We start from the raw sequence: 72,089 nt of genomic DNA on the forward strand, positions 1-72,089 counted from the left end.
GCATTGATTTATGGCCCGAGTTCGGTCTCTGTCACATTATGTAATTACACAGACAGGCAGGTGTGATACTTGAACACATGACATGTTATGATGTCTGTTGATTGCAAAATGTTATACACAAAAAATGAGCATGTATTTACAAAACCCAACATCTCTATATATACACACACAATGAGCTGTGAGGGCGGCATCTGCAAATGAACCAGCCGTTACACTTGAGTGCACACCCACCCGCTCTGACTGGGTTCGGTATCCCGGCTGCTTCGTTTCGAGGGAGGTAAACCCAAGTACAAAATATTGCACTTTTGATTTGCGATTATACGCTTATAATTTTGTTTATTTGTTTTTTCATAATCAGCAATGCATATTATATGTAATGAAGAAGTGATAATTGTGTTTTAATTATGTTTGATTTTTTGGTTGCATGTGACCTTTAAGTATGTCTTGAACAACGGGCTGGAGATGATTCCCACTTTTTCAGTATTTGTAAGAAAAGGCTACAAGCAACTTGTGCAAGCAAGTTATGTAGTGTATGTGAAAGTAATGACTGACAGTAGAATTTCAGAATCCTTAGCTTTGTATATCTGTGTACAGATGCTAGGCGCTTTCATATTTAACAGTTAAGGGGATACAACCACCTGTCTCTTGTACTTTTAGGAGGGTAAATCAGGCTTCTTCTGAATTACTTTAACTTGTAATATCTAAATAAGGAGATTTTTCTGAGTGCTATGTACTGTTTTTTTTGTATTGTTATTATTGTGTATTGTTTTTTAATTTCCCACGTGAAAATTGCGTATGACGTTTATAGGCTAATGCTCTGGTGAAATGTGGATTGTGATTATGTGTGTGTCATGCATCTATGTTGTGTTACGATATGGAATTTAATTGACCAAATTTATCTACACATGTTTTCTGGGACAGAGGCCTTGTATTCTGAGCAAAGAATCTTGATATATAACGGCTAGTTCGATGCCATGTACAGCCGCATGGCCCAGTAGGAGGGAGCACTGGTGGCAAGAGAGCTCCGCGAATGTGCTTTCGCTGTAAGGAGCTTGTTTGTTGCGCTTCCGATACAGGTACACGTACGACATATTTTCATTTGGAAACGAAAATATAACAATATCATATGTTACTATATAAATATATTTTATGTTTATATAAGATGCCTATCGCAAGTTAAAACACATTAATAGATATTCAATACAGAAGAACTCACGAATAGGTATAAATGTAATCTACATTTCTTGTAGCATGTTAACAAATTATTAGGAAAGTAGTTTTTCGTTCCCGGCGTGCGGAAAGGAAGACTAAGTGAAAAGAAAGTATGTAATCTTTATGTTTTAAATAATAATAACCGATTTGATTCTAGGATATAATGGCAATACCGTGGATGGGGCCCCGTGGATTACTGAAGATTTTAGACACTACTGTAATATTACTTACATTAAGCTCCGTTTCAGTCTTTCACATTCACTGTTTGGACATAACCTGTGGACTTATGAATGATGTCAGTTTGAGTTTTGATGAACGGAAAAACCCATTTTACGTCTTATAGATAATACAATAGAAACATACCCTGACGAGGATATCTATGAACGCAGTGGACGTTTGTCAAGGGAAACATGCTAAACGATCTCTGGTGTTGGTGATAAAATCGACGGCTAATAAAAATGAAAGTTGAAGAAACTAAAATCTGCCATAGGTAAATACCGATCAGTTTTTGTGGCGAGTGAAATACCACATCAGTTTATGATTATTGGCAATAACTTCACCAGGACGATAAAAAATAGGGTTTGAATTTACAGCTGTTCTTCGCTTTTAGAAACACCAATTGTTATCAGTCTAAGCTCTTATAAGAGTATACTTTTTTTATCCATTTACTTATTGGGACATGCCCAGGGGTTGAAAAATACCATTGCCCGACGCCTTGGTCGAGTGGAATTCTCTGGTCGGTCAGGTCAATATCCACATTAACCCTTACTGTGGTACAGTAGTGCAAAACTACTGAAATGTTTTGATAATATGTATTTTGATGATGAAATAAAATGCAATTGTCTGTTGTTTATAATTGATAAAGATTATTTACCAAAGAAATCCAAATTGTTAGCTGAGCTCAAGTGAAATCAATATTTGGTCATGTGGATTTTTGAAAGTTTACTGGACCTGTGTCCAGTGGAGTTTTAAAAAAAAAAAAATTCAACTCCTGATGCCATTATCTGAGAGTTTTATCTGAGAATTATGTTCCTTGATCGATGAGAATTGATTGAAAGATGAAGCATGAACCAACTTCTGAAATGCTGATCACACAATTAACAATTAAGAGATGATTTAAAGCAAATGAGAAACTATATGATTGTAATTTTAGATATGAGTCATTCTGATATTGATTATACCTGTGATGCAATATTGAAATGAGCTGGCTCTCACTTGTGGAATGTCTTGCAAGTGGATTGCTAGGCTCATGTTAAGTCTGTGCATAGATATATGAAAAGGAACCCCAGTGAGCTCAGTGATTCTGAACCTGAGCAATTCTAAATTTGATCTCATCTACTTGCTCTCACTTGCTACATCCTTAGCCTTCAGAGTGAGTGAGTATGGTTTTACGCCACTTTTAGCAATATTCCAGCAATATCATGGCAGGGGACAACAGAAATGGGCTTCACACATTGTACCAATACTGGCCATAGCCTTCAGAGCCCTTTTCTAATGAAACACCCTTTACAATCATATTGTAAGGTACCTCTATCTTATTAACCTACCATTCACAATCCCTTGTCAGTCAAACAACTCGTATAATACCTAGGGTTAGGTACCCTTAAAAAATCCTTTGGAATAGTATTGAAATGGTCATGATTTCCACACAAAAAATGTGGATGTGTTTGAGCTTTGATTTGACATGTTTCTCAAACCGTCTATGGAGAATACTAGAATTGGATTGGTTAACATTAGATGACTATAGTTCTGCTCACATGATTTGGAAAAAGATCGTTGCTGATGTGATGTTTCATCAATTTAGGAATTGGGAGACCAGGGAAGGATATATTGCATCGATTGTTCTCCAAAAATGACTGAGTTCAGTGAGTTGTGAGTCAAACGTGGAGATATGCTCATGTCATAATTTACATGCACAAATAATCTGACAAACAATTGCCAATAATAATATATATACAGGTACACCTGGCCATTAAGAAGATACCTGTGAAGATCCGGGTTAGAATTGGTCTTCACATGAGATTGGGTGGTAACACTGGCTGACTTGGTTGACTCGTGTCATCGTATCCCAATTGTGTAAATCGATGCTCATGCTGTTGATCACTGATTTGTCTGGTTAAGATCACCACCATATAGCTCGACTATTGCTGAGTGCAATGTTAAAACAAACAAACAGAACAGCTCTAGATCAGAAATTTTAAGATGAACTTTGTGAACTGATAGTAGTGCTACCTACATATTACATGTATTGTAAGTAAATCTGGCATTGGCTCTCATTCAAACAAAGCCTGAAAATCAAAGTTATGTGTCCTGTATCCATGATGTTAACATTGATACTTTTTGAATCCAGGGTCCTCCTTAAATATATTTCACAAAACCCACACTCATGATCCTCCATATCTCTTCACATGTTCAGCAGTTCTTCAGAGTGGATCATGATACACTGCTAACATTGTATTTGGTGAAGTATTTGTCCAAGCCTGTCTGTCTGAGCTGAGCAGGACCGCCTCCGTGGTGTAGTGGTTAGAGCGTCCGCTCGGAGAGCGGAAGGTCGCGGGTTTGATCCCCGACCGCGTCATACCAAAAGACTTTAAAATATGGTACTTGTTGGTCCCTGCCTGGCGCTCGGCATTAATGGGTACAACAAGGACTGGTCAGCTCGGAGTCAGTATAATGTGTCTGTGTGGGGTATTCATGCTTCACTGCGGTATGGTATCTCAGTGGGCTAGCACTATAAAACTAGCTTCAGTCTGGGCTAGTACAAGCACCCGCACATACACATGCACACGCATGCACATCATCATATGAGCGAAATATTCTCAAGCACAACGTAAAACCCAATTTCACTTCACCTCACCTGAGCTGAGCATTGTCCTGTAACTGTTGCAGGTAGAGGAGCAGCAATGGCTGACTGGGGAGATGAAGTTGATGCCCAAGAGAAGGGCCTGGCTGGTCAGGTAGAGTCACTACTAAATCTTCTCCACTTTCATCCATATTAAGATAACTCTTAAAGGATACTCCATGGCAGAGTTTATAGAGTAGTATCAGGGCTCGAGTTAGTGCTTTGATACTTGCACTGGTGCAACCTAATATTACAAAGTGCAACCTTGTTATTAGTCTAACTTGCACCAGGTGCAAGTCAATTATGAGTGGGTAAACCTCTGAATAAAACATCTAAATAATTCATAGCATATTTCTTTCATTACATATTCCAATAAAAGCAGTGCAGCTGGAATTGGGCTGGTGCAAGTAGGTTTTTATCTTAGGTTGCACCCAGTGCAAGTAAGTCAATATCTCTTAAATCGAGCCCTGAGTATTAAAGGCACTATATCACACAACACCTCTCTAAAAATATATCATGTATTTCTCTCAATAATACCATCATTCCTCAGGGAAGCTACCATATGATTTATTCCCCAAACAACTACATATTTAGATTACTATCTTACATTCAAAAGTACGGATTACTGCAATTCAATTCATGCAACATTGCATTAAATCGACTCTACCAGGCGAGCATAATTTCAAGCGAACCCCATAGAGTTATGTCCCTTGCAGCACTCTTTACGAATATCCTACGCACAACTTGTTATTGAAAACACTTTGGCAAACAACGATAACACCGTGTGTGACAGTTTACTATGTAAGGAGAGGTTGTTTACATTCCATATATGGCAAGCATTCTCTGTTTGGAAGCTATTCGCCTCGAAGTTTCAATTATTGATTTCAGCAAGTCGTAAGGGATAATAAGTCTTTTTATTGCATCAATAGGAAGGTAGAGTAAGTGCATATGCCCCAATATATGATATAGGCCAAGATATTGTTGAAAATGTGTGACATTGTGCTTTTAAGTGAAGAGTTTGATGTTTGTGATGAGCCATGAGTATGCCATGCCAGGCTTGTCCAAGTCAAGTGATTTGTGTTTTGTGTTTTCACAGGTAGAAAAACTAGCCATCAACAAGAATGAATCTGCCAATACTCAAGCATCTAATAGTACAAGTAAACCTGGAACTACCAACATAGACCCTATATTAAAAGCAGCAGACACGTCAGGGAACTCAGCAGACACTTCCGCACAACCGGCAGACACGCCAGCACAACCAGCTCAAGCTGCAGCAAAAGCAGCCGAGGAAGCTACGGAAGAGAAAGGTACACTTTGACTGTGAGCATTACAGGTGGGCTGGTGCAGTGATCCCCCCTCCACCAGTCACAGACAAAGTTCAGTGCATGTTCCCACCCTGTTGGCATCCAGGTACACTAATCACCCCATGTGTTGGGAATCTTTTGCAAAGTCAGGATAGGATCACAACTTGAACAATACCATACGGTAATCATAGTGAGTGAGTGAGTTTAGTTTTACCGCTTTTAGCAATATTCCAGCAATATCACGGTGGGGAACACCAGAAGACAGTACAAATAAATGGTGAAAGAGATTTTGAAAGGAACATAGAAGTTGGTATTCAAGTATAAGACAAAATATTATGGATGTCAACTTCTTCTTTATTGTATACAAAATGTTTCTGGGCTTTTCCTTGCCCCTTCATCAGGTGAATGAGACCACATTGTAAGGGGAAGTGTCATTTTTACCTCCCTGGTTTCCTGACAAACACTTGGCAGAAGTGATTGTTGGGATGACTTGACCAAAATTGAAGAGAACATGATAATGCCCAGTACATGTATATTCCAGAAGCTAAACATTCCAATTGATAAGTAAGAAAGGGTATTACCAGTCTCAGTAGAATGGGAGCGCTTCCATGGTGTAGTGGTTAGAGTGTCCACCCAGAGAGCGGAACGTCGCAGGTTCGATCCCTGTCCGCCTCATACCAAAAGACTTTATAATATGGTACTTGTAGGTCCCTGCCTGGCGCTCGGCATTAATGCGTACAAGGACTGGTCAGCTCGGAGTCAGCATAATGTGTCTGAGTGGGGTATTCATGCTTAACTGCGGCGTGGTATCTCAGGGGACTAGCACTATAAAAACAGCTGAACTCAGTCACACATACACACGCATGAACGTCCTCATATGAGCGATATTTTCTTAAGTGCAACGTTAAACCCCATTTGTCCTCACCTCACCTCACCACCTCACCTCACCTCACCTCACCTCACCTCACCTCACCTCACCTCACCACACCCACCACCACACCACACCACACCTCACCTCACCTCACCTCACCTCACCTCACCTCACCTCACCTCACCTCACCACACCTCAGTAGAGTGGAAAGTTGCAGTTACAGCAGGATATAATCTAGGTCATGTTGGAATTTACATTGACTCAGGTGGATAATTGAATAATGATGTGTTATGTAAATTATAATGGCTGTGTGTCTGTTTCAGTGACGACCAAGGAGGATGAATCCTATCTGCGGAAGTTGCTGCGGAACCAGTTAGTCAAGACAAAAAATGACATTGAGATCCTGAGGAAAGATCCAAGCAACCCTCTCTACTCTGTCAAGTCTTTCGAAGCATTGAATCTGTAAGTCAGTGGTACAAAAGTCATGCAAGTGATATATACAGTTGTTGTGTTAAGGGATATCCTGTTTAGAGTACATGGATGATTGAACCTGTCTTGTGGTCAGATTGACACTACACTTTGTCTTTTCGATGCAGGATCCAAATTCTCTTCAGCCTGTCAAATTGTTATCATGTCAACCGTGATATGTACTTTTATGGTAGAGCCCGTCTGTTACAGTGTTTATAAAGCATCAGCCTGGTGAGGTTTATTCCTTGTCCAGATCTGAACAAAAGGTGTAGAACAAGAATGAGTAGCCACCAGGCTGTAGAGGTCTTCATGAAATGTTGCTTTGATACAATATACAAGAAGTTGGCATCCATTGAATGACTTGGGACTTCCAGTAGCTGCAGACATGCAACAGGTGGAGATGAAGTTGATACATATGTCTTTGAGCTTAGATTAGAAGGTTATCTCAGCTTTGTTTTGAAAAACTCAGTGTACTGAACTGGTTAAGGCGATGAGTATTGGAATCTTGCACTTCCAAATGTTCTGCCATAGCAGATGTTTGCCTCCGTGTGTAATTACTATTCCAAGATAAGGCAAGTTTACGAGGCCTTCTTGCCCTCATGGAGAATAGAGATAAACCTAATGGATTATAAGTTCAGTGGGTGCCACTGAAGTTAGTCTGTCTCACAGTCCATGAACCACATTATTTTCCCTATTGCCAAGCCTCTCTACAGTGCCAAAGCTCTCAATAAAGCAAGTCTAGATTTCCTCAGGTTCTGAATCTCTGGTCTCCCTGGGGCTCCTTTTCAATTTAAATGGGCTTGTTTGTTACTATCAAAATTATATATATTCAGAGACTAAGCATTAGTCTACACTGAAGTGTACATACCTCTGAATTGCACATTTGAAACATCTGGCTAAAGTACTTGTTTCCCAACTGAAATAAGTATTAAGTTGACAGTGGTACTACATCACATTTGACTGTTGTATGGTTGGTTTATCTCTAAGTTGTACTCTTCCTAATGAACACAAGTTGTTTCTATTTTTGCAGCAGTACCAATATTTGTTTTCTTCTTCCAGGAAACCTGAATTACTGAAGGGTGTTTATGACATGGGTTTCAATGCTCCCTCCAAGATCCAAGAAACAGCTCTTCCAACATTACTAGCAGATCCGTAAGGCTTGCTTTAGAATAAGTGAATTCTTTACTTACCTCTTATCACCTTATATGCATACTTGCCTTACTCTCCGAAAACAGACTGCAGAAGTCGAGATCGAAAGCTTGCTAACCTATAACTCGCGAAGGTGGCTCGATTGAAGACATCCGGGTGACCGGCAAGGTCACAGCAGTCTATCACGTGGCCACGTGAACCAGTCATTCCTTTCTTATTCGTGTACCAAATCAGACGTGGATCGAGATCCTAAGACTTGTAGTTTTGACTGCGGGGGTATTTTGTCCCCTGTAGTTCTTATTTTCTATACTTCTGGTATCTTTTAAGTTTGCTAACTTTGTTTAGGACGTACTCACCGGAGTTGAGTTCCTCGTTCTTGTGTTGTTTTTCTCGCTCGCTTGTTTTTCTCTCCTCTCTCGCTACGAGTGGAGTTCATGGTTCGTGTTGGGGTATCCGGGACTTGTGTCCTTGGATATCTCTTTTCGGGCTCCCATTCATCCCTCCTAGGGTGGGTAGGAGTTTTCGCGGTGTTTATTTTGCTTTTCCACTTCACCTGCGTGCATTTTGTTACTGCCAAGATGGCGGTCCCACGTGATTTGCCGGTTTAGTCTCACTGTCTGGTTTGAGCGGGGTAGTGTTTGCGACGTGTTTGTTTCTGCCGCCCCAGGCTTTTCGTACATGTTTTCGCTTGTCGCTTGTCAATAAATTGTTGTTTTGCTTATGTTTTAGAGCACTGTATGCCACGGCCTCATTGCACAAAGTGTAACGGTCTCAAGTCGTGCAGGGACCCGCACTCTCGCTGTTTGAATTGCACTTCTCAGTGCACATGGGACTCCAGGTGTTGGGAGTGCGATCAGCTGTCCCTTGATTTCTTCAAGGCTTATCTGCGTGTAGCTAAGAAGAGACTTACGCAACAGAGACTACGCAAGAGAACGTCGTCTACTCCTGTGAAAGACTTTGGGGAGCAGCCTGTTCCCGCATCTACCCCGGTTTCGTCTGACGCACCTACCGGTACGCCTTTGAGTTCATCACCTGTGAATACGGCGCTTCATGTGTCAACCGAGGTTTAGTCAGTGTTCCCTTTGGGGTTGGACCCTTCTCTCAACGGCGCACCTGTTGGACAGGGCGCACTGATGGGACAAGCTATACCTGTTGGACCGAGTGTACCTATCACCGGTGGCATATCAACTGGCATTGGCGCACCTCTTCAGACTGGCGCACCACAACAACGCAGCCTATGCTTGGCGTACCGCAACAGTTCTCTACTCCACAGGGCAGTGGTTTACCGAACCAGAGAGGTTTTTTATCAGGCAGGTGTGACTCAACAGGTGGGGAATTATCCACCTATGTTCCAGAATTTTGGTATACCGCAGAATTTTGGTGCCCCTCCTATTCAGGGTTTTGACCCGAGTGTCATCTATAATTTTATGAACTCGATGTTTCAACAGTCGCAGCAACACTCCCAAATGGGACCACCAGCCCCCCCCCCCCCTGCTGTTTTGCCTTCATCATCCCCTCAAGAGTCTCGCCCTGCAACACCGGTTGTAGTAGGTCTACTCCACTTCCTCCACCTCCTTCAACTACTTTGGATCGGTCTTCACGGTCGTCCAAGAGGGACAATAAGGGCTCTACCCGTTCTGACAGAAGTAGGTCTCCTCTTTGTTCACCTTGCTCCGAGCAAGATTTCCGACCAGATTATGACGAATCTTTGGAGGGTCCGGAGATGTTGGACCAACTTCATTCCGACACTCATTTAGGCATTGAGGCAGTGTTTGATTGGATGGTGGATATACTTCAGACTTCTTGCCCTTTTCCAGCTGCAGGGGTGGATAAGAAGCTCACTATATGGGACTCACCCGATCTTCGTCTTCCGCCTCACCCTATTGTCCGGGACTTGGTTGATTCTCTAGATGAGGAATTTGCTAAGTTGTCTCTGAATCATAACTTCAGGGCGGCTAAAGCGCATAGGGGTGATTATCCTATTCACTCCTTGGATTTCTCTGACCAGGCCGCAGTTCACGATCAGGAGTTGGATCGCCTTTCGTCTACTCCTATCTCCTCGTATAGGGTTCCTGACTCCAAGTTGGCTGCTATTGATACGGAATTGAAAAGAATGCTACGTCCCTTGTCTGCCCTGGCTTCGGCTACGGAGGCCATTTCTCAGGATTTGGAGGAAGATAATGGTTCAAGGATTGACCATCTCACGACAATGATGCGTTGGCAATCTCGCACTTTGGGGGACATTGTTGGTCATGTTCGAGTTGCGTTGGCTAATACCACGGCAGTGCGACGATCTGGTTTTCTCTCGGCATGTGCTTGGGAACCGAAGTTCACAAGAAAGTTGCTTCGTCAGCCTTTTTCTGCTCGGTGCCTGTTCAATAATGCCATAAGGGGGATCTATAAGGAACATTCGTCCTTTACAACCATGGAGATAGCCCTCAAGTCTTTTCGAGCCGTTTGTAAGACAAATCCAGTGCCCAAGGCCAACTCCTATGTTGGCAAGCGCACCTGTGTCCGCCGGGCTGGCAAGTTCAGGCAAACCAAGGGACGACCCACCGGTGGTGCCCCAGGCAAGAGAGGTAAGCCCCTTGCCGTCACCAAACCACAATATCAACGCCGCTGAGGCATCGGACTTCCACGACTGGGACCTTCCGCCCCTCAGTCGTCCAGATCCATGCCACACCTGTAGGCGGAAGGTTGGGGATCTTTTGGCCCAACTGGACATTCCTGGAGGATCCCTTCGTGGTCAACATTCTGAAAAGGGGGTACCAACTTCCCTTATGCAGTCATCCGCCTCTGACCAACCTACCTCGGTCAAGCGTTTATTCTGAGGCCCAACATCAGCAAATAGCAGAAAACATTCAGATTTTGCTTGACAAAAGGGCCATCGAACTGGTACAGGAACCAAACAACAACCTCGGGTTTTACTCGTCGATCTTCCTGATCCCAAAGAAAAACACCAACAAAATGCAAATGATTCACAATATGGCGGTGTTCAACGACCGTTACCTATTGGATCCTCCTCATTTTCGACTGGTTTCGTTGGACCAACTTCAGACCAAGATCTCTCCAGGGGACTCGCTTATCAGCCTGGATATACAGGATGCGTACCTGCACATTCCTATTTTCAAGCCCAACAGGAAGTACCTCTGGTTTCACTTCAACGGCCAGCATTTCCAATGGCGAGTACTCCCGTTTGGAATTTCTTCGGCCCCGTGGCTGTTCACACGCATCACGGTGCTGATTACACGGTTCCTTCATCTACGAGGGATAGAGTTCAGCCCTTACATAGATGATTGTCTAATGAACAACTGGGATCGTCAAAGGCTTGTCAGACAGAAGGAATACGCTCTCCGATTATTCCTTCAACTTGGTTGGTTGATAAATTGGGAGAAGTCGTATCTGGAGCCGTCTCAGAGACTCACCTTCATAGGAGGACTTTTCCTCACCGATCAAGACAAACTCAGAATCCCATCCGACAGGTGGGTGAAGATCTTGGCCTGCGTCCACAAGGGGTTGACCCAGGCTCTCAGGTTGAGGGATTGGCAGGCCGTTCTAGGTCTATTGACATCGGCACAGGACCTCACGAGCAGGGGGAGGCTCATGCTTCGGCCTATTCAGAGGTTTTTGAAACCGTTCATAGAAGCCGACGATCTCAGGTCCAGCATTCCACTGCCGTGGCATCTGCACCAGTACCTTCGTTGGTGGACTCACCCATCGAACGTCTGCGACGGAGTCTTGTTTGAGCGAATTCTCCCCAAACCAGGAACTCTTTGTGGACGCCTCACTACAGGGGTGGGGAGCACACCTGGACGGCCACACGGTGTCGGGACTGTGGTCAACAGAACATCAGTCCTGGCACATCAACAGCTTGGAATTTCAAGCTGTGATCCTGGCAGTATCTTATTGGTCGAGATCGCCTCACTGGAGCCAACTTACTCATTGTATCGGACAACACAACAGCGGTTTGGATGATACGCAATCAGGGGACGACGGGTTCCCGACGTCTTCTCAATCAGTCGTTCCAGCTATTCGAGATTCTGGATCGGGCTCTCATCACAGTTTGAGCAAGACACATTCCCGGTTGCAAAAATGTCCTGGCAGACGCACTATCCAGGCCCGGCAAAACATCACCCACCGAATGGATGCTTCATCCCGAGGCGTTCGATCTCGTTTGCCAGTCCCAGTACAGGCCCATGTTAGACTTGTTTGCCACAAACCTGAACAATCAGCTTCCTGTTTATGTGTCCCAATCCCGGATCCAGCCACATGGGCAGTAGACGCTCTGTCTCTGTCTTGGGAAAGTCTCGACGCCTACGCCTTCCCGCCTCCAGTGCTTCTGCCGGAAGTCGTCGCGAAAATAAGACAAACTACTCGTCTGAAACTGCTTTTGGTCGCGCCTTGGTGGCCGGCGAGAGGTTGGTTCCCCGAGCTAAGGCGTCTCGCCAACGCGAAACCAGTTTGTCTGCCCGGCCGGAGAAATCTTTTGCTTCACCCTCACAGCAGACAACTTCACCCAGACCCAGAGAGGTTCAATCTCTGCGTTTGGGTCATTTACAGAGGACCTTGAGGGCAAAAGGTTATTCGGACGGTGCGTCCAGAATCATCTCGAGGGCTCATCGAGTTTCAACGAGGGGTCTTTATGATGACAAATGGGTTACCTTTGAACGGTTCTGTTCCTCTCGTTCTGTGCGACCGTTGACGGCCTCCCCTCAATTTTTGGTGGACTTCCTCCTTCATCTCCGGATTTCTCGTCATCTCAAAGGAGGCACCATCGCGACTTACCTCTCGGCCATCAACTCTGTTCTGGCAGTAAAAACGGAGGTGCGAGTATCCAAGATCCCCGAGTTGCAGGCTATGTTGAAAGCTTTCAAACTTGAGGACCAGAAAGTGAAGTTTCGTCCACCAGCTTGGGACCTCAACATTGTCCTCCAACACTTGCGAGATCCCCTGTATGACCCTTTATGCCAGGCGTCTTTTGCTCTGTTGTCCAGGAAGACGGTCTTTCTTCTGGCTTTGTCCCGTGCGAGCTTTAAGAGAATACATCTCTAGATCAGCTCCTAGACGAAGGACGAGAAAACGGTTGTTCCTCCCTTTATCGACAGGCTCCAAAGGGGAGGTCAACAAGAACACAGTGGCCCTCTGGTTGCGGACGACAATCATCAGTGCCTACCAGGCAGCCGGGTTACCTCCTCCTAAGGCGATAACCCCGCATGGAATTCGGGCTTTGGCTTCCACAATGGCTCTTCATAGGAATTGTTCAATTCCTACGATTATGGAGGGGTGTTTTTGGAAGTCTAACACTGTTTTTGCCAGCCATTATCTTCGAGATGTGGCAGTTGAAGATGTGGAAGGACTTGAGAGTTTGGGTCCTCTTGTGGTTGCTCAACAGCTGACATGTCCTTCTACTCACTAAGGTACGAGGCGTTGTTCTCTTCCCTTGGAGGCTTTGTGACTTTTGTATAGGGACAATCGTGAGAGTGCCTCACCTATTGTTCCCTTTATGTGCGTCACTTTCATGGTCTTTGTTTTGCTTGCAGACCCCCAAGCATTCACTGTTCCATACGTCTGATTCGTTGGTCTATTTTGGTGAACGTCCCACCTTCCAGGACTGTTGGATAAGAGGCATATAAGATGATAAGAGGTAAGTAAAGAATTTGGTAAAATCTAAGTATTTTAGATATTTACATACTTACCTCTTATCATCAAGTCTGAAGCCCACCAGAGTCTTCGCTGCCTCCCCACGTCATCATTCTACCTTGTTGTTCGATGCGAAAGGAATGACTTGTTCATGTGGCCACGTGATAGACTGCTGTGACCTTACCGGTCACCCGGATGTCTTCAATCGAACCACCTTCGCGAGTTATAGGTTAGCAAGCTTTCGATCTCGCCTTCTGCAGTCTGTTTTCGGAGAGTAAGGCAAGTATGCATATAAGATGATAAGAGGTAAGTATGTAAATATCTAAAATACTTAGATTTTACCAAAATGTACTAAGTGTACGTTATACACCTAAGTTGTTCATTATGTTCTGTATTGTGTTTTCATTGTGTTCTATTTTCAAGATGTAGGTAAAGATGTGGGGTATGTTTATATAAGGTTGAATTAATGTAAAGGATGGCATGTTGTGAATACCTCTTTTCAATCCATATTGGGATAAATCACATGTGTATCCTTTAGTTAGGCAAACACAAGATGCCACTCTTTTTTTTGGTTACTTGGTTTGTGGCTTTTTTACAGCAATATTCCTGTCAGTAGGAGGTAAAATATAAAAGCTATTTCAGATTATTTTCCCTAAGTGGCTTTCACCACAAGTAGAATATGCCGTCAGCCATTCAGGTTCTCATTTCCTACTATGGTAGGGTTTAAAAACCCAGCATTTTCCCTCGGTTACGTTAATGCAGAGATTCTTCTTCATAGAGATCGTCCTTGGGGTACATATTATGCATTTTCCAAGCTGAAAATGTCCTGTGACAGTGGTATCAATGTTTTTTGAATAAAAAGATTGTACAATAAATAAACTTTTTTATTTATTATACGGCCCCCACCTACGGAGTTACCTCCCGTTGCGCATGCGCACCAACTGGGTAAGCTCCTATGCCCGTATCATCATTCCTTCTGCTGTCACTGCCGTGAACAGACGTCCATGTGCCGTACAGCGCTGACTTTATCTGCGATAAAGAAAACTATGTCTGAGACTACACCACCTGTATGTATGGTCTTTATTGCCTTATGAAAGGAACAGTAAAGCTTTGCAGTTGGTTGTTTCATAATTGTGACTTTGTATTACGCTAACTTTCCCGTGGTTTACGCTTCACGTTGCTCTGCCATGGCGGGAAGTTTAGCGTGCCATGTGGTCGTAATATTGCGTATTGAACCAACCATTACTTCCCGTGGTAGCCTTCACGTATTTTTCAATGTTTTCTACGTGTATATATGTTGCTGGTACGCCGTTAGCTACATGCTTGCGTGTTTGCTTTCAGGCCTTTACCTCCTGTTCGGCCTGTGGACAGAGCATTCCACGGGCCGACAGGCATGACCAATGTGTGGCCTGCCTGGAGAAAACCGGCCATGACGCCGAAGTGTGTCCAATCTGTCTTGGGTTTTTCCCCCGTGCCCAAAAGAGGAGGGCGGCTGACACTCTCTTTCACCCAGGTGCCCCCGTCTAAGACCCAAAAGCGGTCTCGTAAGGGAAAAAAATCCCACGGCCAATCCCCCTCTCCTGCTTCTACTGGTGGGTTTGACATGTCATTAATGGATAAATTATTTCAGCAACATATGGACTCCGTGAAGTCCCTCGTCCGTGAGTCTGTTGGAGGGCTCCGGCAGGACGTGGTTGATCCCCTCTTGTCTGGTTCCTGTGTCCGGTTCGACTTGCCGGAGCTTGTACGGAGATACCAGCTTGGGGAGGAATCCCTGTTCGTGGTACCCATCGTGGACGAGTGTGTTTTCACTTCCGTCGCCCTGGGGGGAGGCTCGGCTTCCTCCGGAGCAGCTCCGGCTGCTCGGCAAGGGCTGGTTACTCCACCGTTTGCCCTCGCGGGCGCCCCCCTGAGGCATGCGTAGCGGACCTACGAGGAGGTCTACCGGAACGCTATGCAGCAGGTCAGGGTGGTGGTCCATGAGGCCTACCTCTCCTCGATAGAGAGGTCGGCCCTGGAGGCGGAGGGGCATGCTGGTGACGTTTCGCCGCATGTCGTGCTGCTCCGTCAGCTATCGAAAGTACAGGCCCACCTCGCACACGACTCTTTGCGGTCTGCTGCGGAGACGGTGATGTGCGCAGTCATGGGGATGCGCAAGCTGTGACTGTCGACGTCTCGATACTCGGCAGCGACACAGCAGACCTTGCTGGCCCGCCCATTCCGTCTGGGAGCGACCCTCTTTCCAGGGGCACAGCAGGTCATTCGGGAGGCTGCCGCTGCAGCTACCTCCTTCAAGGACTCTAAGGCCTTGTTGGAGCACCCGCGGGTGTCTCGCCCCCGCGCTCCCGTTCCACCTTCCTCCGCCGGGGTGCAGCCTACACCCGAGTCTGCCGGCTGGCTTCGGCCGCTTAGTAGGGGTAGGCGGAGGAACAGGTCCGCCAAGGGTAGGGGCAAGGAGCAGTCTTCGTCGACTAGCTCCCAGCCTTTTCGCGGTCGCGGGAGGTCTGCCCCCTTCCCCGACCTCCCGCTAACCCATCAGGCTGTAGCTCAAGCCGTGTGTCACGCCCAGTCAGCTCTGCTACTCGGGACAACGCACGCGCTCCTACCCCATATCCCAGTGGGAGGCCGCCTCTCTCTATTCCTGCCGGAATAGGAGAAAGCTACCAACAATGCTTGGGTGCTGTCCACCGTCAGCATCGGCCATTTACCACTGTGGAAGCGAGGTCCGCCCGACTTCACCGGCATACGCCGCACTCCGGTGCCGTCATGTCAGGCAAGGGCGGACATATTGCGCGACAGTTCAGGCTCTGCTGGACAAGTCCGCAATCGGCGCATTCCACCGGAGAGGAACAGGCGGGATTTTACTCCACGTACTTCCTCGTCCCGAAGAAAGACGGCGGGTTCCGGCCCCATTCTCAACCTCAAGGGTTGAACCGCGATGCTCGAAGTACCATCCTTCAAGATGGAGACACTGCGCTCGGTGATCTCATCTGTTCAGCCCGGCGATTGGCTCACGTCAATCGACCTAAAGGATGCGTATCTGCATGTGCCCATACATCCATCGTTCAAGCAGTACCTTCGGCTCTCTTACGACGGGATGTGTTACCAATTCAGGGTGCTCCCCTTCGGCATATCGACTGCCCCAAGGGTGTTCACCAAGCTCATGTTAGTCCCGGCTACCCTCGCTCTCTCAAGGAAGGCGTTGTTACCCTTACCTCGGCGACTCGTTGCTTTCGAGCACTAACACAGCCAGCGAGTCTAGATGCTACTCACACCGTGATAGACATTCTAATTCGACTGGGGTGGATCATCAACCTCAAGAAATCCGACCTGGTACCCACCCAGGACTTGGTTTTTCTTGGGGCGTGATTCCAAACAAACAAGGATCTCGTTTCCTTGTCGCCCGACCGGATCACCAGAGTTCGGGAGATGGTATCTTCGTTCCTCTCCCAGCCCCAGGCACCAGCACGGACTTGGCTCCGTCTACTGGGCCATATGGCGGCGACGATCTCTGTAGTGTGGCGGGCGCGGTTGAGGATGCGCCCTATACAGCAAGCTTTGGCTCGGCTGTGGGCTCACACGGAGGATCTGGAGCGCAGTCTCACAGTCCCCGGGTGGTTGACACCTCACCTTCAGTGGTGGACAAATGTCGGGAATCTCACCAGGGGGATCCCCTTGGAAATCCCGACGCCAGCTCTCACGGTTCAGACCAATGCGTCCCTCTAGGGCTGGGGGGTGTTCTGGGCAGTCTGTCGGCGTCCGGACTCTGGTCCGAAGCCGAAGCCCACCTTCACATCAACGTGTTGGAACTGAGAGCTGTGCGTTTGGTTTTCGAGCGCTTCAGAGAGCATGTCCGTGGCCAGGTAGTCTGTCTTCAGTTGGACAACCAGACGGCCATGTCGTACATCCTGAAGCAGGGCGGCACGGTGTCCCCAGCACTCCGGGAGGCGTGGGACTTTCTCCTCTGGTGCGACCAGTGCGATTGTCAGGTACTCCCTGTTTATCTCCCGGGGCTGGAAAACGTGCGAGCAGACGCGCTCTCTTGCCGGATCCTGGCCCCTGCACGAAGTGGATGCTCGACAGGCAGATTTTCAGAGTAATCTCCCCAGTTCGCTCCAGGTGGATCTGTTTGCGCCCGGCGGGGCGCATCAGACACCCGTGTTCTGCTCGAATACGGACCCAGGGCGTTGGCTGCCGACGCCTTCCTGCTGGATTGGACGGGCAAAGTGCTCTGGGCGTTCCCACCGTTACCACTCATTCCCCGTGTCCTTTCACAGCTGTCCACCCAGCCAGCTCGGCTGCTTGTGCTACTGGCACCGCTTTGGCCGTCCACAGAGCTGGTTTCCGGTAATTCTCAGGTTTCTGGCTCAGCCTCCTGTTCTATTACCTTTACGACCCGGACATTCTCACTCAGAGCGGAGCACCCCACCCAAATCCACGGATTCAGTGGGTGGCTTGGCCTCTGTCAGGTCTAGCCTCGAGGCACGCGGAATTCCTGCAGCAGTTGCAGACACAATTCTGGCTTCGGTGGGATTCAGACAGGCGTTCAGTATGAGGATAGGTGGTCCGCTATCATGGCGCTGGTGTTCAGATAGGGGGATTGCAGATCCCTTTTCTGCGGATTTAGTCCAGTATTGGAGTTTTTGCAAGCTCGTTTGGAAGAAGGCCTGGCGGCCGACCATTCATGGCTACTCCACCGCTATTTCCACTTTTCACACCCCTGTCGATGGTGCTCTTCTGGGGCAGCACCCTCTCGCATAGCGCTTTCGCTGTCGCTGTCGGCGGAACAGGTTCGACCTGCTCTCAGGCGAACCAGTCCACCTTTGGGATTTGTCAATTGTGCTCGATTGGCTGTCGGTCCAACTTTCTCACACCTATCGGCTATTTCCATTCAGTTGTTAACTTGGAAGGCTGTTTTCTGGTGGCGGTAACATCTGGACGTAGGGTCGGCGATTTACATGCTATGTCGTCCGACCGGGCGCTGACTGTGTTTCACACTGATCGTGTCAGCATTCGCCTCCCGGATAATGCATTACCACCCAAAGGTCGATCACGCTTTCCATGTGACAGCTGCTATCGAACTTCCACTCTTACCCAGCCTTCCACATCGGGGACCACTCCCTACGAGCACTCACCCGTTGGATGTCCGTGAAGACGCTCAAAGTCTATATCAAACGAGCGCAGGGAATCCGTGCACGGGTACCCAGCTGTTCTGTTGTTACGGTGGCGGGAAGGCTGGTGTGCTAGCGAGCAAGCAGACTTTGTCTTGCTGGCTAGTTTCGATGTATTTGTGCGCTTATCAGGCTAAGGGCAAGCCTCCCCTGAGGGGTTGAAGGCTCTTTCGGTCAGGGCAGTAGCCGCATCAAAGCTTTTGCATCGGCACTCCCCATTGAAGAGATCTGCTCTGCCGCTATTTGGAGCCGGCCAAAGACGCGTTTATACGGCACTATCAGCTCGATACACATTCCCGTAATCGGCGAGCTTTGGCCGTTCTGTTCTCTCCAGTGGACAGTGTCCTGCCACCCTGACCGAAAGTGAGTCTTGGTTTATTGGTTTGTTTATTGGACGCTGCTGTACAATAATTGAGTGTTATTGACATATCTGCTACTGTGAGCTAACTACCCCTTTCGATTTCTCTCGGAGTAATTAGTCGATTGTGGCGGTATTGACATTCCCCCCTACGGTGCTCACTAATCGACACGTGGTGGGTGGGGTTTTGTTGACATTCGTACCATGTGCGATTGCCTATGCTAAACGTATGGAGGTCGTCTTTGAGCACAAATCCTCCCTGTCAGTTCCCCTCCCATAATGCCTCTCGCGGAAGCGCAACTGGGACAAGTGACAGGTGAGTGTTATGGCGTCTGTTCAATTTTTTTCCATGATACGATCGCTATATTTTGTGTGTGCTTGGACAGAATTCCCTCCTCCCTGGCCTCCGGTCTTTGGGAGTCTGTGTTTATGCATAATATGTACCCCAAGGGACGATCTCTATGAAGAAGAATTAACCAAACCTGAAGAGGTTTTCAATTCTTGAAGAGAGTCGATCCTTGTAGGGCCTCCGCCTCCCCCGCAATTCTGTTCACTGATATATTCAGCAGAAGGAATGATGATACGGGCCTAGGAGCTTACCCAGTTGGTGCGCATGCGTAACGGGAGGTAACTCCGTAGGTGGGGACCGTATAATAAATAAAAAAGTTTATTTATTGTACAATCTTTTTATTCAAAAAACATTGAAACAACTGTCACAGGACATTTTCAGCTTGGAAAATGCATAATATGTACCCCAAGGACGACTCTCTTCGAAGAATTGAAAACCTCTTCAGGTTTGGTTAAATTTTTACCTTATCCTGCATTACTTCTTAATGCATGTACTGCTTTCCCTTGACAAGACAAAGCTGTGCGATGGAAACATCGAAGAGAAGTTGTTCCAACTAAGCGAGCCGCCATCGCACTGTGCCCACGTGACCTGGAAGGTGCTGCCATCATATATCCTCACATTACTGCTTGTCACCAGCCTGACAGGCCGTGTGATTTCTTCTGGAACTAAATTGCGACTTTACACGTTTGTTGTGTTTCTTTGTCAGTTTTCTTTTTGATAGTTTCTTCAGAAACGGTTTGTGTTTTTCTAACCTTACTTTTTATTTGAAGAGAAGTGGTTTGTGTATTTGCTTGGCAGGCACGTTAATTATCTGTTTCACGTTAAACTCGCGTGCGGCTACGTCTTCCATTAACACATGTTGAATTCTGAATGAGTGAACACGTCCTCGTGTTTCACTCTGTTATTCAGGTAATATTTTTTTGTAATATCTTTTAGCTATACGTTTAGTAAATAAATACTTGGGTATTTAAAGAATGTTTGAATACTTGGGTATTTATTTAGTATTTTGTTGCAAGCGTGTCATTTTTTCCCTTAACCATTTTCCTCTGGTAGGCGGGAAATATTGTTTGTCTATTTTTTTGTGTGTGTTTTCTTACACACTGTATTATGTGGGCTTCTGCTTATATTGCAGATTTATGCCTCGTTGTATTGACAGCAAGTCAAGCAGGGACCCCCATCCGAGGTGTTTAAACTGTACTCGGCAGTGTTCCCTGACATCCAAGTGTTCACATTGTCTCCGACTTTACCCCATATAGACATAGGATGTCGGCTTCTCAGGACTTTGTTATTTCCCCGGCTACTATGGAAGTGCGTGGTTCTTCACAGGACACGTCACCCCCACCGACTACGGCGATGTCTGGTTTGTCTTCCTCAGCGTCTTTTAGGGGATTGTCGATACCTTCCGTTGCGTCAGTGACTGCATCTGCTACGGCATCCCCTGTTGTTGCTCCGACTCCATCTACGTTCCCGACGCCCTTAGTGTCGTCTGTGATGTTTACTTCAGCGTCTGTGGCGCTTCCTAGTTTACCTGCCGACCAGGGTGCACCTCCGGCGCCTTACATGGATCCAGGTTGGATGCAGTCTTTTATACAGTCTATGTTTCAACAGAGGATGACGCCTTCAGGGATCCCTCCATTTACTCCACAGTTGGCGTTCTCCACCCTCCCGGGACATGCAGCATTTGCAGCGCCTCCGGCGACTGGGGCGCCTCTCCCTACGGCCGCTCCTCCCGCGCACTCTGTACCTCTGTTACCAACTACACAGTCAGCACCGCTTTTACCTGCCGCGCCATTGGTACTCCCAGCGCCTCCTTCATCTGTGTCTCCTTCGACTCTGCCGCTGACGTGTGTGGCACCGTCAACAGTTACGGGTAGCGCCTCTACTTCTAGGGCTACCTCTTATGGCGAATCGGTTTCACCAGGCACCTGGAAATCCTCTAAACAGAGACACCGATCAAGGAGTCGTTCTCCAGTCCAGAGATCTTACAGCTACCATTCGGATTCATTGGGAAGGCGCGTTCGTTCCGGACTATGAGGACTCATCTTCGGAATTAAATAATCATTTAGGACTTTGGGCAAGTTCCAGATTGGATGGCGGATCGATTTTCTGAGGTGGCTACTTCCCCAGGTCCGGGCATTGACAAGGGGGACACTATTTGGTCAGACCCAACTTCTATCCCTCTGGATCCGTTGATTAAGGATTTGATAACGGCGATCGACGAGGACTTTGCCAAGTTATCTCTCACTCCATCCATTAAGGCGCCACATTTTAGTAAGGATGATGTTCCTGTTCATACGCTTGAGGTGGCGGATTTGCCTCACTCACTTGATGAGGACTTACATCGTATGACAGGCTCCTCTAAACCTGCAACGCTTCGTATGCCGGACACTTGTTTAGCCTTTGTTGAGACGGAAATTCGTCGATCCCTTAAACCTTTGTCGGCATTGGCTTCCTCTTCGAGGGCGATTACTCAGGATTTATCGGAAAACAATCCGAATTGTATAGACCATCTCCGCACTGTGATGCCTTTTCAACAGAGGCAGATTGAGCATATGAGTAATCATTTGAAGTCAGCTTTAGCTGAAATCACATCTACTAGACGCCTGGGATATTTCGCCCTTTCAGACTGAGACTCTGAATTTAAACGCTGTTTGTTACATCAGCCATGGCCTGCTTTCTCTCTATTTAATGGTGAAGTTTCCTGTACACACTCCCGTGTCTCTGCTTTCGCCCGTGATGAGACGGCCCTCAAGGCCCTGGAACAGGTTTCGAAGAATTCGGCGTTAAAAATTCCTCGGGTAGGAAACTACCAACCTCGGCGTGCCTCTCTCAAGCCCCAGTCCAGCCAGCCCTTTCGGGGTAGAGGTCGTGAAAGTCTGGAGACAGTCTGGGAATTACCAGCCCCGCCGTGACAAGGGTTTCGGTAGGGGGAGGTACCAGAGGGGCAAGCAATGAAGTTCTGGACCTCGACGACTGGGAACTCCCACCCCCAGTAGGTGGGAGACTGGGCCGCTATTGGAAGAATTGGCGTTTACTAGGGGACCCGTTCGTCACCAATATTCTCCGGCGGGGTTATCGACTTCCTCTGATAGACAATCCACCATTAACCATCTCACCCAAAGCAGATGTCTACCCCCCAACCATCATCACATCTTATTGGACAATATAAACATTTTGTTAGTAAAGAATGCCATAGAGGTGGTTCAGGGGCCGACACTGACACCAGGTTTTTATTCCCCAGTATTTTTGGTTCCCAAAAAGGACTCCAACAAGTTCAGGATGATCCACAATCTGTCTCGGTTCAACAAACATTATCTGGAACCTCCGCCTCACTTTCAAATGACAACGTTGAGACTGCTCAGGACCAGAATCAGCGCTCACGATTACCTGATCAGTCTCGACTTGCAGGACGCGTATTTGCATGTGCCAATCCACCCCAGCGACGGGCGTTTCCTCAGGTTTATTTTCAATGGTATCCATTACCAATGGACGGTACTCCCGTTTGGAATTTCTTCGGCCCCGTGGCTTTTCACACGAATAACCAAGCCAATAGCAGCCTTTCTACACCTGAGGAACATTCAGTTCGAGTCTTACATCGACGACTCTCTCCTCAATCAGCAGGACCCATCAACTCTGGGCCTTCACAGACGCCTGCTTAATCAGCTGGGATGGATTATCAACGAGAAGAAATCGGAACTCACTCCCTCTTGCACGCTACAGTTCATAGGGGGTTTGTTTCAGACACATCTGGATCTTTTATCCGTTCCAAGGGATCGCTGGCTCAAGACTCTGCAGCATCTTTACCCAGCGTACCATCAATCTCGTACTCTTCGCCAATGGCAAGTACTTACTAACGTCCGCCCAGGACCTGACTACCAGGGGTCGCCTTCAACTGGGTCCGATCCAAATTTTTCTTACCCCTTTCATCGCTACCAGCGTTCTGCCAATTTCCATCTCTCTCCTGTCTCACCTCAAGATGTACCTGCAGTGGTGGACAAAAGAGTCGAACGACTTAGGAGGTGTCTCCTTGACCGAGTTAACACCCACTCTATGCCTCTTCGTAGATGCGTCTCTCCAGGGTTAGGGAGCCCATCTTGAGGGCGAGGTCGTCTCAGGGCGGTGGTCCGCCGACCAAGGCCAGTGGCATATCAATGATCTGGAGTTGGAGACAGTCATTCTGGCCGTGTCTCATTGGCAGTTGTGTCTTCAGCTTGCCGAACTCATCAAATCGACGGTGGTTTGGTGTCTTCGCAACCAGTGAATGACTCATTCTCTTTCCCTGTAACGTCAGGCATTTTGATTTTTTCATCTTGTCGATCGCCTGGGCTTGAAGTTCATCGTCCAGCATATTCCGGGTTGCAGAAACATTCTGGCGGACGACCTTTCCAGACCGGACAGGGTAGCACCCACGGAATGGAAGCTTCAGCCGGAGGCGTTTGACATTGTGTGTCGCCTTCTCGGCCATCCCAACATAGATTTGTTTGCCACCAGTCAGAACTTCCGTATCCAAACCTACATATCTCCAGTTCCGGATCCACAAGCATGGGCGGTGGACGCTCTCAACCTTTACTTGGGAAAACCTAAGCACGTACGCTTTTCCATCCCCGGTCCTTCTGCCCAGGATCCTGCGAAAGGTCAGTGCGACCCAGCAACTCTCTCTGATTTTGATCACGCCTTGGTGGCCAACCTAGAGTTGGTTTGTGGATTTAAGAAAGTTTGTCACCCGCGAGCCTCTAACGCTGCCAGAGTGGCCAAACCTGTTGATACACCAACACAGCAGGCTTCCACACCCGGCTCCAAGTCAGTTTCATCTGCACGCCTGGTACATTTGCAAAGGGCTTTAAGTGCCAAGGATTATTCAGCTAGAGCGGCAAGGGCCATAACCTTGGAACATAGGCCTTCTACTCGAGGTTTATATGACGGCTAATGGAGGTCCTTTGAGAGGTTTTGCAAGGCCAAACACCAGGATCCTGTTACCGCTTCACCTCAATTCTTGGCTTTCTGCGAAATCATAGACACCTCAAGGGCAGTACTATTACGACATATTTGGTGGCTTTGAACTCAGTATTGGTAGTTCCTGAGGACAGGAAGATGACCAAGATTCCAGAGTTGCAAGCTTTGTTGCGTTCGTTCCGTTTAGAGGACCAGAGGGCCAAGTTCAGGCTGCCTGTGTGGGACCTGAACGTGGTGCTTCGGCTGTTACAGGAGGCGCCGTTTGAGCCACTTCACGCCATCTCCTTTTACAGTCTCACCAAGAAGACTGCTTGCGTTGACCACGGCAGCTAGGGTGAGCAAGCTGCATGCTCTTGATGTCACTCGTGTTTGTTTTGAACGGAACCCACATAGAGCCGTCCACCTGGGACTGTGCTGGGGACTTCATCGCAAAATATCAACTCCCTGGACAGCCCGACAGGTCTTTCACAATTCCCCCTCTCTCTTCAATTGTGGGATCTGAGGATGAGGCAGAACTTCATTTATACTCGGTCCATGCACTGCGGTGTTTTCTGCGTCGGTCTAAGGCTCATCATGGTGCAAGGAAACGACTTTTCATTCCTGTCTCCAAGTCATCTAAGGCAGAAGTTAGTCGTAACACCTTGGCGTTATGGTTGCGTGCCATCATTCTTCAGGCATATGAAGCCGCCAACTTGGACCGTCCTCGGACAAACAACCCTCATGAGATTAGAGCGGTAGCATCCACAATGGCCCTTCACAGTAATTGTTCCATTAAATCCATCATGGAAGGATGTTTTTGGAAGTCTGATACCATTTTCGCCAGTCACTACTTGAGGGACGTGGCGTTGGAGGATGTAGAGGGCATACACAGTTTTGGTCCTTTGTTGGTGGCACAGCAGGTTACCAATTCCAATCACCATTAGCTCCACGGCAGTCCAGAGCAAGCCTTGCAACTCTTTTGGTGTATGTCACCTCAGACGAGCAGGTTACATGCTGTTTGCATTCGCTCGGTAGGTCAGTTTCAGATTTTAGCGTATGCTTTTCTTTTACTGTCAGGCTACCTGGACGCCTTACATTCCTCACTGTTTTCGATCCTCCTGGCAGGTGTGGTCTTTAGGACTCTTCGGCCAGGGGTCTTGACGGATTATCTCCGGCAATGTGAGAGGTTTCTTTTTATCAAGAATATATCATCTGGAGGTTTGCCTGCCTCCTTTCCGTCGGATACAGATGCATTAATGAGTAATGCAGGATAAGGTAAAAATCTAGTAAAATCTAGATATGTTTTATATTTGTAAACTTATCCTGCATTACTCAGTCTTGTCGCCCGCCCATCGCTGCGCTGCCTCCCTACAATGTTTTTCTCATCAGATGTTCCGATCCAGCAGTAATGTGAGGATATGTGACGTCAGCACCTTCCAGGTCACGTGGGCACAGTGCGAAGGCAATATGGCGGCTCGCTTAGTTGGAACAACTTCTCTTCGATGTTTCAATCGCACAGCTTCGTCTTGTCAAGGGAAAGCAGTAAATGCATTAAGGAGTAATGCAGGATAAGTATACAAATATAAAAAATATCTAGATTTTACTAGTTTTATTTGTTTCAATGCTTAATATATTGTTTTTGCAACAATGCTAAATTCGTAACAGAAAGTCAATTACAATAAAGTAGATATTTTAATTATTTATTTTGATTTTATTTATCTGAGGTAATTAAAAAATGGGAAAATTACCCCCAAAAATTCCACTTTAGCAAAAATTACTTTCGGCGGATGCGTAAACCAAGTAATAAAAAAGTGTGGCCTAAAAGGAATTGTTTGAAGTGAAAGGCAATGTGTAGCTTTATAAATCAGTCATAGGCTACTGCACAGTAGCTATTTGTATATTTGTAGCCTGAGAAATATGTTCATGTCTTGAATATCCTCTATTTGTGTGGATAATATGACTGATGTTTTCAGGCCAGTGAACATGATTGCTCAGAGTCAGAGTGGTACTGGCAAGACTGCAGCCTTCGTCCTCACCATGCTGAGCAGATGTGACACTACCATCAATAATGTACAGGTGAGAGAGCTGCTAGGACCATACACAGCACTCTTATGATCAGTTATTGCTGTAGTTGTATTCTGATACAACATGATGAGCCCAGCATATGGTGAGAGGTGAGAGAGCTGCTAGGACCATACACAGCACTCTTATGATCAGTTATTGGTGTAGTTGTATTCTGATACAACATGATGAGCTCGACATATGGTGAGGTGAAGTGAGAGAGCTGCTAGGACTATACACAGCACTCATATGATCAGTTATTGCTGTAGTTGTATTCTGATACAACATGATGAGCTCGACATATGGTGAGAGGTGAGAGAGCTGCTAGGACCATACACAGCACTCATATGATCAGTTATTGCTGTAGTTGTATTCTGATACAACATGATGAGCCGACATATGGTTAGAGGTGAGAGAGCTGCTAGGATTCATACACAGCACCCATATGATCAGTTATTGCTATAGTTGTATTCTGATACAACATGATGAGCCCGACATATGGTGAGAGGTGAGAGAGAGCTGCTAGGACCATACACAGCACTCATATGATCAGTTATTGGTGTAGTTGTATTCTGATACAACATGATGAGCCGACATATGGTGAGAGTGAGAGAGCTGCTAGGACCATACACAGCACCCATATGATCAGTTATTGGTGTAGTTGTATTCTGATACAACATGATGAGCTCGACATATGGTGAGAGGTGAGAGCTGCTAGGACTATACACAGCACTCATATGATCAGTTATTGCTATAGTTGTATTCTGATACAACATGATGAGCCCGACATATGGTGAGAGGTGAGAGAGCTGCTAGGACCATACACAGCACTCATATGATCAGTTATTGGTGTAGTTGTATTCTGATACAACATGATGAGCCGACATATGGTGAGAGGTGAGAGAGCTGCTAGGACCATAGGTGGGGTGAGGTGAAATTGGGTAGTTGTACTGATACAACGTGCTTGAGAATATTTATGGCTCATAGAGAGCTGCTAGGACGATGCACAGCGATCAGTTGTATGTGTCTGATACAATGTCACATGGTGAGGAGGTGAAGGCTGAGGAGAGCTGCTGGGACCGGCTGCTTGTACTATGCCCAGACTTAAGCTGGTTTTATAGTGCTAGCCAACTAGATACCATGCCTAGTGAAGCATGAATATTACCCACTCAGACACATTATACTGACTCGATGATGACCGACATCCCTGGTTGTACCCATTAATGCAAAGCCAGACAGGGACCAACAAGTACCATACTTAAACGTCTTTTGGTATGATCGGTCGGGATTGAACCCTCGACCTTCTGCTTGTATTCTGATACTAACATGATACAGCCCGACATTTGGTGAGGCGGTTAGAGAGCTGCTAGGACTATACACAGCACTCATATGATCAGTTATTGCTGTAGTTGTATTCTGATACAACATGATGAGCCCGACATATGGTGAGAGGTGAGAGAGCTGCTAGGACTATACACAGCACTCATATGATCAGTTTTTGCTGTAGTTGTATTCTGATACAACATGATGAGCCCGACATATGGTGAGAGGTGAGAGAGCTGCTAGGACCATACACAGCACTCATATGATCAGTTATTGCTATAGTTGTATTCTGATACAACATGATGAGCGGCCGACATATGGTGACGAGGTGAGAGCATGCGCTGCTAGGACTATACACAGCACTCATATGATCAGTTATTGCTGTAGTTGTATTCTGATACAACATGATGAGCCCTGACATATGGTGAGAGGTGAGAGAGCTGCTAGGACCATACACAGCACTCATATGATCAGTTATTGCTATAGTTGTATTCTGATACAACATGATGAGCCGACATATGGTGAGAGGTGAGAGAGAGCTGCTAGGACCATACACAGCACTCATATGATCAGGTATTGGTGTAGTTGTATTCTGATACAACATGATGAGCCCGACATATGGTGAGAGGTGAGAGAGCTGCTAGGACCATACACAGCACTCATATGATCAGTTATTGCTGTAGTTGTATTCTGATACAACATGATGAGCCCGACATATGGTGAGAGGTGAGAGAGCTGCTAGGACCATACACAGCACTCATATGATCAGTTATTATACCCCCGCTACGAAGTAACGGGGGTATATAGCGTTCATTCTGTCCGTCCGTCTGTCTGTCCGTCCTGAAACTTTGTCCGGATGTTTACATGCTAGGTTCACCAAACTTCACACACATGTTAATCATTACCCATTGATGTGCCTTTTGCTGTTTTATAATATTTTAAGATTTTTTTTTTGTTGCTGTTTCCATGGAAACACGACTTAGTGCCAAATGTGTTTGGTGGTTTTTGTCCGGAGCATATCTCTTAAAGTTTACATGCTAGGTTCACCAAACTTCACACACATGTTAATCATTACCCATTGATGTGCCTTTTGCTATTTTAAAGTTTTTTCAGAATTTCGTTTTTTTGCTGTTTCCATGAAAACATGACTTAGTGCCAAATGTGTTTGGTGGTTTTTGTCCAGAGCATATCTCTTAAAGCTTACATGCTAGGTTCACCAAACTTCACACACATGTTAATCATTACCCATTGATGTGCCTTTTCTATTTTAAAGTTTTTTCAGAATTTTTTTTTTTTTTTCTGTTTCCATGGAAACACGACTTAGTGCCAAATGTGTTTGGCGGTTTTTGTCCGGAGCATATCTCTTAAAGTTTACATGCTAGGTTCACCAATCTTCACACACATGTTAATCATTACCCATTGATGTACCTTTTGCTATTTTAAAGTTTTTTCAGAATTTTTTTTTTTGCTGTTTCCATGGAAACATGACTTAGTGCCAAATGTGTTTGATGGTTTTGTCCGGAGCATATCTCTTAAAGTTTACATGCTAGGTTCACCAAACTTCACACACATGTTAATCTTTAACCATTGATGTGCCTTTTGTTATTTTAAAGTTTTTCAGAATTTATTTTGTTGTTGTTTCCATGGAAACATGACTTAGTGCAAAATGTGTTTGATGGATTTTGTCCGAGCATATCTCTTTAAAGTTTACATGCTAGGTTCACCAAACTTCACACACATGTTAATCTTTAACCATTGATGTGCCTTTTGTTATTTTAAAGTTTTCAGAATTTATTTTGTTGTTGTTTCCATGGAAACATGACTTAGTGCAAAATGTGTTTGATGGTTACCTGGCCACAGCATATCATCGAAACTATACATGCTAGGTTCACCAAACTTAATACACAAGTTAATCATGACCCACAGATATGCCATGTGCTAAAAATAACAATCTTCATCTACGTCCACTTCATTGTGTGCAACAAGTTCAATTGTATGTCAGGTTTCCACGGAAAACACAAAAAAGTAATGTTTCCATAAATTATTACTGTAATCAGTACATGGCAAAACAATTACCTAACATGTATATAAAGTTTAGTAGAGTCAAGGAGAAAGTCTTGTGAGCTGCTGATCCTTGTCACATTATGTATATCAATATCAGTCATTTCCATGTCCCAAAGTGGGAAGCGGGGTATGTGAGCTGTGCTCACTTCTACACTTGTTGCTGTAGTTGTATTCTGATACAACATGATGAGCCCGACATATGGTGAGAGGTGAAAGAGCTGCTAGGACCATACACAGCACTCATATGATCAGTTATTGCTGTAGTTGTATTCTGATACAACATGATGAGCCCGACATATGGTGAGAGGTGAGAGAGCTGCTAGGACCATACACAGCACTCATATGATCAGTTATTGCTGTAGTTGTATTCTGATACAACATGATGAGCCCGACATATGGTGAGAGGTGAGAGAGCTGCTAGGACCATACACAGCACCCATATGATCAGTTATTGCTGTAGTTGTATTCTGATACAACATGATGAGCCCGACATATGGTGAGAGGTGAGAGAGCTGCTAGGACCATACACAGCACTCATATGATCAGTTATTGGTGTAGTTGTATTCTGATACAACATGATGAGCCCGACATATGGTGAGAGGTGAGAGAGCTGCTAGGACCATACACAGCACCCATATGATCAGTTATTGCTGTAGTTGTATTCTGATACAACATGATGAGCCCAGCATATGGTGAGAGGTGAGAGAGCTGCTAGGACCATACACAGCACCCATATGATCAGTTATTGGTGTAGTTGTATTCTGATACAACATGATGAGCTCGACATATGGTGAGAGGTGAGAGAGCTGCTAGGACTATACACAGCACTCATATGATCAGTTATTGGTGTAGTTGTATTCTGATACAACATGATGAGCCCAGCATATGGTGAGAGGTGAGAGAGCTGTAGGTTAGGTGGGGTGAGGTGAAATTGGGTTTAACGGCGTAGCTTGAGAATATTTAGCTCATATGACGACGTGCATGCGTGTGTATGTGTATGTCGCGGCTGCTTGTACTAGCCCAGACTTAAGCTGGTTTTATAGTGCTAGCCAACTGAGATACCATGCCGCAGTGAAGCATGAATACCCCACTCAGACACATTATACTGACTCGAGCCGACCGTCCCTGGTTGTACCCATTAATGCCAAAGCCAGACAGGGACCAACAAGTACCATACTTAAACGTCTTTTGGTATGACGCTGGTCGGGATTGAACCCTCGACCTTCTGCTCATAGCGGACGCTCTAACCACTACACCACGTAGGCTGTTAGAGAGCTGCTAGGACTCATACACAGCACTCATATGATCAGTTATTGCTGTAGTTGTATTCTGATACAACATGATGAGCCCGACATATGGTGAGAGGTGAGAGCTGCTAGGACTATACACAGCACTCATATGATCAGTTTTTGCTGTAGTTGTATTCTGATACAACATGATGAGCCCGACATATGGTGAGAGGTGAGAGCTGCTAGGACTATACACAGCACTCATATGATCAGTTATTGCTATAGTTGTATTCTGATACAACATGATGAGCCCGACATATGGTGAGAGGTGAGAGAGCTGCTAGGACCATACACAGCACTCATATGATCAGTTATTGCTGTAGTTGTATTCTGATACAACATGATGAGCCTGACATATGGTTAGAGGTGAGAGAGCTGCTAGGACCATACACAGCACCCATATGATCAGTTATTGCTATAGTTGTATTCTGATACAACATGATGAGCCCGACATATGGTGAGAGGTGAGAGAGCTGCTAGGACCATACACAGCACACTCATATGATCAGTTATTGCTGTAGTTGTATTCTGATACAACATGATGAGCCCGACATATGGTGAGAGGTGAGAGAGCTGCTAGGACCATACACAGCACTCATATGATCAGTTATTGCTATAGTTGTATTCTGATACAACATGATGAGCCCGACATATGGTTAGAGGTGAGAGCTGCTAGGACCATACACAGCACTCATATGATCAGTTATTGGTGTAGTTGTATTCTGATACAACATGATGAGCCCAGCATATGGTGAGAGGTGAGAGAGCTGTAGGTGAGGTGGGGTGAGGTGAAATTGGGTTTAACGACGTGCTTGAGAATATTTCGGCTCATATGACGCGGCGTGCATGCGTGTGTATGTGTGTATGCGGCTGCTTGTACTAGCCCAGACTTAAGCTGGTTTTATAGTGCTAGCCAACTGAGATACCATGCACGCAGTGAAGCATGAATACCCCACTCAGACACATTATACTGACTCGAGCCGACCCGTCCCTGGTTGTACCCATTAATGCCAAAGCCAGACAGGGACCAACAAGTACCTTACTTTAACGTCTTTTTATGATGGCGGTCGGGATTGAACCCGCGACCTTCTGCTCATATCAGCGGACGCTCTAACAACCACTACACCGTGAGGCGGTTAGAGAGCTGCTAGGACTATACACAGCACTCATATGATCAGTTATTGCTGTAGTTGTATTCTGATACAACATGATGAGCCCGACATATGGTGAGAGGTGAGAGAGCTGCTAGGACCATACACAGCACTCATATGATCAGTTATTGCTGTAGTTGTATTCTGATACAACATGATGAGCCCGACATATGGTGAGAGAGGTGAGAGAGCTGCTAGGACCATACACAGCACTCATATGATCAGTTATTGGTGTAGTTGTATTCTGATACAACATGATGAGCCCGACATATGGTGAGAGGTGAGAGAGCTGCTAGGACCATATACAGCACTCATATGATCAGTTATTGCTGTAGTTGTATTCTGATACAACATGATGAGCCCGACATATGGTGAGAGGTGAGAGCTGCTAGGACCATACACAGCACTCATATGATCAGTTATTATACCCCGCCACGATGAGTAACGGGGTATATAGCTGCTCATTCTGTCCGTCCGTCTCGTCCTGAAACTTTGTCCGGATGTTTACATGCTAGGTTCACTCAAACTTCACACACATGTTAATCATTACCCATTGATGTGCCTTTTGCTGTTTTATAATATTTTAAGATTTTTTTTTTGTTGCTGTTTCCATGGAAACACGACTTAGTGCCAAATGTGTTTGGTGGTTTTTGTCCGGAGCATATCTCTTAAAGTTTACATGCTAGGTTCACCAATCTTCACACACATGTTAATCATTACCCATTGATGTGCCTTTTGCTATTTTAAAGTTTTTTCAGAATTTCGTTTTTTTGCTGTTTCCATGAAAACATGACTTAGTGCCAAATGTGTTTGGTGGTTTTTGTCCAGAGCATATCTCTTAAAGCTTACATGCTAGGTTCACCAAACTTCACACACATGTTAATCATTACCCATTGATGTGCCTTTTCTATTTTAAAGTTTTTTTCAGAATTTTTTTTTTTTTCTGTTTCCATGGAAACATGACTTAGTGCCAAATGTGTTTGGCGGTTTTGTCCGGGAGCATATCTCTTAAAGTTTACATGCTAGGTTCACCAAACTTCACACACATGTTAATCTTTACCCATTGATGTACCTTTTGTTATTTTAAAGTTTTTTCAGAATTTATTTTGTTGTTGTTTCCATGGAAACATGACTTAGTGCAAAATGTGTTTGATGGTTTTGTCCGAGCATATCTCTTAAAGTTTACATGCTATGTTCACCAAACTTCACACACATGTTAATCTTTAACCATTGATGTGCCTTTTGTTATTTTAAAGTTTTTCAGAATTTATTTTGTTGTTGTTTCCATGGAAACATGACTTAGTGCAAAATGTGTTTGATGGTTACCTGGCCACAGCATATCATCGAAACTATACATGCTAGGTTCACCAAACTTAATACACAAGTTAATCATGACCCACAGATATGCCATGTGCTAAAAATAACAATCTTCATCTACGCCCACTTCATTGTGTGCAACAAGTTCAATTGTATGTCAGGTTTCCACGGAAAACACAAAAAGTAATGTTTCCATAAATTATTACTGTAATCAGTACATGGCAAAACAATTATCTAACATGTATATAAAGTTTAGTAGAGTCAAGGAGAAAGTCTTGTGAGCTGCTGATCCTTGTCACATTATGTATATCAATATCAGTCATTTCCATGTCCCAAAGTGGGAAGCGGGGTATGTGAGCTGTGCTCACTTCTACACTTGTTGCTGTAGTTGTATTCTGATACAACATGATGAGCCCGACATATGGTGAGAGGTGAAAGAGCTGCTAGGACCATACACAGCACTCATATGATCAGTTATTGCTGTAGTTGTATTCTGATACAACATGATGAGCCGACATATGGTGAGAGGTGAGAGAGCTGCTAGGACCATACACAGCACTCATATGATCAGTTATTGGTGTAGTTGTATTCTGATACAACATGATGAGCCCGACATATGGTGAGAGGTGAGAGAGCTGCTAGGACCATACACAGCACTCATATGATCAGTTATTGCTGTAGTTGTATTCTGATACAACATGATGAGCTCGACATATGGTGAGAGGTGAGAGAGCTGCTAGGACCATACACAGCACTCATATGATCAGTTATTGGTGTAGTTGTATTCTGATACAACATGATGAGCCCGACATATGGTGAGAGGTGAGAGAGCTGCTAGGACCATACACAGCACTCATATGATCAGTTATTGCTGTAGTTGTATTCTGATACAACATGATGAGCCCGACATATGGTGAGAGGTGAGAGAGCTGCTAGGACCATACACAGCACCCATATGATCAGTTATTGGTGTAGTTGTATTCTGATACAACATGATGAGCCTCGACATATGGTGAGAGGTGAGAGAGCTGCTAGGACCATACACAGCACTCATATGATCAGTTATTGGTGTAGTTGTATTCTGATACAACATGATGAGCCCAGCATATGGTGAGAGGTGAGAGAGCTGTAGGTTAGGTGGGGTGAGGTGAAATTGGGCTAGGACTTGAGAATATTTTTTAGCTCATAGCACCCATATGATCAGTTATTGCTATAGTTGTATTTGTACATGATGAGCCAGACTTAAGCTGGTTTTATAGTGCTAGCCAACTGCTAGTGAAGCATGACCCCACTCACACAGCACTCATATGATCAGTTATTGCCTGGTTGTATTCTGATACAACATGATGCCAAGCGCCAGACAGGGACCAACAAGTACCATACTTAAACGTCTTTTTTATGACGCTGTCGGGATTGAACCCTCGACCTCTCTGTTCAGGCGGATTCTAACCACTACACCACGTGAGGAGGTGAGAGAGCTGCTAGGACCATACACAGCACTCATATGATCAGTTATTGCTGTAGTTGTATTCTGATACAACATGATGAGCCCGACATATGGTGAGAGGTGAGAGAGCTGCTAGGACCATACACAGCACTCATATGATCAGTTATTGCTGTAGTTGTATTCTGATACAACATGATGAGCCCGACATATGGTTAGAGGTGAGAGAGCTGCTAGGACCATACACAGCACTCATATGATCAGTTATTGCTATAGTTGTATTCTGATACAACATGATGAGCCCGACATATGGTTAGAGGTGAGAGAGCTGCTAGGACCATACACAGCACCCATATGATCAGTTATTGCTATAGTTGTATTCTGATACAACATGATGAGCCCGACATATGGTTAGAGGTGAGAGAGCTGCTAGGACCATACACAGCACCCATATGATCAGTTATTGCTATAGTTGTATTCTGATACAACATGATGAGCCCGACATATGGTGAGAGGTGAGAGAGCTGCTAGGACCATACACAGCACTCATATGATCAGTTATTGGTGTAGTTGTATTCTGATACAACATGATGAGCCCGACATATGGTGAGAGGTGAGAGAGCTGCTAGGACTATACACAGCACTCATATGATCAGTTATTGCTATAGTTGTATTCTGATACAACATGATGAGCCCGACATATGGTGAGAGGTGAGAGAGCTGCTAGGACCATACACAGCACTCATATGATCAGTTATTGGTGTAGTTGTATTCTGATACAACATGATGAGCCCAGCATATGGTGAGAGGTGAGAGAGCTGTAGGTGAGGTGGGGTGAGGTGAAATTGGGTTTAACGACGTGCTTGAGAATATTTCGCTCATATGACGACGTGCATGCGTGTGTATGTGTATGTGCGGCTGCTTGTACTAGCCCAGACTTAAGCTGGTTTTATAGTGCTAGCCAACTGAGATACCATGCCGCAGTGAAGCATGAATACCCCACTCAGACACATTATACTGACTCCGAGCCGACCCGTCCCTGGTTGTACCCATTAATGCCAAGAGCCAGACAGGGACCAACAAGTACCATACTTTAACGTCTTTTGGTATGACGCGGTCGGGGATTGAACCCTCGACCTTCTGCTCCGTGCGGACGCTCTAACCACTACACCACGTAGGCGGTTAGAGAGCTGCTAGAACTATACACAGCACTCATATGATCAGTTATTGCTGTAGTTGTATTCTGATACAACATGATGAGCCCGACATATGGTGAGAGGTGAGAGAGCTGCTAGGACTATACACAGCACTCATATGATCAGTTTTTGCTGTAGTTGTATTCTGATACAACATGATGAGCCCGACATATGGTGAGAGGTGAGAGAGCTGCTAGGACCATACACAGCACTCATATGATCAGGTATTGGTGTAGTTGTATTCTGATACAACATGATGAGCCCGACATATGGTGAGAGGTGAGAGAGCTGCTAGGACCATACACAGCACTCATATGATCAGTTATTGCTGTAGTTGTATTCTGATACAACATGATGAGCCCGACATATGGTGAGAGGTGAGAGAGCTGCTAGGACCATACACAGCACTCATATGATCAGTTATTATACCCCCGCTACGAAGTAACGGGGGTATATAGCGTTCATTCTGTCCGTCCGTCTGTCTGTCCGTCCTGAAACTTTGTCCGGATGTTTACATGCTAGGTTCACCAAACTTCACACACATGTTAATCATTACCCATTGATGTGCCTTTTGCTGTTTTATAATATTTTAAGATTTTTTTTTTGTTGCTGTTTCCATGGAAACACGACTTAGTGCCAAATGTGTTTGGTGGTTTTTGTCCGGAGCATATCTCTTAAAGTTTACATGCTAGGTTCACCAATCTTCACACACATGTTAATCATTACCCATTGATGTGCCTTTTGCTATTTTAAAGTTTTTTCAGAATTTCGTTTTTTTGCTGTTTCCATGAAAACATGACTTAGTGCCAAATGGGTTTGGTGGTTTTTGTCCAGAGCATATCTCTTAAAGCTTACATGCTAGGTTCACCAAACTTCACACACATGTTAATCATTACCCATTGATGTGCCTTTTCTATTTTAAAGTTTTTCAGAATTTTTTTTTTTTTCTGTTTCCATGGAAACACGACTTAGTGCCAAATGTGTTTGGCGGTTTTTGTCCGGAGCATATCTCTTAAAGTTTACATGCTAGGTTCACCAATCTTCACACACATGTTAATCATTACCCATTGATGTACCTTTTGCTATTTTAAAGTTTTTTCAGAATTTCGTTTTTTTTGCTGTTTCCATGGAAACATGACTTAGTGCCAAATGTGTTTGATGGTTTTTGTCCGGAGCATATCTCTTAAAGTTTACATGCTAGGTTCACCAAACTTCACACACATGTTAATCTGTAACCATTGATGTGCCTTTCGTTATTTTAAAGTTTTTCAGAATTTATTTTGTTGTTGTTTCCATGGAAACATGACTTAGTGCAAAATGTGTTTGATGGTTACCTGGCCACAGCATATCATCGAAACTATACATGCTAGGTTCACCAAACTTAATACACAAGTTAATCATGACCCACAGATATGCCATGTGCTAAAAAATAACAATCTTCATCTACGTCCACTTCATTGTGTGCAACAAGTTCAATTGTATGTCAGGTTTCCACGGAAAACACAAAAAAGTAATGTTTCCATAAATTATTACTGTAATCAGTACATGGCAAAACAATTACCTAACATGTATATAAAGTTTAGTAGAGTCAAGGAGAAAGTCTTGTGAGCTGCTGATCCTTGTCACATTATGTATATCAATATCAGTCATTTCCATGTCCCAAAGTGGGAAGCGGGGGTATGTGAGCTGTGCTCACTTCTACACTTGTTGCTGTAGTTGTATTCTGATACAACATGATGAGCCCGACATATGGTGAGAGGTGAAAGAGCTGCTAGGACCATACACAGCACCCATATGATCAGTTATTGCTGTAGTTGTATTCTGATACAACATGATGAGCCCGACATATGGTGAGAGGTGAGAGAGCTGCTAGGACCATACACAGCACTCATATGATCAGTTATTGCTGTAGTTGTATTCTGATACAACATGATGAGCCCGACATATGGTGAGAGGTGAGAGAGCTGCTAGGACCATACACAGCACTCATATGATCAGTTATTGGTGTAGTTGTATTCTGATACAACATGATGAGCCCGACATATGGTGAGAGGTGAGAGAGCTGCTAGGACCATACACAGCACTCATATGATCAGTTATTGGTGTAGTTGTATTCTGATACAACATGATGAGCCCAGCATATGGTGAGAGGTGAGAGAGCTGCTAGGACCATACACAGCACTCATATGATCAGTTATTGGTGTAGTTGTATTCTGATACAACATGATGAGCCCAGCATATGGTGAGAGGTGAGAGAGCTGCTAGGACCATACACAGCACTCATATGATCAGTTATTGGTGTAGTTGTATTCTGATACTACATGATGAGCCCGACATATGGTGAGACAAAGCAAAATGCCTTCAACTCTGACTCAATCATTGTTTTCTGCAGTAAATTCCAAGCTACAGTTCCCGTGAAGCTCCGGGTTAGAATATTGGCCTTCAGTAACCCATGCTTGCTGTAAGAGGCGACTATCGAGATCGGGTGGTCAGGCTCGCAGACTTGGTTGAGACATGTCATCGGTTCCCAATTGCCCAGATCGATGCTCATGCTGTTGATCACTGGATTGTCTGGTCCAGACTCGATTATTTACAGACTGCCACCATATAGCTGGAATATTGCTGAGTGTGGCGTAAAACTAAACTCACTCACTCACTCCAAGGTACAGATACATCTAAACTGATTCTAACTTGTAGAGTGAGTAACTGCTAGGTGCTAATCATTCCAAAATATATAGATGACAAAATTAACTTACTAAATGATTGTGCTCTGAATGTTATTGGTACATTGTAATTTTTGCATTTCTTAACTTGTACATTTGAGATTTGAAAAAGGAAAACAATGCAGAGCTTGTAATTGTGTGTTCTTTCTGAAATGTTAATTCATAGCAGTTACAATATGGAGATATCTGTTGGCTCTCCACTGCTCTAGTAGGGGCAGTGGGGTAGCCTAGTGGTCAAAGTGTTGGCTCATCATGATGAAGTCCTGGGTTTGATTCCCCTCATGTGTACAATGTGTGAAGCCCATTTCTGGTGTCCCCCAGCTGTGATATTGCTAAAATATTGCTAAAAGTGGTGTAAAACTCAACTCACTCACTCACTCTAGTATCTGTAAGGATGTGTTTACAACAAAAAGACTCATTGATTTCTTGGATGCTCTATACTCTTAACCTGCCATGAAGACTCATATTAGTTGGTAGGGCTGCATCGATTCACCCAGACCTCGATTCGATTTTCGATTTTGGACCCTCGATTTGATCATTTTCGATTTGATTCTTCATACAAGTACAAACATCAGATTTTATTGAACCCTCAGAGTCGGCTTAGCATGAAATCCATCGTCAACCTGGGCATATGTACTAACAACAATTCTCATTGTTTCGCCTTATTTCAGCGCTCAAAACTGCTCGAGTTGGAGTCAAATGTGTGGAAATATTTAAATGGGTATTCAAATATCGAATCGAAATAGTGATAATGGTTATCGAAACTAAGGTGTCAGATTCGATTTTCGATGAATCGAACTGAATCGTTGCAGCCCTGTTAGTTAACAATATTGACACAGTGTTTTATTCTTTCAGTGTTTGTGTCTGGCACCGACATACGAACTGGCTCTGCAGATTGGGGAGGTCACAGAGCAGATGGCCAAACACATGACAGACTGTAAAATAGGTTATGCCGTCAGGGGACAAAGAGGTTGGTGTCTTGCATTTTGATCTCTTTCTTCTGACTTCATGTAGTGTTAAAAAAATATGGAGTAGATCTTCAGATCAACTGGTCATGGTCAAAATGAAGGTCATTCGTAAATTTTTGTCTTGACAGTTTTACAGCAGATATGTTTTAAGTCTTATGAAAAGTGCTGTTCCCAGTGTCCCAGATAAATATAACTTGAAGTAGAACTGAAACTGAGGATTGTGATTTTCAGATATATATGGGGGCGGTGGGGTAGCCTAGCGAGTAAAGTGTTCGCTCATCACGCCGAAGACCTGGGTTCGATTCCCCGACATGGGTACAATGTGTGAAGGCAATTTCTGGTGTCTCCCGCCGTGGAATATTGCTAAAAGCGGCATAAAACCCAACTCACTCAGATATATATGTGTGTTGTATAAGACATGTATTTTCCAAATCTAAGGATCAAGTAATTAAACTAAGAGTGTATGGGTCCCTCTTATCAGTGTGGGGCAGTGTGGTAACCCATTGGTTAAAATGTTTGCTCGTCACACCGAAGACCTGGGCTGTGAAGCTGTGATATTGACAGAATATTGCTTATCCGGGGTTGTACTCTTCCAAGGGAACTGAGGCCAGCTTTTTTTTGAATGGAGTTCCCTATTTCTCAGTGTTGACAATTTTCTCAAAAACTATTTAGGTAGGAGAGCAAAACTTATTCAGATTGACGCAATTGGCCACAATCTGATTTGGCTGCAAAAATTAAATAAAGTTTTTACCATAACTGCATGCTTTTATTCCCACAATTTACTTCTTGAAATGTGGACAGATTTTCTCAGAAACTGGAAGTTACATGTCTAAAATTTGTCATGCGTGTCAAAGATAATATTTTTCCTTATCCTGACTCATGCTCTTTTGCTTGTCTTCTTCTTGCGAACACAGTGGAACACTTGTATCTCCCAATTGAAGCTCCCTTCAATGTAAAATCACTAATTAGTACTCACCAAGAGTTGTCTCCCTCCCAGCCATTTGCGCGTGAACGAGGGCGCCACCTCTTGCCACATGCCTCACTCTCTCCTTCTTCGACCAGTGAGCAGGATGTGAGAGCGCCTGTGTCTCCCTACACATTATATCCTTTGTTTATTCTTAGTTATTTACCTCTCATAGGCTTCTATAGAGGTGTAGCTAGTATCCTTCAACATAATGCATTGATATTTATTCGTGTTTCTACTGTTTTATTCACGGGACTCCGTGTTTGTTCAGTAGATTGCTTTGATGAAAATCTGCACTATTTGTAAATTACGTTTTTCTGCTGCTGACCCGCATTTAATATTCCCTAGTTGTACTACGCCATGCTCTACTGTTTTACGTTGCAATTATTGTGCTAATTTATCCAATTCTGCCTTTGATAAATATTTATTTTGCGTCTTGAGACGCGCAACAGATAGGTCACGTAAACAGATTTTAGCCATGGCTAATACACCGGAGCCCTCACCCTGTCAACTGCTGTCGGATGACCCCCTGCGTCTGGTGTTCCGCTAGAGTTACCCTCGGAGGAGAGGCATGGGACGCAGTCCGGTATCTCCAAGAAGCGACCTGCATCCCCGGACACCCCGTCGTCGCATCCAAAGACTAGGAGGGCTTCCACGTGGTCATAACGCAGACTCCGCACCCCCAGGGCTACATCCACATCAAAAGGGAAATCAACGAAGCCCAGCAGTACTTTCTCAGCCGAGATTGTTCTCGTTGCAGAGTTGGGCCTGAATGATGACGATCAACCTATCATCATACCAGATTTACGGTGGAAGAAGCAGCCAGTGTCGCAACTATAACATCAGCGCAGATCAGCACGCAGTCTGAGGCACCTACACTGATGTCAGAGAATCTTCCTGAGGGTCCCATCGCTACCATCGTAGAAAAGGCAGCAACTACTTCAGCGCAGACCGTCCCAGCGACCTGATGAACCACATAATGAAGTTGATGGAAGATCGCTACGGTCTACAGAGGCCTCTAGAGCCACCTTCACGAAGGGCGACCCAGCCCGCCTCCACACCTCCGCGTAGGGCGACCCAGCCCGCTTACACGCCTCCGCGTAGGGCGACCCAGCCCGCTTACACACCTCCGGATAGGGCGACCCAGCCCGCTGACAAGCCTCCGCGAAGGGCGACCCAGCCCGCCTCCACGAAGGACTCTGATCCTCAGCATTCACGGAAGGCTTCACGAAGGACGACTACTTCACCTACCTCTGACCTTGATGACCAGAGAGGACGTTCGCGAAGCAAGATCCTCTCATCCCATGACTCAGACTCAGACTCTCAACCTTCACGAAGGTTAAGTGGCTCCAAGTTATCCTCATCTAGAAGATCATCAAGGGATTCACCGAGAGCTTCGCGAAGCTACCAGCGGTCGCCAAGGAAGTCTCCGCGAAGGTCACCTTATAGACGCCACTCGTCAGTCCATTCACCAAGATCACCCCGTCGATCCACGTACAGATCATCAAGGACTCCACCTCAGTCACTATCGGAGGAGCATCAACACATTATCTGTGACCCGATGTCAGAAGATGAAGATGGTATCGTATTTTCCGACGCAGAAATAAGATACTGGATGGTGAATAGTCTGGAACTATCCTCCCCGTCTAAGAACGAGAACTCAGCCCACACATATCTTATGAAGGAAGATGATGCTGACACAATCACCTTACCTCCGATTGACCCGATAGCAGCGGTGCCAGCTAATCTGGATACAGCCTGTAGTAAAGCCACGAAATCACAGACACCACATGTGCCGCATTTCAACGCTAAGAAGTTTGCAGGTCACAACATGGACTCTTTTTACAAGGCACAAGATATCGATGATAACTATAAGATGATCAGTGATGCCAAGTCCAAAACTTACAGAATAGATGACCGCGAGCTAGTCCAGATGGAAACCATGTCAAGGAGGATGTTCTTTGGTCTAAACAGATCAAGAACAGTCAACGAAACTCTCCTCACGAAGTTCAGAGACTCTACATCTGAGGACGACAGGATGATTTACTCGGCCTTCCTCATGCAGAAGAAGGACCAGCAGTTCCTAACGGATCACTTGACAGTACTATCCGCAGCTATAACTACGGCTCGTCGTCAAGGTCTCCTCGCCTCCTGTAATTGGGGTGATAACTTCACCGCATCACTCCACACAGCCCCGTGGTCATCACCGTCAATCTTCGATGGAAACATAGACAAAGTCTCTAAAGAAGTCTCTAAAGACTCAACAGAGGTACTCATGATAAAGTCTATGGATACGCTAGCAAGGGTCATCAGACAAACTTCGCAGAGGTACTCAGGCAAATCGAAGTTCTCCGGTCTACAGAAAGCACCAGACAGGAAGATGGCAAGTGTAAGAGGAGCTAAAGAGTCTTTTCACCATACACGGCAATTACAGGGGAGGATCTGGAAGAGGCAGGTCATCCAGAGGCTCCCGCAACTATAAACGATGAAGGACAGGTTCGGAACGACTGGAGTCTTCCACCCCCAGCCGTTCCAGTACAACCATCACAAGTGGGTGGACGCCTTCAACTGCACTGGGAAAACTGGGGATTCCTAGAGGATCCATATGTCTCCAACATCCTACAGCACGGATATCGAATACAACTACAGGCCACGCCCGCTGACAGTCATCCTCCGAGGTTCGACTTCCAGGCTCTACAACTACCAAAGTTAAGAAGCGGTATCAACGCTCCTAACCAAGCAGGCCATAGAAGCACTGGACCAAGTAAACATCGAACCAGGCTTCTACTCCCCAGTTTTCCTAGTGCCCAAGAAAAATTCCAAGGGAAAAGTTTCGTGTCATCTACAATATGAGCACGCTCAACAGAGACTATCTACGCAAAACCGCCAGCGTTGCGCGATGATACACCTACCACAACTACGGCACTTAATTCGTCCCAGAGACTACATGGCCAGCATAGATCTGCAAGACACATATCTACACATCCCAATACATCCCGACTCCAGGAAATACCTTCGGGTTTACACTAGACGGGCTGCATTACCAATGGAAAGTACTACCTTCGAATCTCATCGGCCCCTGGTTATTCACAAGAGTGACGAAACCTATCGCCTCTTACCTACATCGTCAAGGACTACGCACGCGCTCTCTACCGCGAACGGGATACAAGTGGATCCAGATCCACAGCCGCCTCAGACTACAGTTAAACTTCATCATCAAGCTACTAACACAGCTAGGATGGTTAGTAAATCTACTCAAGTCGGACCTAGAACCTACTTTAAGATCTGCAATTTCTAGGCATTCGATTTCTCATGGCGCAGAATCGTGATCGTCGTACGCATCGAGGACCGATGGATCAAGATCCAACAGACAATCCCTCAAGCCTTACTCTCTCCGCTACCACTACGACAATGGCAGAGCCTGTTGGGTCTACTCACGTCAGCTCAAGACATGACAGTCAGAGGCAGACTACAGCTACGTCCATTACAGGTCCTCATCAACTCTCATCTCGACGACCTACAACCATTCAGTCTACCGAATCACGTCAAACCTCACCTACTATGGTGGACAAAGAGATCGAATGTTTGCGATGGAATCTTTTTAATAGAGCCGGAATTGAAAACAAATCTCTATGTAGAAGCATCGCTCCAAGGTTGGGGAGCACACCTCGGCAACAGGACGGCATCAGGGTTATGGAGCCAACAAGAGAGCAAACTACACATAAACTTGCTAGAAATGCAAGCAGTAGTAAACGCCATACATCATTGGAGCAACTTACTAAAGAACGCCCAATTGATGATTCACACAGACAATTCAACAGTGGCGTTTTATGTGAACAAACAAGGCTCAACCAGGTCCCCGAATCTATTGACTCTATGTTTTCAATTGTTCGATCTAATCGACAATCTCAACATACATGTCAGAGCATGTCACATTCCAGGAGCAAAGAATGTAATAGCAGACTCTCTCTCTCGGCCACACCTACCATCGCCAACAGAATGGATGCTCCATACAGAGATATTCGCACAAATTATCAAGAAAATAGGAGCTCCACTAATGGACCTATTTGCCACTCGCTTCAACAATCAGCTGACAACATTCGTATCACCAGTCCCAGACCCACTAGCATGGGCAACGGACGCACTAAGCATATCGTGGGAAGGACTCAACGCAGACGTTGCTCCTCGCCACCAGTGTTAATCCCACAGGTGTTACAGAAAATCAAGCAAACTCGGAGCCTCCAAATGATTTTGGTCGCCCCCTACTGGCCAGCGAGAACGTGGTTTCCAACTCTTATTCAAGAAATCGGACAACCAATACTACAACTTCCAAAGCGCTCGAATGTACTAATACATCCTCACACCAAACAAGCGCACGGAAAGCCAGAAGCATTTCAACTTCACGTATGGACTGTATTAAGGCGTGTCTAAACAAGAGAGGTTATTCAGCCAGAGCGGCGAAAGCAGTCATGCTTGCCTTACGCAACTCCACTCGCAACTTGTACGATGACAAGTGGCACAGTTTTGAAAATTATGCTGCAAAGAAAGGATTTACAGCTAGATATGCTGACTACTTATGTTACCTACGACAGACTAAACGTCTAAAAGACTCAACATTATCAACATATCTCGCAGCTTTAAGCTCCGTCATAACTGTGAGAACGGGTGTCAAGTTGACGAAGACCCCAGAGTTACTGGCCTTACTACGTGCATTCCCATTGGAAGATCAGAAACAGAGATTTCGCGCTCCAGCATGGGATCTAAATATAGTGCTCCAACACCTCACAAGTGAGGTCGCGCTCCAGCATGGGATCTAAATATAGTGCTCCAACACCTCACAAGTGAGGCATATGAACCACTGGAATCAACATCATTCGAATTTCTGACACAGAAAACTTTGTTCCTGTTATCCCTAGCAACAGCAGCCAGGATGTCAGAGATTCACGCACTAGATTACGAGAGAACACGCTTTGATGACAATCATAACATCGTGCATATGGGACTACGCTGGGATTTCATCGCCAAGAACCAGTTGCCAGGTCAGCCAGACAGATTATTCCACGTCCCAGCTCTCTCATCAATTCTCGGACCTCATGATACACTGGATCTATCATTATGCCCAGTCAGAGCACTGAAAATATATCTACGGCGATCCAAACCGAGGCGACAAAAACTCAAACGATTATTCATCCCTCTATCGACAGCTACACAGACTGAAGTCTCACTTACACGTATCTCGATATGGATCAGAACTGTCATACTACGTGCCTACAAGGCTGCAGGACCCTCCAAGAGCATCTAATCCACATGAAATTAGAGCGTTAGCTTCAACACTTGCTCTACACGGCAATTGCTCTTTGAATACCATCATGGAGGGCTGTTTCTGGAGATCCGATATGGTGTTTGCCAACCACTGTCTGAGAGATATCACCACTGAGGACGTCTCAGGTATTCACCATTTCGGTCCCATGGTCCTCGCACAGCAGTTGACAGTCCCTCGGAGAAGATAAGTCAATCTTACGAGATTTTTACTGCTTATTTCACAACAGTACTATATAGCTAATAACTCCACGAAGTTTATGCTATTATATATTTTAGCTTAAGTCCAATCATAATCTTAAGCTCAGTACTATGTTTGTTATATCATAACAGTATCATTAGCTAACAACTCTATTAAGTTTATGCTATTATATTATCAAGCTTAAGTCTATCTTAGTCTTAAGCCTAGTATTCATGTTGTAAATACTTTAGTTAACTTCTCCATGAGGAGTAGTTTATTTATGTTTATCATAATATCTATATATTGTAGTAACCCATATATGGCAGCTGATAAGCTTAACAGCAGGAATTATCAATTCTGTGCCTTTATGAAGTTCCCATAGGGGTTATAACAGTTATTACAGTTATCAAATCACTAATTATCTAAATCCAAAGTATTCTGTATTCCCTGTGACCTCCGTATCCATAGGATTCTATAAGCAAAAGAGCATGAGTCAGGATAAGGAAAAATATGTAATTTTCTGAATATAATTGATATTTTATACTTATCCTGACTCATGAGGTAAGCCCTCCCATCCTCCCCACATAACACTTTGGATTTCCCTGAAAATTCAAGTGTTGGGCTCACTATATAAGGAGAGAGTGAGGCATATGGCAAGAGGTGGCGCCCTCGTTCCCGCGCAAATGGCTGGGAGGGAGACAACTCTTGGTGAGTACTAATTAGTGATTTTACATTGAAGGGAGCTTCAATTGGGAGATACAAGTGTTCCACTGTGTTCGCAAGAAGAAGAAGACAAGCAAAAGAGCATGAGTCAGGATAAGTATAAAATATCGATTTTATTCAGAAAATTGCATTATAGTACATGAAGTTACTCCAGACAATGTTTGAAGATTTTTGCAATAATACTTGTTTTTCCAAAGATGGGCCCTTTGACTTTTCATATTTGAGACGCTTGTCTCATCTTAACATGGGACTGGGGTAGCCTTTAGGTAAAAGTGTTCGCTCTGGTGTTTTAGACAGTGATTAAATACAAAGTATTTTTAAAACAATGAAATAATTTTGCTTTGGTTTGTTTTTTTGAATTTATCAAATAGTACTTATGATTTTTATGCAGAAAGAGTTGTTATCAGTGACTGCCTTTGTTGGAATGTTTGTGTTGGGTGTTGATTCTGTATCCATGTGAGTTACAGTGCAGTGAACCTGTGAAGATCTGGGTTAGAATTGATCTTCAGTAAACCATGCTTGTCTTAAGAGGCGACTAACGGGATCGGTTGATCAGGCTCGCTGACTTGATTGACACAGGTCATCGTATCCCAACTGCGTAGATTGATGCCCATGCTGTTGATCACTGGATTTTCTGGTCCAGACTCGATTATTTACAGACCACCGCCTTATAGCTGGAATATTGGTATGTGAGGCGTAAAACTAAACTCACTCGCTCACTTACAGTGTAGTGGCTGTATTTTTTTTATGTCATGAGCACCAACTGTCCATTGTTGTAGTACCAAGGGGGCAGAAGGTTCAGTACCACATCCTGATTGGCACACCTGGCACTGTGATGGACTGGTCAATCAAGCTAAAGGTGTTGGATCTGAGGAAGATCCAGGTGTTTGTGTTGGACGAGGCTGACGTGATGATAGCAACACAGGGTCACCAGGACCAGTCTCTCAGAATACAGAGGTGTGGAGCACATAGCCTTTCTATAGTCTCAAGTTAGAACAGATGCATCTTACATTCAGTTTAACTGGTAATGGAAATAAAAAAAATACAAGTGATTTAATTTATGCACAGTGTTTTGTCATTGTGGTCAGACAAGGGGCAGCTTCAAGAACTCACATTTGTCTTATTCATAGAAGATGGAGATGTAGTAGCTTGATCCAGGACTCACATTTGTCTCATCTGTAGAAGATGGAGATGTAGTATCTTGATCCAGGACTCTCATTTGTCTCATCTGTAGAAGATGGAGATGTAGTATCTTGATCCAGGACTCACATTTGTCTCATCTGTAGAAGATGGAGATGTAGTATCTTGATCCAGGACTCACATTTGTCTCATCTGTAGAAGATGGAGATGTAGTATCTTGATCCAGGACTCTCATTTGTCTCATCTGTAGAAGATGGAGATGTAGTATCTTGATCCAGGACTCACATTTGTGTCAGTGGGATTAGTGGTATCAGAAAATCTCAACTGGTCACAGAAATATAAAATAGAGTAATATAGTTTATGGACACAATTTTGTCTTTGGTTGTCGTTTGAGAAGTGGTAACTTGATCCTAGAACTGACCATGTGGCCAACAAGCATTATGATGCCATGTGACTCTAACATGCAACTTCTCTTCTTCACCAGGAACCTTGGTGTGCAGTGTCAGATGTTGCTATTTTCGGCAACATATGATGCAGATGTTATGAAATTTGCACAAGCTGTCATACCCAATGATCCTGTTGTGATTCGCCTGCGTCGAGAGGAGGAGAGTTTAGACAACATCAAACAATATTACATTGAGTGCCAAGATGAAGCAGATAAGTTCCAGGCATTGTCCAACATCTACGGTACAATATCCATTGGACAGTCCATGATCTTCTGTCAGGTAATTCAGACAAGCTGTTTGTAGTGTGATGTTGGTGCCTGTTGATAATACTCAAACTTTGAGGTGACAATTGATAATTACTTCACCAGGGTGTAATTGTAGAAAGCAAAAACTCAGCGCAAAGATGATAGTAGCTCCCATACCTTAACATAGTCTTGTGAGTCGTAGCACTAAAGTTGTTTTGTACAACAGTATGTAGGGCAGCTGTTAGAAGGGATATGTTAATAGTAAACTAACCACCTCTAAGCTCAGCAACAGCTTTACTTTTGATAATATGAACTAAAGGTGAAGTAAGGAAACTCCACTGCCAGTGTTGACATTGTTGCCTGAACTCTCCCCATAGTTACGGAGATCTGTATCAGGTCATCTGGTTAGTCGTCATAATAAATATGCTGAAAGTGATCATTCAGTTGTGATTTATCCTGAAAAAAAACAGCCTTGAATGTCAGTCTTTCGTCTTTATCTGTTGCACCCGTGAAGGTCTGGTTAGAATGTGCCTTCAGTAACCCATGCTTGTCGTAAAAGGTGACTAACGGGATCGGGTGGTCAGGCTCGCTGACTTGGTTGACATATATCATTGGTTCCTAATTGCGCAGATCGATGCTCATGCTGTTAATCACTGGATTTTCTGGTCAAGACTCAATTATTTACAGACCGCCGCCATATAGCTGAAATATTGCTGAGTGCGGCGTAAAACTAAACTCACTCACTCACTCGTTATCTGTTACACAGAATGAAACTCAGATTATTCACATTTCATGTACATATGTCAGACACATCTTTGCTTTCTGATTAGACAAGAAGAACAGCATCATGGCTAGCAGAAAAGATGACCAAGGAAGGGCACGCAGTGGGATTGTTGTCAGGGGAACTGGCCATTGAACAAAGAGCGGCCATTATACACAGATTTAGAAATGGCAAAGAAAAGGTGCTGATAACTACAAATGTATCAGCCAGAGGTAAGCATGAAAACTTGTAGGTATTTGGCAACCATCCAGTTGAATTAGCAGTTTTGAGTTGATTGAGATGACACCACTTGGCAAGTCTTGGATAGAAAATAGCAAGTTTTGGTGGTGTCATGGTTAGGGTACACACAGACAGATATAGCAAGCTGTTTGGGTGATATGGAACATACCATTTGCAATTCCAGCCCTTTATGATTTCCTTTAAGGTCTTGACAGCACTGCATTTACACTATAGGTTGTTTATGTTTGACATACCAGTTGTCTGTGTCTCCTCTATAGCCCTGAGAATGAACGTTTGTACAATGAACGTTTGTACACTGGCCATTCATGTCAAAAGCTCAAGGTGATTCTTGAGTCTTATGCCAGTTGTGGCTAATTATTTTTTGTGTACTTTAGCGTGACAGGTTAGGGAAATCTTTTGATTTGCATTAGCAGGATATACAGTATCGCTTTGGAAACCACTTGGTGCTTGGGTATCTCAGAGATCTTCTTTCATGTGTGTTTCCTTTATAACCTAGGCAATTCATTTTGGTACACTGACATGTTAAGGGTCAGGGTCATTCTATAGATCCTAACCTGAAAACCAGTTTGTATAACATCTCAAGAAGGATTCACTGTAGCTTAAATTTAGTACTTATCTTCCTTAAGGTTGGTCACAGATCTGATAAGATTGAGGTCATTCCTTAGTCTTTCCAACATTTTATCCTGATTAAGAACCAAAGGATATTTTTGTGACATCTATTTTTAGTTTGTAAAGCATGTTGTGGCCATATCTTTACTTGTGTATGACCAGAGATGACAGAAAATCTCGATTCCCCACATGGGTACAACGTGTAAGCCCTTTTCTGGTGTCACCCGCCGTGGTATTGCTGGAATATTGCTAAACGTAGCGTAAAACTAAACTCTCTCATTCACTCTCATCAGTGGTATGTCACAGTGACCTACAGTGTGTTCTATTTCTACACAGTTAACTTTAATTCAACCAAGTCATATTATGTTAGATTCATGAGCTTAGGAAGTTGAAGCACAAAGCTTTCTGTTTCAAACATTTCACTACATTGGCCATATTTTTACCCCAAGACTGAAGTGTTGAAGTGGGAGTGTTAATGACTGTGGTTAAGTAAGCTTGAGGCAAATAAAGTTTCTGATAGGTTCATCACTTTACTGTTTGAGAAATATTGGCTTGAAAGACACCAGGCCAATCTTGTAACAAATAAAGACTTTTCTGTTTCATTCTACTTAACATCATGGATGATGCTTCATAGCCTGATGTGTGTAATAGTTTTATTATTGTCATTTATTTATTATGTATTCAGCGGCGTCCTTACGTCCCGATTCTTGTTAGCGCGATATCTCATGAACTGTTGTACCCAATGTCTTCATATTTGGTGACAGCCTACATTGGGGGATTACCCAGACACCAGTCGATTTGGGTGACCTTGACCTTATTTTCAAGGGCACAACGACACTTTGACCTCTTTTCAAACTTATTTAAACCCGATATCTCATAAAACATTGCACCCAATGTTTTCAAGTATGTCGACAGCCTGCATTGGGTGATTATGCAGACACCAGTCATTTCAGGCATCTTGTATATGACCCCAAAATAAAAAGTAGTCAATATAGGTATTCCCTTCTTTTGCGGGACATTGCCATATCAGTGGCAAACACTAGTTAGAATTAATTCAAGTATTTGATTGTTATCAGTTGTGTTGTGTTGTGTTGTAGGTATTGATGTGGAACAGGTGACAGTCGTGGTCAACTTTGACCTGCCTACACTAGACAGGAAACCTGACAATGAGACATACCTACACAGGATAGGACGGACAGGCAGATTCGGCAAGAATGGCATTGCAATAAACATGGTGGACAGTAAACGCTCTATGGATATTATGAGATCCATAGAAAACCACTTTGGTAAGTAGACAATTCAAAACCTTTCATCACCAATTTCACTGTCCTTTCATTGCAAGCAAATGACAGAATTTAAGGATAGTGTTAGGGGTGTTGAAAATACAGTGCGGTGCATCAGTGACCTCTTGCAGCTTGGATGTTATGTCTGCATGTGTAAGGTGCTGGTACCTGCTACTGGTGTGGATGTAAAGCCTGCATGTGTAAGGTGCTGGTACAGTCCGTTTGAGTCAGAATCGGACCGGTGAATTGCAAATTTTATCATTGTACAAAATTGCCACAGAAATATAAATAGTACACATGTTTATCATTTACTAATACCCAACAGCTTTCTTACATTTGAAAATTTTCCGGACTCCACCAAAAAAGTTGTTTAAGAAACTATCATCATTGAAAATGCAAAAGTTGTTATCTGTCGCGGTGGGGTGAAACGGCAGAAACGGAACAGCCACTATCTTGTCGTGCACGGGATACACATGCCTGATGAAAAATGAAGTTGAATGCTGACGTGAAACAGTTGATGATTAAAGTGTACGATTTTTTCCGTGCTGAAGCCAAAAGGGGCAAACCATTTTATGCCATTAATAAATTCCGTAAGCGGGCAGCAAAAGCTTTAGGAGTATCAGCAAGGGTACTGACAAATGTTCTGGAACACAAACATTGTGAGGGTGATGCGAAGCAGGTAGGGGTCGTGTCAAAATCACACAAATTAAAATATTTGGACAACTTTCAAAAGAACCTTGTAAGGCAGTCTATCAACAAGCTCTATTCTGAAAACAAATACATGTCGCTGAATATTTTTAAAAAGCATTTGAAGCAAGAACACAACCTCAGAATATCAAAGTATACGCTCTGGCAATTCTTACACTCTTTCGGGTATCGTTATAAGAAAATTTCGGGGGAGAATAGGTCAGTACTCTGTGAACGCCCTGATATCGTTCGCTTGAGAAATAATTTTCTCAGGGTTATAAAGAAGAAGCGCGAGGAAGGGTTCGAGCCAGTGTACTTGGACAAGACCTGAGTCAATGCCTCGCACACTGCCAGCAGTTAGTGGGTACCCGATGGGGGTGATAAGGGGTCACGTAGAAAGCTGCCTCTAGGGAAAGGAGAGAGACTAATCATTCTCCATGCTGGTTGCTCCAGCAAAGGCTTTCTCCCAGGCTGCGACTTGGTATTCAGGGCAAAGTCCACAGATAACAGAGACTACCATTCCGAGATGAATGGTGCGGTTTCCTCGATTGGGTTAAAAACAAGTTGGTACCAGCTCTACCAGAGAAGTCTTTTATCGTAATGGACAATACCCCATACCACAGCGTGCAGGACCCAGACAGTAAAGCCCTGACATCGAACAGTCGAAAATGTGATATGATATCATGGCTCGACAAATTTCAGATCGAAGATTCAGATAGCCTCAGCTATATGAGATCATAAAAACCCACAAAGGTGAACATTTCTACAAAGTTGACAGTTACATAAAAAGTACGGGTCACGATATTCTGCGACTTCCACCCTATCACTGTGACCTTAACCCCATTGAAATGATATGGGGTATTGTCAAAGGAGATTTTGCCAGATCAAACACAACTTTTAGATTACGTGACATAGAGGTTTTGGTTAAGGAATCCCTTAACAAAATCCCGACTGAAACTTGGTAAAACTGTGTCAACGTGGTAGCTAACATCATTGAACAAGGTTACTGGTCTCGGGATGGCTTACAACAGGCAACTGTGGCACCACTTGTCATCCCTTTAAGTTGTGACTATGACACTACGACAGACGAAGATTTTGAGATGTCCCCCGCCATGACTGGCTCTTCCATTTCTGCGGTTTCACAGAACAACTTTTGCGTTTTCAATGATGATAGTTTCTTAAACAACTTTTTGGGTGGAGTCCGGAAAATTTTCAAATGTAAGAAAGCTGTTGGGTATTAGTAAATGGTAAACGTGTACTATTTATATTTCTGTGGCAATTTTGTACAATGATGCAATTTGCAATTCATCGGTGCGTTTCTGACTCAAATGGACTGTACCTGCTACTGGTGTGTAAGGTGCTGGTACCTGCTACTGGTGTGGATGTTATGCCTGCATGTGTAAGGTGCTGGTACCTGCTACTGGTGTGAATGTTATGCCTGCATGTGTAAGGTGCTGGTACCTGCTACTGGTGTGGATGTTATGCCTGCATGTGTAAGGTGCTGGTACTTGCTACTGGTGTGGATGTTATGCCTGCATGTGTAAGGTGCTTGTACCTGCTACTGGTGTGGATGTTATGCCTGCATGTGTAAGGTGCTGGTACCTGCTACTGGTGTGGATGTTATGCCTGCATGTGTAAGGTGCTGGTACCTGCTACTGGTGTGGATGTTATGCCTGCAGGTGCTGTACTGTACTTGCTACTGGTGTGGATGTTATGCCTGCATGTGTAAGGTGCTGGTACCTGCTACTGGTGTGGATGTTATGCCTGCATGTGTAAGGTGCTGGTACCTGCTACTGGTGTGGATGTTATGCCTGCATGTGTAAGGTGCTGGTACCTGCTACTGGTGTGGATGTTATGCCTGCATGTGTAAGGTGCTGGTACCTGCTACTGGCGTGGATGTTATGCCTGCATGTGTAAGGTGCTGGTACCTGCTACTGGCGTGGATGTTATGCCTGCATGTGTAAGGTGCTGGTACCTGCTACTGGTGTGGATGTTATGCCTGCATGTGTAAGGTGCTGGTACCTGCTACTGGTGTGGATGTTATGCCTGCATGTGTAAGGTGCTGGTACCTGCTACTGGTGTGGATGTTATGCCTGCATGTGTAAGGTGCTGGTACCTGCTACTGGTGTGGATGTTATGCCTGCATGTGTAAGGTGCTGGTACCTGCTACTGGTGTGGATGTTATGCCTGCATGTGTAAGGTGCTGGTACCTGCTACTGGCGTGGATGTTATGCCTGCATGTGTAAGGTGCTGGTACCTGCTACTGGCGTGGATGTTATGCCTGCATGTGTAAGGTGCTGGTACCTGCTACTGGCGTGGATGTTATGCCTGCATGTGTAAGGTGCTGGTACCTGCTACTGGTGTGGATGTTATGCCTGCATGTGTAAGGTGCTGGTACCTGCTACTGGCGTGGTTCTTATGCCAGCTAATTCTGTCATTTATGCACCTATGTGGTGCCTGCTGTTGGCATGGTTTTATTAAGATGCCTGATACTGGTAGTGTCCTTGTGCCCGTTTTTTGTAAGGTACCTCCAGCTTGCATCGTTCTTGTACCTGTAAGCTACTGCCATTATTGTGTCTGTTAGCTACTTTCGTTGCCCTAGGCATGTGCCATGCATGCTCCTGAAAGATACACCTTAAGTGGTGCTATGCTGGCTCCCATACAGTGCTTGAACCTGCTGCTGTTTGGGTCTATGCTTGCGTTTTATAAGATGCTAGTGGCCAGCAGCTGCACCTTTACGAGCATATCCAGCAGCTGCAGGGGTGCATGCGGTCACTATGGATGTTGACCCTCGTATACTTCTCATCAAAAGTTTAGACTCACTAGTGTAAATATAGCCACTTACTTCAGGCAACTGTTCTAAACTAAATTTTGCCAAATATGCCATACTGTTTAAAGGTACTGTTTACACATGAACTGATGTATTGTAAAACAAATTCGTAATGTTGAAAAGATTATTATCATGAGTTCAGTAAGTGATGAAAATCAGTGAAAATTGTCGAATTCTTAGCAAACTTTACACCACAATGCAGCTGTTAACATGCACAATATTTGCACATGCTTTTCAGCAATTTGATGCATGATCCTTGTGCAATTCAGCTTCATAAACTTTGCAGTTGGTTCCCCCAAGTTAGTGGAGAAATCAATCTTCCAAGTAACCATATAATATATACATAACATATAGTGAGTGTTTTCATTGAGTCAAAACTTTTGAAGAGAAGTATATATTCAGCTACCTTCCTCAACTGAGGAGCCAGATCTTGTTCAGGGTGTGGCACCTCCATCTACAATGGTGTCATCACCGAAGGTAGAGGAATATCAAGTCACTTTGATGTCTAAGAAATATTTTTGCCTGCTTATATGTTTGGTTGAAATGTAGTGTGTAAGCCCTGAAGTATTGTACTTGAGACAAGCAAACCGTTTCTGGTATACAGGACATGCTTTGTTGATAAGATCAGACATTTTCAGTGATCTGTTATAATATCCAAATACTCGTGTTGTCTTATTGTGGAGATTCTTGTTATTTCTGTTCCATTTACTTTTTTGCTCTTTTGGGTTTGTTAACACAAAAATAACACAAATATTCTGGCGAGCTATTTTTCCTTCTTGCAATTATTTTTGGGACCAGTGTTATTTTTTTATATCCTTCAATGCTCTTTGTTCACATTGCAGGTCGGAAAATCACTAAGTTAGATGCAGATGATGCTGAAGAAATAGAGAAAATCAGCACATGAGGAAGAGGTGGATGAATGTTACTAATATCCCTCCTTGGATCATTCATGTCATCAACCTTAATGAGCTGCTGGGCGGCTGTGACACTGATACTGGAGCTGCTGCAGCGTATCGGGAACTGTCTCCGGCAACACGCTGCAGCCCTCACGCTGCAACCCTCACATTGTCCTCCCATAGTCAAGTGTTGTGCCTAGCACACCACCAGTACATGGTAAACAGATTCCAAGAGTACCTTGCTTTTAATGTCCTATATTTTTTATCTGTAAGGTCAGTGTGAATGTCAAAATTATTTTCAGATCTTGAGAGCGGTGGGTGGAAACTGAAAACAGACATTTTGGTTCAATTGGCTGATATTTTTAACTTGTATGTGATGGAAGATTGATCTTTAACAATGTTGAATGTATGTATAATTCTTTTTGTGAAGTCAATAAAGTTTATATCCCAATAAGTTTATGACAGCTTCAGTTGCTTCTTATAGTGAAATGTTGTATTTCTTGATGGAGGACAGCATGGATGCTGTATCCAGTGGCAGTGATGCCTCTGATGTGCCTCTCAACTTACTGAATGCATATGAAGTCAGGAGAGCCATATCAAGCTTGAATCTCTGCATAATATGACTTGAGGATGTAGCATACTTGTGTATTTGATGGACAAACAATCAGAATATTTTCTCGGGTGTTTTTTAAAGAAATAATCATGAATTGTCAAACTTAAAATCTGTTGTTTTGTGTTTGTTGGTGATGAAGAAAACATCAATTCATGCCCAACTTAATTTGTTAAATAAGTTGTTTTTACTTTAGTCATATGTTTTAATGAACTTAAAGTAAATATTAGCATGTTGACAAAAACATTGTGAGGTTTTATTTCTTTTCACAATAACTGCAGTAGTACGTCAGTTTTAGAAATGCCTAGTGTGCTTGTAGCAGACACAGCATTTTGTATTATTTAATTCCTTCAAGAGTCATTTAGCTTTGAGTGCCACCCCTGCATCTGTTAGGCAAGTCATGTGTTCAGATCCACATTTTGATCATGGTTTTGTCACCACCCAAGCTGTAAACGTCAAAGACCCACTTCATCCCCATGCTGATGCTCCAGAGTGTGACTTATGTAGGAAGCAACATTTAACACAACTCAAATAGAATTTCAATGAAGACAGTGTGAGGTTTCATCAGATACTAGTACATTTATCACTCCTGTGAACTTTTATCTATTGTTGGATAAGCACTCAATTACCAGTTCCAACACTTCCTAATAAAAGCAGCAATCCCTCAGGTCAATACTGCCATCATGTTGTAGTTCAAACTTCAAATGGCCGTGTGCAGATTTGCATCAGGGAACAGTGTCAGCTGTCAAGCCCTTCCTTGTCCAAGCCACTGAAATCTTGTCTCATGTTAAACATTGCATTCCAGACATGGAAATCTTGTCTCATCAGCTGATATCTACTGAAATGACATAATATGTCTTGTGGTGAGGTGTGCTAACTTGGTTCATTTTTGGCAATAAAGATAATGATGTGGACATTGATATTGTCAGGAATTAAATGTGTTGACAGGTCCACATCAGCATAATATGTCTTATCTTGTTTTAATTTGTCATTGTTGCTGAATCATTTAATGCTCTGGTACTACTGCTTCCACAGTGTCACATATATTAAACATATTTTGAAGGTCTGTATTTTCAGCAGAATCAGTAGCAATGATATCAGGTAAAAGAAGATGCTTTTAGTTGGTTGTGTGGAATTCCACTGAGAGCAGTTATCTTCAGAGCCAGTGTCTCTGTGTTGTTTTTAAATTTGAATCATGCTATCTCCTTCTTTCAATAATTACGTCTTATTACATAATTGTTAATGATTCAAATAAATGTGAACAACCCAAAAAATAGATTTTTTTTGTATTTTGCAATTATGTCTCCAACATTCTACCAGTTGTGACAAGATGAGGTACTTAACTATAGATATACATTTGCTGTCTTCCAGTGATCCTCCCGTGCTCACACCCATCCTAGAACAGTCATAAGTCAACAGAAACATCAGTTGACAAGCCTGCTTGCGGTTCTTCAGTAAACACTGTCATTCTTGAAGAGTAATAGTAATGGGGAAGATCAGTTGACAAGCCTGATTGTAACAGTGGCTCTTCAGTAAACACTTTCATTCTTGAAGAGTAATTGTCTAGGGGAAGATCAGTTAGCAAGCCAGATTGCAGCAGTTTTTCACATGAACACCAACCAGTTATCTGACTTCATTTGGGTGAAAGACGTGCTATCGATACAAAATACTGATAACAATAAATCATTTTATTCCAGTTTCTTGTTAAACAGCAACCACATTAACATTACTACAGTTAGGACAACACTTAAAAACAATATGTATATACCAGCGGAAAAATATCTTTGTCATCCCAAAGATCACATGGGATGAAACATACCTGGATTGTTAATCATTCATTATAATCACAAATAAAAAATTTGATTACCCACAAGTTCGACATGCATACATACATAAAATATCACAAGAGTCCATTCAAAGAGGAAACGTTGAAGTGATATATGTTTGGAAAGTGTCTGTCTTAAGGGCCAAAGCCTGTAAACTGTATGCCACGCTTATCAGAAAATTAGTGCTTGAGTGCAGATGTTATTCGTGTTCAAAACCATAGTCCCCTCTGAGGTCAGTATCAACAGACAAGCAACACCTGGAACCTCTCAGCATGGGTGTCACGCCATCTACTCCACATATATGAGTGTCATGCCATCTTCTAAACATGAGAGTCTCACACCATCTACTCAGCATTTGTCAAACCACCTTCACAACATAAGTGAGTGTAACAACCTTTACCCAACATATGTGCCACATCTACTCAACATGTGTCACACATCTACTTAACACGTATAACTTCATCTACTCAAGATATGTGAGTGTTACACCATCTTCACAACATATCTGAGTGTAACAACATATGCCCAAAATGTGTCACAACATCAACTCAAGATATGTGAGTGTTTCTACCCAAAATGTGTCACAACATCAACTCAAGATATGTGAGTGTTTCTACCCAAAATATGTCACAGCATCTACTCAAGATATGTGAGTGTTTCTACCCAAAATGTGTCACAACATCAACTCAAGATATGTGAGTGTTTCTACCCAAAATATGTCAGCATCAACTCAAGATATGTGAGTGTTTCTACCCAAAATACGTCACAACATCAACTCAAGATATGTGAGTGTTTCTACCCAAAATGTGTCACAGCATCTACTCAAGATATGTGAGTGTTTCTACTCAAAATGTGTCACATCAACTCAAGATATGTGAGTGTTTCTACCCAAAATATGTCACAGCATCTACTCAAGATATGTGAGTGTTTCTACCCAAAATATGTCACAGCATCTACTCAAGATATGTGAGTGTTACACCATCTACACAACATATGTCAGTGTAACAACTGAACACCTCACGTGGTGTAATACTCACATATGTTGAGTAGATGTTTTAACACGCACTTGTCTCGTAGATTGTTTGACAATCACATATGTATTATAGTTGGATACACTCACTTATCTTGAGTAGATGGTGCCACACTCAATATCTTGAGCGGATGATGTTACACTTTCATATACCCAGCAAAATTACAAACAAATGGAAACTACTTAGGAACGATGTGGCCAAACACCAACGTGGAATGAACATACAGTATGAATTGTTGGGCTATGAAAATGATGGGTTTTCACCTGTCTATCATCACAACTCTAAAGCAAGTAAAACGCGAAAACATGTCACGACTGACAAGAGCTCAACCACAGTCGACTCGGCTTTTGCCGTAACCATGTTTTCTCCGTATCGCCCGGCACAATTACATGACTATGGAACCGTTATCAGACGCATTGGCCTCACATATGTCCTGTCGATTGTGTTTCGGAAGAAGAAAAGGTCGACCTCGTGTCAGGGTAGACTGAATACACAGGTACGCGTCTTTCCCTTGAAAAGGTGACGCTAGTCCGGACACACGCCCTCTTCTTCCAGGGTAGTGCCAGTGAACGCCACAGACGTTTGTTCGACATCAGGGCCACCCCGACCAGCAGACCACAGGATGAGTTGATAACAGTGAATGCCATCCACAAGAAAGGATTATTGATAAAGCCAGCTAAAAGGCCTATGAGCCAGGTGGCACCAGTCAAGCTTGTGATCTTCGAACAGATTGAAATACTCAGCACTGGTGATGACGTCGAAAGACTGTTGATGAACTTTGACGATTTGTAATGAACATGTAGGTCCCTGAACGTCAACACTATCAGGACTAGGTTCATGACACACAGGAAACTCGCCGGACCAACGAAGAATACGATCAAGGCATAGGACTGATTAATCCAACAGATCCCGTTACCATACATTGGACTGAACGAACTAGATGGGTAAAACCTGTCGAGTATACAAGCAGTGCCTACGATCAAAGAAGGACTTAAACAACAGTAGATACCGACTTTCTTTATTGACCTACGCTCTCTCATAGACGACAGAATACGCCCGTATCGGAATCTGCCCCAGAGGTCATAGGTTATTGCGTGCATCCAAACCAGACTGGAGAGGAATGCCCAGTGGAGGAGCAGAGATATAGTCCAACAGAACAGTGAGTAAGCTACGGCTTTCTGCGATACAAGAAACAGTGAGTAAGCCAGGAGGAGGCACACACACAGACAGAACTGCATGGTTCCGGGATGAGTGTGCAGCAGGTACGAGAAGGGCTGAAGGAGCACCCTCACACTCAGACAGGTGATGGACAAGGACGTGCAAATCACTGAAAGGGTCCATTCTATTTCATGAAGCCACGTATTGTCATCTATCGGAATATATGTCACTTCCGTGTCTGTTATTAAGTGTCCATGAATGGACACATACATGGCTGTCACATTAACGATTCGGTATGGAACGTTATTTCTGCGAAACATATCTACTAACCCAATATACATCTGCTTGAGTTGATCTTTGGTTGCATACGTTCTTGTCGCTCCCCAATTACAGTTTAGACTATACAGAATTTGAGTGAGCATGTTAACACCTGTAAATCCTTTACATTCTCCTGCAGTAAACCGTTCAAAGACCGGAAAATAGGTTTGACCCAGAGTGTCATTCACTGCCAGGTAAGCAGCAACCTGAATACGTGGTTGTGACACACAATAGGTGTCGTTAAGGAACGGAACTGATCCCTCAGGACAAGACTCGACCTTGCACACTGAAGATGCTGTTCTTGAATCCACAGAGCATGACTTGATGGTGGACTGACCCTCGTAAGTGTTCGTCACTGCCCACGTCCCGTCGGCTTCCACCCAGTTCATTAACGACGAGAACTTGGTGGAGGCGAAGGAACCAAAGCCGCCAATGTCGGGGATGTCGCAGTCAACACTTGCCAGACCTCGACACAGCAGGCAGAACCTAAAATATAGAAAGCAGGGTAAACTTCAGTTGGTTAATATTATGTGCAACTGTGATGAGGTAACTTAAAGGGGCACTGATCCAGAGCAATTTCCGTAGACTGGTTGTTGCTTTTGTTATTGTTTTTCTCCCGTTAGTACCCGGATGATATCCCCCATAATTCTTGACTGGTTCGTGACAACTGCTGCGCTACCCGCATGCGCAATTGATAGTATAAGTATAGATTGATCAACAAAAACGACATCTTTTTACTCGATAATATTTCCATCTTCATTCATTTGATAACAAAAGAAAACATTTTAAAGTTTAAACATCTACTAGTGGTGAAAAAGGTTTGGACTTAAAAATAACGAAGTCAGTGTACGTCTTTTTATTTTGGCCTATAGATTCTAATCCTAATTAGTTTATTATCGTATTTGTATGCATTTTGAAACCTAATAATATGCACACGATCTGCTTATACTCATTGTGAATTTATAACATGACTGTAATATCTAGACATTTTATAGATTGCCAACGTCGATTATGTATTATTTCACACACACGCCCCAACTACGACCTATTTTTGTAGTGTATGTTGTCTGTCTCATTACACTTCACGGCAAAACAAAAATGATTCTGTATAATGCTACAACAAATGAATAAAAACAAAAGTGATATATCGTTTCAGGTTTTTCACAAAGGTGCAGAGTCTGATTGGTCACCCAAGATAGCACACCTGGCAACTAATTAATTGCATGATGTCCGCCATTATTTAACAAAGTAATTTTGTCTGCCAATAATGAGTAATCAATCAATGTAATGGCGGTTAATCCTTTGTAGGGAGGACGTTTTTACACAGACACGTTACGACATGGTGTATTCAGTATAGCTTAGTAAATATACATATATAAACACTACCTTTTGACAAATCCACTGTGCAAGATACGAGCAATGAATCAATCAGCGTGTTATCGGTTAATCCTTTGATCGATGTTTGTTTTTGTTACTCAGCTGATAATCCCCCTTGCTGCACTTCCATGCGCATATTACATAAGATGTAATATACTGAACAGCAAAAGAAACGCAAGTCTGGCTTTTTGTCATGTTTTTGAATAGAAGACAACCAAAATTATGTCTACTCATTTATTCTATAGAAAACACTGTCAAATTAACAGCTGAAAGTTGATGTTGACACTGAATTGCAATAAGTTCAAATTGATCACAGTCCGTCAAATGGAGATACCCCTGAACGCGAAAAGTGACAGTCTCTTTAGTAGCGCGTATAGCCACCTTGTGCTTGCACACATGACGTGCAACATCGTCTCATTGAATTCATGAGGGTCTGAAAGAATGCCCGAGGCAAGTGTTTCCACTCAAACACCAATCTCTGTTCCAACTACCTGCAGAAATCTTCCGTCTAATTTCGTCCCAGAATTTTCAATAGGAGCCATGTCCGGGGAAAGAGACGGCCATGGAAGAACGTTAATGTTGTTCTGAGTCAGATAGTCCATCGACACTCTTGCTGTGTGAGGGCTGTAAACGTCGCTGGCGTTGTTGACGTGTCAAAATTGGTCCCACATATGGCCGTCGGCAGTGGATTTCAGCAGCCCGAAGACGATGCTTCATCGTATCGCTGGACACTGCTCCCCTTGACCCAAGAACTAAGGTTGCTGTTACTGTTGCTGCTTGAGTTCGTTTCCTGAGATGAGTGACCCGGATGAATCGATCTTGCGCAGGAGTTGTCATTCGTGACCGACCGGTACGAGGACGATCAGCAGCAACCCTGGTTTGATGATGACGTTGAGCAAGTCGTGTAATGGTGGTAAGTTGACAGCCCAATTGTTTAGCTACAGCGGTTGCAGAGCTACCTCCTTGCAACTTTCCAATGGCCATTCCCCTCTGCTCAGTCGTTAGTCTAGGCATCGTTTGTGTGGCGTGTACATCTCCTAGCGTCAATACTGAACTGTGTTTTGACACAAACCTTTATAAAGAATACCTCAGGGTGAAATGCATGCTTTCCATCCAGAACCGTCGATGCAGGCGCTAACATTATGGTTTTGCTACACTGTGGGTGTGTTTGTGCGAAAGTTTCGTATGAACGTCTAATTGCATGACATCATCTCACCTGGGATCATTACGTCACTTTACCATGAACGTTTCATAAACATGAACACTTACCATTATGAGATTTCATTTTTTCGAAACTTGCGTTTCTTTTGCTGTTAGGTATACATTTGCCACATCAGACCTTAATTTATAATTTTGAGTATTTACTCCAGACACGAGAAATGCCAAATTGGAACCGTTGTCGGGTAATCTGAATGGTGTTACCACTAATTATACCTGTTATACATTTATTAACTGACCATGCATCCAGTGAATGATCACAAATAACGTGTAGGTTTACCACCAAACACGTACTACAGAAGGGAGTAGTAATCGCTGTATTGCAAGCAATTTTGATTGCCTGACAAAAACTTATAGGCCGACACTGTTTTGAGGATACGAACGGAACTGCATTGTTGCGTAATAAATACATATACGCAGGGGCGGATACAGGATTTTCGTTGGGGATATCGAGGTAAAACACAGAATTAGGATCAAATTGGATCAGTCATTATACCATCCAGGCATTAGAAAATCTGAAAATGTTTACACTGCTGGGATTCTTTATTACAGTCAGACAAGAACTAGCGATGACATTTTCAAATAACAGGCATCCATCCTTCTTAATGTCCCACTGTTTAGGTGGACAGTAGCCCAATCCCCGCGTCCGTCACGGTCGAGTGAGCAGGTACTGACCAGCCTGCAGCTTGGTTTGGTAATTCGACTTTTGGCGACAAACATTAACTGCTCTGGATCAGTGGCCCTTTAAAGCGTACGCTCGACAAACCATAGGTCTGGAGTAAATGTCCCACATGGGTACAATGTGTGAAGCCCAGTTCTGGTGTCCCCATCTGTGATTTTGCTGAAATATTTCTAAAAGCGACGTAAAACCCAACCCACACACTCAATTTTATGTAAATAAAAACTTCATCTTTTATAGCAGTCAACCTTTCCAAATCTCTGGTACTTTAAGTGACGCGACGATAAATATGCTTGTTCCCTGTAGTGAGTTTAAAGCCACTCTGATATTGCTTTGGAAACAGCTTGATCGTTCGTTTTGTTGGAATGTCCGTAGTGAAAACCCATAATCACCGTTATGGTGTAGACTAACAACTAGTCTCTGAAATGAACATATTTTACTGAAAAAAGTTCATAGTAAAAAAAAAAATATATAATGAAAAGGAGCCCTGAGATTTTCTTCATTTTCAGAAGCTGAGGAAATCTAGACTTGCCACATTTTCTAGACTTGTGTGGGCTTTCTTGGATATATTTGCTTCAGGGGCTGTACGACAGACTACGTTATGGTGCTGACAGCAGGGGGTCCTCAACTGGACCCGCGCACCAGTGATGGTACACTCGTGTAATACATCCGCCCCCTGGGCAAAGCCAGTACGGAAACAATGGGTAGCCTTTACAAATAGTTTATTTGTTTCGTTGACTAATGTACTAGTATACAGCATTTATTATCACATGTTCAATGGTCTTATTATCCATTTCACAATCACATTTGGTATATCTCCGCGAGTTCACAGAAGTTCTTGGGTTAATCTTTCCTGCGAAATTGAAAAAAATCGGATCGGCATTATTGTACTTCCTGTTGTTGTGTTGTGTTTTGTTTTTTTTGTTTTTGTTTGTTTGCTTGATTGAAGGAACATATGACGTTATCATTACTATCACATGTCAATCTCTCCACCCAGAGGATTTATATTCACCCAAACCATATCCATATATTTCTCACGAAGCCAGTTTCATGTAGTTTATATATTTGCATTTATGGGGCACTTTGCTACACAATTCAGCATGATTTCATTCTGCGAAAGGGGAATATTGGGTATTAGCGTTGTGGCTGGTCACTTGTTCCCATTGTGGTCACGTGTTGGGTGGTTTTGTTATGGCAACAGGACAGCAAATACTGCCAAATTTTCGTTCAAGGTAAGTCTTCCGGCTGATTCTCGTCAAGTGCGTGACACTTGGGAAAGTAGTGAAAATCGCTTTGGGTTCCTTTGGCAGTTAGTGGATGTGATTTAGTATAAGGAATATACCTTCATACTTGGACTACAGATGTTGAACGTCAAACCTAGCGTATAAAGGATCACGTAACCTTGTGTTAAGAGAAGTATAAAAGTAAAGGCATTCTTATCAATTTATCATGTGTTTTTCAAACACCTTTTATGATGACTGACGAATAACAAATTTGCCGGAGAATCCACATAATCTGACTCTACATAAAGAAAGTTTTATCTCTTTAACTACCAGTACAACCAGAAATTATTGAGAATTTCAGATAGTAATTTTTTATAATTTTTTTTCACTCATTACTCACGTATTAAATGTGAATATTAGCAAAAAATAACTCCAGATTCAAGGACAGGTGAACAGTTAGTATTTTGTCAAGTTACCATTGGCAGCAATGCATACTACTGATCAAAGAAGTTAGAAAGTCGTGGTCCATGCTGTCCCAATATCGGACCACCTCTTCTTTCATGTCAGCAATATTTGTCAGATTTTTCTTATTTAAACTTTCCTTCATAAGTCCCCAAACATTTTCTATTGGAGTTAGGTCAGGGTTATAGCTTGGCCAATCTAATAATGTTTTATTTTGGGTCCGAAACCAGGCTTGTGAATGCTTTGAACGATGTTTTGGGTCGTTGTCGTGCTGGAAAATCCAAATAGGTCCATAGAACACGTGAGCAGATGGAAGTAAATGTCCCTCGAGAAAGTCTGTGTACCGCTCACTGTTCATATTCCCTCCAAACACACAGAAGGGCGTTGCCCTTAACACAGATATGCCACCCCACATTTTAAAGTTCGGACTGTACTTTAGGGGCTGATACAAAGGTTTTTCAGTTTGTTTGGTCCAGAATTTCAGTGTATTAGGAAACATTCACACAGAACTTTCATCTGAGAAAATCACATTGTCCCAGTTAAAATTTCTATTCTGTAAGCACCAGTTCAACCTTCGCTCCATTTTGTTCAGGTTTCATGATCGGTGATGGAATTCCTCGACTTTTCTGCCAACTCACTGCATACAGCTGTGGTTCTAATTGTCTCCCTACAGACAGCCACAGTTCCTCCATCAATCATATCCAGCCTTAAGTTTTCTTAACTCCTTCGTTTGTTTTTTAGAAACAAGAATACCAAGCCGCCTCGTGTCACAGTCAATTTCCTGGGCCTACCTGCGCCTCCCTGGTGCTCAATGCCATATCCATTTGCAATATTTTTCAAAACACGATAAACAGTGGACAAAGGGATGCCTGTTCTACTTGAAATCACTTTAGCTGAGCTGATGTCCTTGTTATAATGCTCTAAAATCAGCTTCCTCTTCTCTAAATCATCCACACTGAGGATCAACGAAAATGTCGTCTGTTAGCAAGGAAACAAAGGGGGATAACTCTTCACAAACTAATGAAAAAAGGATTAACGGAGTTGTCTCTCTTGAATGAAACCAAGCACTTGATAGCTGGTCAAGGTTGTTTATATTAGAAATCCAATTAAACATATTCCTAAAATTCTCAATAATTTCTGGTCATACCTGTGCTTATTGAGGGAGTGCATCTACCGACTTGTTGTGATTAGCACTGATAGTTTAAGCAGTGTTGTTACGAATATACAAGTAGTGTTTCCATAGCAGTTTATAACACGTTTTAGATCAGTTGACAACACGTTGAGGCTTAAGCGTTCATAGGGCTAAAGTACACCTGTGTTAAATCTGATTACATTTTGTGCAAGACAAATAGTTGTTGGAACACTTACCTGTTATGGAAAATCCGATCTGTGTCTTTAATTCTCACATAGGACGTAAAGGCGTGGCACGTACTGCTGAATGTCTGCATGGTACACTGTCCGGACACCGTGGACAGACAGCGGACAGCAGGGTACATCTGGGACAGTCCTTCCTGCAGAGGAGGTTGGAAGTTCATAGCACAATGTTTCGCCTTTACCAGCTCGACAGCTTCTTCCAGGGTCTCTGGTAGCTCTATGTAGCAACTCATATTCACCTGCCACCTTACAGTATCTACCAGTCCATTACACCTGGCACATGCCTTGTTTCGAAAATGAAGGCCAAGCTTGGTGTCAGTTACTGGCACGAGATCATCAAAGTCCTCCTGGTAGTACAGACATGCCTTGATGTCCGTCCAGTTGCTTCCTGTCGGGGGACACTGTGCGATGAGTAACAGATTATTCCACAGACACATAGTCTGTGCTTTGTGGAACATCGACACATTTGTATCGACTGGTGTTGGACACACGTGGAGGAAGTCTTCGCAGCAGTTGTTGTACAGCAGGCACCGGTCATCGCATGAACAGGGCATGCTTCGGAACTGACCGCACACACCGACACATGACCATTCTTGACCGTAGCATACATCAGGCCTGATTGCTTGATAGGAACTGCTATTGTCTTGTGAAACAGCGTGTTCCAGACCGTTACAACAGATGATGATGTAAGAGATAATGCCCAGCCGAAAGGCCATGTTAGTAGAATGTTAGTTCTTCGGATGTTAAATCTTCAGTGGAAACGTAGACTTGTGTTTTGAGTGTGGCCAGCAGTTACCAAGGTTGTCGTAAACGTCGCCGGCCAATGAAATCAGAAAGCTATATGAAACCGCCTCAGCATTCTGTCTTCTACATCCGGCTGTGAAAAGAGAAACTAAGGAAGGTATTACGCCAGTAATGCTACCCCATGGCAAATAGGGAGGAACATAATGGGAATTAATGGATTGAAATAATATACGGCCAAATAGATACCTTCAGGTGCGACGTTTTTGGAGTGTTCACAAATGGAGCTTTTCAATTAATCTTGAACCTATACACACGAGGAGGGATGTCACTGTCATTCCTTCATGAACAAGCTTACGAGTTGAAATAAATCACAACATGGTTTGACGAGACACAGGAATATGACCTGTCGTATATCTACCTGGTTATGTAGATCAACACAATGATTACATCTAATACAACTCGCTGTCAGACTAACCAGCACGGAACTCATAAAACAACTCCTTTAACTTGTTTCCCAGAAATAAGAATAGAAGAGTTGTCCTCTATCCTCATCTAAAACAATTTATTGTTGGCAATAATTCACGCAGGGATGTAGACATTCTGTTTCAGAAAGGAGGCTTGTCTGAAATGTGCATGAAATGAACACAGGCATGATGAATGTTACACCTTGTAAACGCTTCTACCTACAATAGTCAATCTGAATTCTCTATTCAGGTGAGTGAGTGAGTTTAGTTTTACGCCGCTTTTAGCTATATTCCAGCAATATCATGACGGGGTTCACCAGAAATGGGCTTCACACACATTCTCTATTCAGATTAACCATAGAATAAAATTTCTTTCCCATTTGAAGATGTCATTTATCTTCAAAATGATTTCCCTGTGACCCTAATGTATGCTTTTCAACCGAATATTTAGGCCTGATTGCAATATAAATTGTTGATTGTTGTTGCATATAAAGACTGACCATTTACAATGGGTTCTTTCCCAGTAGTTGCGTAGAGACACCTGTGGTAACTCCTAGCACAGTGAACCGTCTTGACACCTATGGAAATCCTCCCTACAGTGTACAGTGTTGACCTGGACCAGCTGTGATAGTTCTTCGTACAGTGGGAGCGGTGGAGTAGGCTAGTGGTTAAAGCGTTCGCTCGTCATGCCGGAGACCGGAGTTCGATTCCCCACATGGGTACAATGTGTGAAGCCAATTTCTGGAGTCCCCCCGCCGTGATATTGCTGGAATATTGCTAAACACGGCGTAAAACTAAACTCACTCACTCCGTACAGTAATTCTCCACATGGGCACAATGTGTAAAGCCCATTTATGGTGTCCCCCGCCGTGATATTGCTGGAATATTGCTAAAAACGACGTAAAAACCATACTCACTCACTCACTCACCGTACAGTGTAGAGTGTTGATGTGGAGACACCTTTGAAAGTTCCTCAGTGTATTTCATCCCATCTCTCTTGGCCCTTAGGCATGAAATTCATGAGATAATGGTTTATTTTTGTTTTGAGAGGAAGTGAGCGCGGACGTGAAGTATGCTTTATGCATTAGTTGCCACTGCTCAGGGCAGTCTAGTGCTGTTGACGTCTCTGGCTATCGATTACAAGATGCATATCATGAACTTGGCATGAAATCAGTTTGAGGACAAATGTCCTTTGCCTACCTCACAAGCATTAAACCACTGTCCTGTAGGCGACACACAAGGTGACGGGCTGTGCTGTACTGGCGCCCTGTGTGTGATGGACGCCATGCTGTATCCCATGGCCTGTGGCAGCAACACCCATGCATAGTTGTCCAGGTGGAGAGCAGTGGTCACACGACATCCACACTTCAACCATTCTTCCTCGCTCCCGACTGTGTTGTATATTCTGTATAAAAATAAGTAAAATTATCATACTTCTCATGAAAGGTAAATATATATAAGTATAATTCTAATATATTTCATGAACAGTAAATACATATAAGTATGTAACTACTCTATATATTATCGATTTTCATAACACTATGTCAATAATTAGTAAACACTATAAGTAAATTGTATTATTCTTCTCAGGTCACAGAATAATAACTTAATCAAAATATACACATATAAGTGAGTGAATGAGTTCAGCAATATTTCAGCAATATGGCGGCAGTCGTAAATAATCGAGTCTGGACCAAGACTACCCAGTGATCAACAGCACGAGTATCGATCTACGCAATTGGGAACCGATGACATGTGTCAACCAAGACAGCGAGTCTGACCACCCGATCCCGTTAGTCCCCTCTTACGACAAGCATGGGTTACTGAAGATCAATTCTAACCCGGATCTTCACTGGTTTTACACATATGAAGCACTAGTCATGTTTTGAGTCTTGGGTACTGATTAGTACTTGTTCGCTTTGCTGAGCAAATGAATTTTCAGCAACGTTTTGAAAGTGCTTAGTTTATTTGTCATTTGCAGTCTTGGTGGTCAGTCATTCGTCAGATGTGGCCAAGCTTTCTGAAAGGCCCGATCTCCACATATATATGTTTTTTGCACGGGGTGTGGATGTTTGAAGAATACTCTAGTCCCCTGGTCGCATTGATCGTAAAGGTCCATAAGGGATATCGCGAATAGCCATAGTGTTACCTAAATATGACAATAATACGCCTGGGTGTGTCACATCAATCTGTAAAGGAAGGGCACTTGTGACAACCATTTATCATCTTCAGGACAAGGCGTACATAAAATCATTGTTAGGTCACTGTCGCTCTATCGGAGTTATATCAATAGCTGGTTAACGGTGGCATGTTGTGCTATTCTCCACACCACACATCATCAGTGTTAGCAGGTGTCTCTGGTGTACCCCAAGTTATATGTTTTAAGTTTCACTTGGCGTTTGATAATGGACGTCAAAGACTAAAGAATGCCCGACATATTTTCCCACCTGTCTCTTGGCGCTGCTCAGTATTACTTAGTGACACTGGAATCTCGGTGACAGGAGGTCATTTAAGGAAGAATGTGACTGAGGCGATGTGTAGTTGAGGTAGCAGCAGTAGCAGTAGCGAAAAACGGTTCACAGTGGTGAACTAATAGTTGTGATTGTCACAGGGACACTCAAGTTTGAGGATTTGTCTCCCTTTGATCGTGAAATACAAATTATATGCTTCCTTGTATTGTCGCTTCGGCAGGTGATTATTCACATGTCTGTTGCCCAGCATATTTGCATAAGTGCTTATTTCAGATCGTGCCAATATTTCTAGCTATTGTCATACTTGTTGTGATAATGAGCTGGAGTGGCACAGTGGCGAACACAAGAGAAAAATGGAGAGTTGGGCATATATATGTCTGTCAACACACATTGGTGAAGTAGGAAACACGTTATAACTGACAACACATTGAGGGACAAGTTGAAACATGGTATAACTTCAGCAGATTGCGGGGAAGTAGGAAACATGTTATAACTGACAACACATTGAGGGACAGGTTGAAACATGATAACTTCAGCAGATTGAGGGACAGGTTGAAACATTGAGGGACAGGTTGAAACATGGTATAACTTCAGCAGATTGTGGGGAATAGGAAACAAGTTATAACTGACAACACATTGAGGGACAGGTTGAAACATGGTATAACTTCAGCTAATTGCGGGGAAGTAAGAAACACGTTATAACTGACAACACATTGAGGGACAGGTTGAAACATGGTATAACTTCAGCAGATTGCAGGGAAGTAGGAAACACGTTATAACTGACAACACATTGAGGGACAGGTTGAAACATGGTTTAACTTCAGCGGATTGCAGGGAAGTAGGAAACATGTCATCACATTGAGGGACAGGTTGAAACATGGTATAACTTCAGCAGATTGTGGGGAATAGGAAACAAGTTAGAACTGACAACACATTGAGGGACAGGTTGAAACATGGT

The 72,089-nt window shown here is 43.8% G+C and overlaps 1 protein-coding gene across 2 annotated transcripts; it reads left to right on the top strand.

Annotated features, from left to right (window-relative positions):
* The first annotated feature begins 1,264 nt into the window (after positions 1-1,264).
* LOC124273347 (ATP-dependent RNA helicase DDX19A-like) lies at positions 1,265-56,635 on the top strand. 2 transcript variants are annotated; one of them, XM_046708583.1, is made up of 12 exons: positions 1,265-1,322; positions 4,102-4,169; positions 5,151-5,361; positions 6,553-6,691; positions 7,757-7,849; positions 26,270-26,372; positions 39,720-39,834; positions 47,799-47,976; positions 48,644-48,884; positions 49,681-49,843; positions 51,578-51,766; positions 56,123-56,635. In XM_046708583.1, exons 2-12 carry the CDS (start codon positions 4,116-4,118, stop codon positions 56,182-56,184), a joined length of 1,548 nt encoding a protein of 515 aa, XP_046564539.1. In that variant the 5' UTR covers positions 1,265-1,322; positions 4,102-4,115; the 3' UTR covers positions 56,185-56,635. The 2 variants fall into 2 exon arrangements, with proteins under 2 accessions (XP_046564539.1, XP_046564540.1); XM_046708584.1 differs by lacking the exon at positions 1,265-1,322 and adding an exon at positions 1,556-1,702.
* The last annotated feature ends 15,454 nt before the right edge of the window (positions 56,636-72,089 follow it).

This window comes from Haliotis rubra, unplaced genomic scaffold (genome assembly GCF_003918875.1).
Source record: "Haliotis rubra isolate DU_JTF1 unplaced genomic scaffold, ASM391887v1 Scf18, whole genome shotgun sequence".
In the NCBI taxonomy this organism is placed as follows: domain Eukaryota; kingdom Metazoa; phylum Mollusca; class Gastropoda; order Lepetellida; family Haliotidae; genus Haliotis; species Haliotis rubra.

Bases quoted from the DNA above. Each gene is read 5' to 3' on its own strand.
- LOC124273347 (XM_046708583.1), top strand. From the start codon at position 4,116: ATGGCTGACTGGGGAGATGAAGTTGATGCCCAAGAGAAGGGCCTGGCT. The intron at 4,170-5,150 runs GTAGAGTCACTA...GTGTTTTCACAG, and splicing joins AGAAGGGCCTGGCTGGTCAG to GTAGAAAAACTAGCCATCAA. The intron at 5,362-6,552 runs GTACACTTTGAC...TGTCTGTTTCAG, and splicing joins GGAAGCTACGGAAGAGAAAG to TGACGACCAAGGAGGATGAA.